Source organism: Saimiri boliviensis, chromosome 18 (genome assembly GCF_048565385.1).
Source record: "Saimiri boliviensis isolate mSaiBol1 chromosome 18, mSaiBol1.pri, whole genome shotgun sequence".
Taxonomy (NCBI): Eukaryota; Metazoa; Chordata; class Mammalia; order Primates; family Cebidae; genus Saimiri; species Saimiri boliviensis.
In genome coordinates, this window is record NC_133466.1 from 34,166,432 (window position 1) to 34,238,520 (window position 72,089).

The window sequence follows — 72,089 nt, forward strand, 5'->3', positions numbered from 1 at the left end:
AGGCAATATTCATGATATATACATAAAAGTTTAAGTAATCATGTAAAAACAATATTATTTATATCTCATTTGGTCAATAATGGTACAAATATTGTTTCCAGCCAGCTTACTGCATGATATTGATTCATTAACTGTTTCATAAGCTTATGAGGAGAACTAACTTATAAAAGTCTTAAAAAAGAATTCCAAAATCTGTTGTGAGATTATTTCCAACACAAACAACTCTCAGCACACAGTACACCTCATCAGAAAAGAAACCCTCTTTCATAACCTATATTGAAAAGCTCTGACTCACTTTCTTGGCTATATAATCCTCTTCCTCTTGAATATAAAGGATATACTCTTCACAGAAGTATGAGGATTAGTAGCAAAAAGACATTAATGGTGTGTTCTGTATGCTTCCTTGTTCCAAAAGAGTTCAATACGATATATATATATATATATTTTTATTACTTAGAACCTTTCGAAGAGGCATAAGGTAACAGCAATCTTAGAGATAAGAAAACTAATTTAAAGGGATTAAAACTTTACCAATATGAGGTCAAATATTTGCTTGAAAAGTGAAAAAACAAAATGTTCAATTGGATGTTTTGCTGGGTCATCAGCAACATGTAGTGGACAAGCAAATCCTCAATAATGTTACTGAGAAAAAAGATTTTCTTGATGAATGATTTTAAATAGTTCATAAATAGTATATGATGAACTATTTTAAATCATATACTCTAGATCAACAACAGATCACATAAAACATTGAAAATGTCAGGACTCTAAGAGATCATCAGCTTCTTAGAATGAAAAAATAAAAATAAAAACAAACAAAAAAACACCACCAAGGAAATTCAGTGTCTTCTCTGTATCTAATGGGTTGTGATTTTAATAACCCCATACTTTCTGAGTTATTAATATTCATATGGTTTAGTGAAAGTTTTATTCCTCATAGATTCTTTCAAACTTGATAAACGTTTTGAGTATGACAATTTTTTCAGAAATTTTATTAATTCAGTTTTTATATTCTCACAAACAGAAAGAGATTATTGCTTTTAGTGAGGTCATTTTATGTAATATTTTCCCCAAATTTAGCTGTTTCATTAAGATTCTGAAACAAATTTCTCAAGAAACTCTGGACTACTTTATCAGGTGAGCACAGAATCACAGAATTTTAGGACTAGAAGAGAAAATAATGATTATCTGATTCTACAACCATTCTGTTATCTGTATTTAACTGCAGATTGGTTTTCCAAACTACACTGGAGTATATCTCTGAGTAATCAAATTCCTTATTTATACAGTTGTGTTAGATATCGACTTTTGATGTGGAGTTGGAATTTGTTTCCGTATCTTGCGTTTACTGTTTCTATTTCTTACTCTTGTTGATAAAGAAAACCAGTGTAATCATTTTGTTTGCCATCTTTCAACATTTGAATATTGCTTTATTGTTTTTTATTCCTCAAATCTTATTTTTGGTATGTATGTATTAACACCGCAAACATTTAAGTTGCATAACCAGCTTTGTTTTTGGCCAAATGTACCTGATTTTCTTATATTCTATTCAAAGATGAATTGCCAAAACTTAATTCTTAAGTAAGTTTTTTAGCATTTTAAGAAGGTAGAATTCTCCCACTCTGTATATAACTGCTAATTTAGATAAAAGTAGCTGATTTAGTGGTTATATTTCACATATAGTAAAAAACTTATGATTAATTAAAGTTTGATGCATTCTTTCTAAATACCTGATGTAATTATACAACTGGCTTTTCTCCCCCTCCAAGTAGTGAAAATTTGATTCTCTTTGTGAAGTATAATTTGCTATATTTTTGAACCTTGTTTCTGATTAATAATGATTCGTACTGATAGCAGTGTGTTTTCTTCCCTTATTAAATAACGAAATTAAAAATGTATAAGTGTGCTGTATGCTTTTAATGGTAAAATGTTGAATATTGCAGGGTCGAGGATAAGTTTATTAAAAATTATCCTCTGAACGGGAAGGATTAAAACTATATACCACTATATTTGTCTCATCTGGAAGGGTAGTGTTTTCTCTTTTTTTTTTTTCTTTCTAAAGTGAATGCCTTAAGTTTTTAATACACCAGAACTTGGATCTACCTTATGCTTCATTGTTTCATCCCAAGAATAGCCTAATCATTTGTTATAGTCATTGCTCCTTTCTTTCTCACACACCACACTTTTCAGTATGTGGTTTTGATTCTCCTTGGTTATATTACCACCGCTTTAAAGGGCTTAAAAACTGAAATACTGCAGCACATTTATAACAATTATATTTCACTTTTTTCTCTCTTATCTGTCATTCCACATTTACAATTGTAAATATTATTAATATAATATTCTTTATAGTTATATTTCCTTTTTTTATTCTATTTTTTCAGCACCTTATACTTTCTGGTAAAAGACAGTTCAGATGAATGTGACTCATGCCTCCTCATATTCTTTTGAGTAAAGGGAACACATTAATTAGGTTAACCCATAACTTCTTATTTTTGTTTTAATGTTGGGAATGGCAAACTGCTTTAGTCCCAAACTGACCCTCATATCTTTTGGGTAGAGTAGGAAAATGAAATAACTAGGTAACTTTTTGTAATTCCCTTGATAACTTTCTGATTTTAATAAATGCCTCAGAAACCAACCTAGGTTTAAGTGGTCTTGCTTCTGAAAAGATACCATTCATATAGAGTAATTTACAGTATATGTTTGTTGGCCATATGAATGTCTTCCTGTAGGAAGTGTTTGTTCATATCCTTTGCCCACTTTTTAATGGAGTTAATTGTTTTTTCTTATAAATTTGTTTAAGTTCCTTATAGATTCTGGATATTGGACCTTTTTCAGATGAGTAGACTATGAAAATTTTCCATCACTCTGATGATAGTTTCTTTTGCTATGCAGAAGCTCTTAGACTCTATTTCTCATTTTTTGCCATTATTATCATTGCTTTTGGTGATTTTATCATGAAATCTTTGCCCTTGCCTATGTCCTGAGTGGTATTGTCTAGATTTTCTTCTAGGGTTTTTACAGCTTTGTGATTTACAATAAGTCTGTAATTTATCTTGAGTTAATTTTTGTTTAAGATGTAAGGAAGGGGTCCAGTTTTGTTTTTCTGCATACAGCTAGCCAGTTCTCCTAACACCATTTATTAAACAGGAAATCTTTTCCCACTTCTTGGTTTTGTCAGGTTTGTCAATAATCAGATGTTTGTAGATGTGCAGTCTTATTTCTGAGTTATCTACTCTGTTCTGTTCTATGGATCTCTATTTTATTCTATGAATTTATTCTGTTTCAGTACTAGTACCATGCTGTTTTGTTTACTGTAGCCTTATAGTGTAGTTTGAAGTCTGGTAGCATGATGCCTCCAGATTTGTTCTTAGAATACCATTCAGGACATAGGAATGGGCAACAAACATATGAAAAAAAAAAAAAAGCTGAATATCACTGATAATTAGACAAATGTAAAACAAAACCACAAAGGAATCAGCTCATGCTAGTCAGAATAGCCATTATTAAAAAGTCAAGAAAAACCAAATGCTGGCGAGGTAGTGGATAAATAGGAACACTTTTCCACTGTTAGTGGGAGTGGGAGTGTAAATTGGTTGAACCATGTGGAAAACAATGTATTGATTCCTCAAAAGTCTAGAACCAGAAATATGGTTTGAACCAACAATCTCATTACTGGGTATATACACAAGTGAATACACGTCATTCTATCACAAAGACACATGCATGAATATGTAAATTTCAGCACTATTTCCAAGACCAAATATATGGAATCAACCCAAGGGTCCATCAATAATAGACTCAACAAAGAAAATGTGATATATAACCACCATGAAATAATATGCAACCATAAAAAGAACAATATTATTTCCTTTGCAGGGATATGCATGGAGCTGGAAGTCATTATCCTCAGCAAACTAAGGTGGGAAAAGACAATGAAACATTGCATGTTCTCCCCTGCATGAGAGAGCTATGCAATGAAAACACATGCACACTGGGTGGGGAACAACACACACTAGGGCCTGTGTGGAGGTGGGGTGGAGAGAGAAAGAGCATTAGGGAAAATAGCTAATGAATACTGGGCTTAAAACCTAGGTAATGGGTTGATAGGTGCAGCAAACCATCATTGCACACATTTACCTATGTAACAAACCTGTACCCAAGAATTTAAAGTAAAAAAAAAAAAAAAAAAAATAGGCAGAATAACTGAGAGCACCTGTAATAAGCAAAAGGGTTATTCGACATAAGTAGAGACAAAAAATTTAAAGGGAAGGTCACATACAACAAATGTACACAAATATCCCCTTTCTCTTAATTTTGTCAGCAGTTATTCTGGTTTGTCAAGTAAAATTGATATAGTACTCACTTTTACTAGTGAGTGAAAACTGTTATTTAAGAGAGTGTTGTTAAAAATAATAGCAAAGTCTCCCTTCATATAAAATAATCTTTACTCTCAAATTTCGCAATATGTCCGGACAAAAGCAAACCTGTTTTTTAAATCTTAAATTTTATAATAGTTAACATTCTGTTTTTATATACTTCTTCCTTATTGAATGCCTATGAATCATCTAACTGAACATCATATTATAGCCTAACTATAATGCTTCTTATTCATATAAACTTTTGTAGGAAAACATTTGCTAGAATTCTCTGTCTGAAAAATCATGAATGTCTAATAAGATAACTTGTTTTTTTAACAATGCTTTTGTTAAACCAAAGAAATGCCAATTTTGTCTGTTAAAATGCAAATAACCAATCAAAATTAAAATGAAAACATATATAGTGACCTAAATATATGTAGTTGTCTCACCAGCAGAACTGAAAAGGAAAAAAAAATAAAATGAAAAAAAAAAAACTAAAATTTTCTTCTACCTACAAAGGTCTGTGGACTGTGCACAATTAAATATGAAGACAAAATATTGAGGAATGGTAAAAAGAAAATGCATATCTATACGTTTTGTTTTTTTTGTTTTGTTTTGTTTTGTTTTTTTCTGCTCACCCTGATCCAGACTGAGCCTGCATGCAAGAAAGAAACAGAAATTCCATTCTAAATTGCCAAAGTCACTGTTTGGCAAACAATTTCGATTAAGGTAAAATGATCCAATTAATGCACCCTGCAAAGGACTAAGAACAAATACCAATATCAAACAAGGCTGCAGAAAGAAGTCTTTGAAGTGGCTGTTTTGAACATACTATTAGCAACGTGAAATTCAGCTGAAATGTAACCAACCAGATGCTAGTGCTTGAATACAGCAAATAAAATAGATTGCTTTGCTATTAGAAAGGTCACACAAATTTCCTCTCCCTGTCATTTAGAGCTACCAAGAGACTCACGGAACACGATTCTTTTTTTTTATATATCCTTTCTAATTATTCTTATTTTCTGTCTTTCATTTAATGTTATTTGGTGATGTTCAGAGTGAATTATGAGAAGTGAAAAATTTCTGATCTGTGCTCCATGTAACTTACACCCTTGACTTAACTGAAAAAAAGGGAAATAAAGCAATAATTAATGTTCAATGACAAGTAGATGACAGGGGGATGGGTGCAGCAAACCGCCATAGCTCCTATATACCTGTGTAACAAACCTGCACGTTCTGCACATGTACCGCAGAACTTAAAGTATAACTTAAAAACAAAACAAAACAAAACAAAACAAAAACAAAAACAAAAACAAAAACTGCTTCAGTTGGAATAAGAATTAAGACTGGTTTTTCTTTTATTGATCAAATAACTTCTATTAGATATCTGGAGTCTCTCCAATGGACACATCTGTTTTGGAAGTGAATCTATCTCTGAGCACAGAGGATTTTAGGGCAGTGAAGTTATTCTGTATGATACAATAATGGTAGATACATGTTGCTATACATTTGTCAAAACCCACAGAAAATGCAATGCAATGCAGAGTGAACCCTAATTTATGTAAACTATGGATTGTAGGTAATAATCATTTATCAATATTGACTCACCAGTTGTAGCAAATGTAACTCACTAAGAAAATATGTTAATAATAAGGAAAACTGAGGGAAGCGGTAAGAATGTATATGGAAATTCTGTACTTTCTGCTAATGTAAAACTGTTCCCAAAACTATATTAATAAAAAAAATGAACACTTGCTAATTGCCATACACCTTGATCTTCACAATATAATCAGACTCAGTATATACTCTGGATTAAGTGGCTTCAGTGAATTTTGTACAGCTTAGAACTTTTAGTACTAAAAGTTCTAAGCTGTGCAAAATTCTAAATGTATGTAATTCAAGCAGAAAATACTCCAGATTTTTTTCTGAGAAATATTGTGTCTTAGTAGTTATTTTAGAGTTTCTTTTCTTTGCATAATTTTTTCATCATATCATTTCAAAGTATTGTTGCATTTTTTTATTTATAAGATATAAGCATAACCCCTGCTATAGACTGAATTGTGTCCCCTCACAATTCATATATTAAACTGCTAACCCCTAATATAATAGTACCTGGAGACGTGCCTTTGGGAATTACTAGGTTTAGATGAGGTCTTGAAGGTTGAACTCCTATGATGGGATTACTATCTTTATAAGATCCCCCAGATGGCTGGCTCGATATCTTCACAATATGATAATATACCAAGAAGACAACGATCTGCAAGTCAGTTAGAGAACTCTCACCCAAAACTGACCGTGCTGGCAATATGTTCTTGAATTTCAGCCTCTAGAACTGTAAGAAAATGAATTTTCATTGTTTAAACTACCCAGTTTATAGTACTTTGTTATAGTAACCCAAGATGACCAATGCAACCCTTTGCTGAGTTGAGAATACATTGGAAAGTAGAGGAAAGACTACTGAACTAGGATTTAGTATTTTGGGGCACATAGAGTAATTCTTGCAATAAACCAAATATAAAACATGACCAGTTATTGTGTCTTTTTAAATCTGAGTATTACTTGGTTTAAAATGAAAAGGTTAAATTGACTAAACCATCTCTAGTTTTTCTTATTTAAGTTAAGGTTATCAGATAAAACATAAGACACTAGTTAAATTTGAATTTCAGATAGAAAACTAAGGAGTTTTACTATAAGTATGTCCCATGCTTTATGTAGGACTTTATCTGTTAGTGTCTTGTAATTCAAGCTTGAATGATGTCTTATGTTTTTATTGGTTTTGTTTTGTTTTCCAGCAACTCAAGTCAAGTATAATAGCAGTAGATTAGTGGTTCCCAAAACTTAGCATATAAAAATATTACCCAGAGGACTTGATACAATGCTAATTTCTGGGTACCACTCTAAGAGTTTCTGATTCACTGAGTCAGGGAAAGGCCAAACAAATCTGCATGCTTTTCCATTTCCCATGTAGTGCTGCTGATGAGAACCTGGATGAGGTTGGACCCATCAGCATTAATAACCCTTTAAATTTTTTAAATTCTGTGACTCCATTATTCTTGTATTTTGCTACCTGTGGATAATATTTTGTTTAATATAATTATTAAATCACCATTTTAAAATTATAACTTTTTATATATAAATATTCTCAAAATATTTCACAATGGAACAAAATATTTTCAAATATATTTAAATTAATTACATGACTGTTGCTTTAAAAGAGTATAATTAATATTCTACCCATGCTCTAGCTAATAGTTTATCCAAGTTAGGATACATATAATATTAAATATGCTTTCTAAATAAAGTCTGTGTTATCTGTAACCTTGACACAATCTTATTTTTTCTCCTTTCCTTTGAGTCCAAACTCTCTAACGAACTTTGGAGTTATATATCTTCTGCAGTTCAAATAAATCCTGATGAAACAAATAGCGTTTGGTGATAAAATAGCCTTAAGCTATTTTACCTTTTCAGTAGATATGTACGTGGGAAATACTATGTCTCTATTGAAAAGTTTCTGCATTCTTTCCTATTTCTCATCAAGTGTATAAGTCACTTATCCTAACCCTTTACTTCATAGCTTTATCTAGGATCTCCTTCTTGCCATGGACATGCCTGTGAGAAAATTACCTTACATGCTGTGGCTCCCTGTCAATTTCTAGCCTATGATCTTTTGTCCCTGTTGAAACATGTGAGGGGCATAAATCAGTTCCAACGTTCTTTATCCAAAGGATTATTATGTTTATTCTTTATCCAAAACACTAATATGTTTAGGCTTCTTTTCAACCTCATTTAATATATTTATATTCAGAATTTCCCACTTCCAGCAGAGATCATAGCTGTAGGACATAAGTAAATATTTAATTATTAGAACTTACAGTCTCAAATTTAATTGCAATAACTGTGTTTATGGACTTATAATTCCCCCAACATTATTAAAGAGGAAAATAGGTAAACATAATGATAAAACACAAAAATGCCAGAAATTATGAATTACTTTAATATTTCATTAAAAATTTTTAGGGTAGTGAAGTTTGTATTAAACTAATGTATAAAAACATTTCCCTAGATAATATATAATAATTGTTCAAATATATTGATTTCTGAGCATGTACCAAAATCATTTGTTTACAATGTCATATAATTCTCAACAAAACCCTACAAGTAAGTACTAAGTTTGGCCTCATTTTTTAGAATATTGAAGGACAACTTAGAAAAATGAATTAAAATTTCTAGGCCATATGTTTGGAAAGAGCCACATATAATCTCAGAATTTACATCCTGTTTCCTTAACTTCGAAGCTATACAGCTAGTATTGGAATTCTGCAGAGAAATAGAATAGTATAAATAGATAGATGGAGACAGAGAAATAGAGATGCACATATAATATATAGTCTATTATGTATGCAGAGAGATTTATTTATATATAAAGATATTTATGAGTAATGCTGGCAAGATTCCAGGTTAAGAATTCCTAGGCTTTACTTCCATCCATAGAAAGTTCAACTATTAGTAACTATCTACAGTCAAGAACTTCTTTGTGAAAACTCCACAACTTGAGAATAGGACTGAGATGAGATGGCTGCATGAACCACAGAACTGAACAAAATGCCACAAGAGAGGTAAGAAAAATGATCTCACTGATCTCACTGACTACATTTTCCTTTTCCCTCCTGCAATTTGGCATGGCACCAAACAGAGAGAAATCTCTAGGGCTCATGGTTTCTGGATTGGGAAAAGATAATTAGCAGCAGACATCAAACTTCCTCAGCATTCTGAGATATTTCTGTATATGCTCACTTTAGTTTTAACTCATGGGGATCACAGAGGGTAATGGCATAACTAAAGTACTGGGATCAGGTAGAAGCAAAGCAAGAAGGCAGAGCTCACAGTGACTGGTGAACAGATCTTGGTGGTAACTCTGTATACCTTCTAGTGGTGGTACCCGATCAGATGTACTATACAATATCATAGTCCACCCACAAAGACAAGCTGGTTACTGGACAGCCAGCATTCAGGTGCAGCCTCAGACCCTACCTGAAAGCCAGAACAGCACTGGGTCTTACCTAAGGCCTGCTGTAACTATGAGCTTGATACGGTCTACATTCTCTCAAGGTCTTACAGGTTGTGAAGCTAGCCGGGTTTGTGTCCTTCCCTCAGGGTCACAAGTTCCCCTAGACCTCAGGTGTGTCCAGAGTCAGGTAATAAAAAACCTTAGAAGTCTACCTCATGTTCTATTCTACTGTGGCTGAGCTGGCCCTCAAACCTCAAACACAATTCTTCCCACTCTTCTTTCCCCTTGCGCCAAGCAGAAGAATCTCACCCCATGGGCACCACCAGCACAGGCCCACAGGGAGTACTGCCAAGCTACTTCCAGTGTTCACTTAAGTTCCCAGGGCTCTTCAGTCAACTTGTGATGAATACTGCAAGGCCCTGGACTTACTCTTCACATCACTGGCTCCCTCTGGTCCAGAGTGTGTCCAAAAATGCTGTCCAAAGGTCAAGGCCTAAAATTGATGCTCTACCCCACAGTGGACAAACTGGTACCTAAAGTACAAGACAAAGCCTCCTTTACTTTTTAGGTTGCCTGTTCACTCTGATGACAGTTTATTTTGCTGTGTAGAAGCTCTTTAGTTTAATTAGATCCCATTTGTCAATTTTGGCTTTTGATACCATTGCTTTTGATGTTTTAGTCATGAAGTCTTTACCCATGCCTATGTCCTGAATGGTATTACCTAGGTTTTCTTCTAGGTTTTTTTATGGTTTCAGGTCTTACATTTAAGTCTTTAATCCATCTTGATTTAATTTTTGTATAAGGTGTAAGGAAGGGATCCAGCTTCAGTTTTCTGCACATGAGTAGCCAGTTTTCCAAGCACCATTTATTAAATAGAGAATCTTTTCTTCATTGCTGGTTTTTGTCAGGTTTCTCAAAGATCAGATGGTTGTAATTGTGTGGTATTATTTCTGTGGCCTCTGTTTTGCACCACTGGTCTATGTATCTGTTTTGGTACCAGTGCCATGCTGTTTTTATTACTATAGCCTTGTAGTATAGTTTGAAGTCAGGTAGTGTGATGTCTGTAGCTTTGTTTCTTTTGCATATGATTGTCTTGGCTATGTAGGCTTTTTTTGGTTTCATATGAAATTTTAAGTAGTTTTTTCTAATTCTGTGAAGAAAGTTAATGGTACTTGATGGGGATAGCATTAAATCTATAAATTACTTTGGGCAATATGGCCATTTTCACAATATTGATTGTTTTTATCCATGAGCATGGAATAATTTTTTTAATTGTTTCCTTTCTTATTTCCTTGAGCAGTGGTTTGTAGTTCTCCTTGAAGTGTCGTTACTCATCCCTTATAAATTGTATTGCTAGGTATTTCATTATCTTTGTAGTAATTGTGAATGGGAGTTCACTCATGATTTGGCTCTCTGTCTGTTATTGGTGTATAGGAATGATTGTGAATTTTGCACATTGATTTTTGTATCCTGAGACTTTGCTGAATGTGCTTATCAGATTATGCAGATTTTGGGTTGACACAATGGGGTTTTCTAAATATGCAATTATGTCTTCTGCAAACAGAGACAATTTGGCTTTCTCTCTTACTGTTTGAGTATTTTGAGTATTTTGAGCATCTATTGAGATAAAAAATAAAAGAGAAGAATCTAATAGACACAATAAAAAAATGATAGAGTTGATCCCACAGAAATGCAAACTAACATCAGAGAATACTATAAACCTCTCTATGTATATAAACTAGAAAATCTAGAAGAAATGGATAAATTCCTGGACACATATACCCTCCCAAGACTAAATCAGAAAGAAGTTGAATCCCTCAATAGATCAATAACAACTTCTGAAATTGAGGCAGTAAGTAATAGCCTACCAATCAAAAAATAACCCCAGGACCAGACAGATTCACAGTCAAATTCTACCAGAGGTTCAAAGAGGAGCTGGCACCATTCCTTCTGAAACTATTCCAAACAATAGAAAAAGGGAAACTCCTCCTTAACTCATTTTATGAGGCCAGGATCATCTTGATACCAAAACCTGGCAGAGACACAACAAGAAAAGAAAATTTTAGGCCAATACTCCTGATGAACATTGATGTGAAAATCCTCAATAAAATACTGGCACACTGAATCCAGCAGCACATAGAAAAGCTTATCCACCACGATCATGTCAGCTGCAGCCCTCAGATGCAAGGCTGATTCAACATACGCAAAACAATAAATGTAAACAGAACCAATGAAACAAATGGACAGAACCAATGACAAATACTACTTAGTTTTAAAGGTCATTTGTGTTCTCACCAAATGTAAGTTTAAAAGGTTTGATTCCATGAAGCTTTAAGCAGAAAATCAAAGCTTTGTTTGTATTAGCTTTATTCAATGTTGCTTCCATTCTTCCATCTTAGTAGAAAACACTTTGAAATTTATTCTTAGTTTTCTTTCAAAAAAGCAAAAGCAAAAATGCCCAAGGCAAAGTACCAGAGAAATGGTTAGAAATTATTTATAGTGAAAAGAAAAATGTTTATCTATGTGTAACTTTAATCCATTAAAGAAAGTTTATTGTGATCAATATTCCTTTAAAACTTGTAGCCTAAAATAAATATTTAAGAGATACTAACTTCAGGTTATTGTTCTTAGTCTAAAATGCTATGATATTGAGGATTTTTTCATTTAAAAATATTTTCAAATTAATAGTACTCATTTTTATTTTTTCTTATATGATTTGTTGCACCTACCAATGCACAAGCCTATTGACTTCAAAGTGTTTTTCCTTTTGCTTTGAATTTAAAATTGTCCTGTAATTAAGGCAGTCTTAATTTCTGTGATATATTTGTGTGGTTTCAGAAGGCCAAAAGTAGGTTAGTTGTGATGATGATAAAACTAATCTCATCTTATGTGTCAAAAATAACATCTATGTTCATTGCTTTATTCCAATTAAGAATGGGGTGAGATTCCCTAAAGTAAGGAACTTGAAATACTGTTGGGAGCTCAAATGATTCAGAGTAAGAGCCACGTAGGAGACTAGCAACAACCATTTGTAATAATTGCATAGGATACCTCTTTTTTCGCTTTGCCTGTTTGCAAAAAAATGTGATGAAAAATGGTCTCAAAGGACAAAGTATTATTTTAAGTCTCCAGCGAAGCAGAAACAGCAGAAAATAATAATATGTTATGCACCCAAATGAATTTAAGAAGATCGAAGAGAATGGTTAGTTGTCTTGTCCTTTGCTGCACACAGCAAAAAATAAAAAAATGCAACTTTAGATAAAGCACTGTCTGGACAACTCTGCAAAGATGTAAGACGTCTCAGGACTAGAAAATAGCAATCTTAGACATTATCTTCAGCAAGTCTACTTGAGACTAAATGCCATTCACTTTTTTAGATGTGAGACAGATGATCATTTTAGTGTCTTTGTACCTTAAGGTATTACAGCCATTAAGAAAGATAAGCCTATAAATATACTGTCCTAAAATGTGGTACTAATATTAACTAGTAATCAGTATTGTGTAAAGTCAGATAATGGGGTAAATAAATTTAGTTCAACAGCTATTCTCTTTCTCTTTAAACACAATGTACAACAAGGTGACTTACACATAAGGAGTAAAATTTGACTTTTTCAAATTCATAATCCTGGGAGATGGTGGCTAGGTTAGAAGTATAAGCTTCTACTGTTGTTCTTTATTATTTGCACTGCTTTCTTTGCTAAAGATTACTTAAAAAGCAAACTGAAGGATAATATCAGAGGGCACAGTTCAACCAAATTGTATTTTATTCAATGATCTGTTCATAAAATATGCCTAATTTTTATGACTATATGATAAAATGGTCGACAAAAACAAATGGAATATGAAATGAATTTACCCACATTTCTGTAGATTTTTACACAGAGCTTCAGAGAAATGTGAGGTATTAAATAGGATTCTGGCAACATAAGGCTGTTTCACTTACAGATATTCTCTTTCAAAATTTTAACAGTGACCTCTCTATTTTCCTAAATTCTAAGTTTATCCTATCCTTTTGGTCCTGAGGAAAACGTCTATAGTTTTCTCAACCTGTCTGGTTTACCTTAATCCTGAGATAGGCTTACATCTGTTAGTTATGTGACTTGCTATATTTTTTGCTTTTTAACAGTGAAAAATAGCTTGAATTTTCAAAGCAACCATGCAAACTAATTTGAAATGTGATCATTTTTATTTAAGGTGTATAACATCCAGGCACTTGTCACTCTTACAGCCATACATAGAAAAGTAGGCGTGGCTGCTGCCAAAGTCAAAATTAAAGCAAAACTGAAGTAAAATTTTTATTGTATTTTTTTATTTTTTAAAACCTACACATTATGTTTCTTCTTCTTTTACATGTCATTCACCTATTCTTTAAATGTCGAAGGAAATAAACATCTCTGAAATTATCAATGTCATTATTGTTTTATGCCTTTACAAGATCAGTAAAAGAGGAATCTTGTAAACATTCTGGTTTAGAAGACAATTTAAATTTGTAATATAACAAATATGTTAAAGGTAGTAAAAAAAAAAAACTTTGAAACATCTCAAAATATGTAAAGTTGCAAATATATAGACAATATGAAACAAATAACAAACTAGTGACAAAATTGGGTCAGAATTCAAAGTGCCTTAAAATAAAAACCATCAAAGTCCATCAATGTTTTAAATAACACCAGATATTCAAAATTAAAATAGATTTGCTTTCTTCGTGACTTCTTTGCTTACAGAATAAAATAGATACCTGAACTATACAATTAAATGCAATCTGATTCACTGCAGGTCAGAAAACATTCAAAAAACGGTACAAAACAAATGCATACGGTAGATTTCATACACCCCTCCCACTATGTACATATAAACCAAATATTAACCCTTCCTTCTGAGTGTTGTTTTTGTAGTATAAAAGGGCTCTACTCTTTCTGATCTCTGGTTATTTCTCCCCTAATCAAGTGTAAAGGATGATATCCTTTTTTTCTTTTTTTTTTTTTTTTTTTTTTTTTTTTTGTATCACCAAGATTTGGTCTTTAGTTTTCACATTTCTCCATATGGATTTTCTGGATGGTGGTAATATTCAATAAGTTTCCAGGATGGGAGGAGGAACCTGGAAATTTGAAGAAGTAACAGTAGAACCATGTATGATTTCAGGTAGAGGGACTGCCTTAGTAGCAACAAAACTTAGAAAAGGCAGCAAGCAATTGTCAGTCTAAATACTAAAGGCATCCCACTTTGGGGGTGATGGCCTGGAGTTGAAAAAGTATATTCATCTGCTAAGGCTGCAATAACAAATCACCACAGGCCAGGTGAAATGGCTCATGCTTACAGTCCCAGCACTTGGGGAGGCTGTGGTTTGTTGGTAGCTTGAGCTCTGGAGTTCAAGACAAGCCTGGCCAACATGGCGAAAATCTGAGTATACAGAAAAAAAAAAAAAAAAAAAACAAAAAACCAGGTGTGTTGGAGCATGCCTGTGGTCTCAGCTCCTCAGGAGACTGAGGAGGGAAAATCACTTGAATCCTGGAGTTTGAGGCTGTCTTAGACAACAGAGGGAGAACCTGTCTAAACAAACAAATGGAAAACCAACCACAGACTGCCTGGCTTAAGCAACAGAAATTTATTTTCTCATAGTTCTAGATGCTATGTTTGAAGTATGTACAAACCCTTAACTAGGATGCCCTGTGTGAACGCTAGTTGTTTCTTTTTTTAAATTTTTTTGAGACGGAGTTTCGCTCTTGTTACCCAGGCTGGAGTGCAATGGCACAATCTCCGCTCACCGCAACCTCCGCCTCCTGGGTTCAGGCAATACTCCTGCCTCAGCCTCCCGAGTAGCTGGGACTACAGGCACGCGCCACCATGTCCAGCTAATTTTTTGTATTTTTAGTAGAGAGGGGTTTTCACCATGTTGACCAGGATGGTCTCGATCTCTTGACCCGCCGTGGCCTCCCAAAGTGTTGGGATTACAGGCGTGAGCCACTGCGCCCGGCCCTGTTTCTTTAAAAAAAAAAAAAAAAAAAAAAAAAAAAAAAAAATGAAGAAATGTGCGGGTTTCTTACATAGATACCCATGCCCACGGTGGCCGCTGCACCTATCGACCTGTCCTCTAGCTTCCTTCCTTTCACCCCATGTCTGGCATGAGATCGTATATTATACTCCAACTGTAAATAGCAGTCAGTTACATAATAGGCATTTGATACACATTTGTTGATTAAATAGATGTGTTAATTTACCTTAACATATATGAAATACTTTAGAAATTCCTTTTGAAGTTTAAGTGTTTGGAAATATATGGAAGGAAGAAATTAAACTCTATTTCCTTGCAAATTGTAACTGAAATTATCTATTTCATATCACAGTAAGCAAATAGCTTAGCTTTTGTGTCTCAGTTTCTTTTGTAAAAATGAGTTATTGCACTAGGTGATTTTTATGATCATTTGTATCTGTAACGTTTAAATGACAAATATAAAACACCCTTTTCTCAACATTTTATACCTTCACAATTTATAGGAGTTTATTTTACTTTTAGTTTTGGTTTCCTCTCTAGAACTCCTGAAGACATGGAATCCTCTGTGTTATACTAGATTCTCTTAGTCCTGCTATAGAATGAACAATTCAGTAAGAACCTTCTTAAAAACTAAAAAGAAAAAAAAAAATGTATGTGCAATGTAGAATCTCAATATCCTAGAAAGAAAAGAGGAGTTCTTAGCAGGAGACTCAATAGGGAACAGAAAAGTATTTTTAAAAATGCGAATACAGTCCCAGGGTGATGAATCAAAGTGATTCACACAAAGACATAGCACTGATCACATTAATCAACTAGAAAATGTTCAGAGAAAAGACTTGAATTTTCATAATAAAGGTAGAAGTTCAGAAAAGGCTTTAAGAAAATACATGGATATTGGTTGAGTTCCCAGAGGGCACAAGACAGCCAAATATGGAAGTATTTATGAAACAAAGAGTTAAAAGTCAACACTATCTGAAAGATTTCACTGCATACTGACCCAAACTTCCCACCTTGAAAGTTTTATTAGAACACCTATAGCTAAGTAGTGGGAAAGGGCCAATGTATTAAGCTAAATCCCTTAGGAAAAAGAAGACTACTGGGGCTGATAAAAGTTCTTACAAATATACTGTATGTAGTTTCTAATTATAGCTATGTAGAACTATTCTATAGGATTTTGCAATATATGCCATGTTCTTGAAAGTTGAAGAGTAAAAATAATTTTCTAAATTAATAAATATCTTGCTCTATTCTCAGGCCCAACAATGCCTTAAAATCCATGGAATTTAAAAACGGAGGAAAAAAAACTCTGATTTTGCAACATTAAAAAAAAAAAGGTAAAGCATGATTGAAGTATTTAAATTATATATTCAGTTTATTTTAAAAATCCAGACTGGAAACCACTAGGGAATGTATAAAAACAGACCCATTTTAATATAGATGGATGAAGACAGGCATTCAGAGATAAGAAAAGATTTAGTAAAACTCAAGGGAATATCATGTCTGTCTGTACTTTAAAATGTGTGCAATAGGTCCCTATTCTAAATTTATACAGTTTCTATTGTTTAAAAGTTGAAAAAGAATTTTATGTAGCATCAAAATTGAATGAACTATAATTTCATAAGAAAGGAAGGATAAAAAAGAAAGAGAGAGGGAGGTTTTATCAAAGATTCACATAGGTCTCCAGTGAGGAGCAGCGAACATGCTGCAGATCCCCTGTAAAAGAAGATCTGAAAAAAATAAAATAAAATAAAATAAAAAGAAGATCTGTACTTCAGAAGGAATGCCCACAGTGTAAAATTAAAAAGATCTTCTTGTATTTTCCCATACTGGTCCTACAGGCATATTTTAATCTTTTAGGATATGCAGATTTAACTCTTCAGTTTACTCAGTCCATAAATAATGTTTTGTCACAAATATTAAATAAAATTTCAGGTATAGCAGCATGTTTTTGAATAAGAGTTACAATTTATTTTGCATTGGAACCTTGAGCTTAAAGTGTTAACTTCTGTAAACATTAAAAATTGCAACTCTTTACAATATAATAGATAATATAAAGATAAATGCAAAATTTTATAGATTGTTCATTTCATACTGGGAATAGTATACAAAGTAAAATCAAATGAATCTCAGCACATGACCCTAATTATAAACAGTTTGAACACCCTTTACATGTGAAAAAGGAAAGAATTATAGGCATCTATGTACATTGCATAATGGATGATGAATAGTAGAATTAACTCATAGAGCTATAATTAAGTTGTCTTCAGATAATACGGTAATACAAATTATAAGAGGAATAATAAATCAGCCTATGGCTTTCACTCCGTATGAATAGTTAGCTGTGAAATGTCATGAAAATGCCAAAAATTTCTCAAAACACAATTCACTTTAATTTATGAATTAATACATTATTATGCACTTTTTAGAAGGCATGAGATATTCAGTACATCTAAACAAAGAAAGAATATGACACCGCCTAGTTTTTTTAAAAAATTATCAAACAATGCTTTAATTAAATTTGTACTAAATTTTTAAATTTATGCAATAGGATCATATGAGTTTATAGTTATGTACTTTGTAAAGACAATTTTTTAAAGTTGAAACACATTCTGAATAGCAAAAGAACAAAAATAAGAAAAATAGAGAGTTTAAAATCTTTTTTTTTTTTTTTTTTTTGAGAAGGGGTTTCGCTCTTGTTACCCAGGTTGGAGTGCAATGGCACGATCTCGGCTCACCACAACCTCCGCCCCCTGGGTTCAAGCAATTCTTCTGCCTCAGCCTCCCTAGTAGCTGGGACTACAGGCGTGCACCACCATGCCCAGCTAATTTTTGTATTTTTAGTAGAGACGGGGTTTCACCATTTTGACCAGGATGGTCTCGATCTCTTGACCTCGTGATCCACCCGCCTTGGCCTCCCAAAGTGCTGGGATTACAGGCTTGAGCCACCGCACCCGGCTTAAAATCTTGTACTTTTAAAACTGTACCATAATTCCTTAAAAAGTGATTTAGTATGTAATACTAAGGTAATACATACTCCTTTTTTGTTACTGTTCATTAAATAATTTTCAGGTTTTCATCGTTAAGCATCACTAAGATTTGCATAATTTTGCAAATAATTATATGATAACCAAGGCAGAATTTTCTACTGTACAACATTTAGTTTTACAACGTGATCAAACATCTTATAACTTGCCTAACTCATTTTGCTTAAGAAATTCTTAGGTCAACTGTGGTGTTCCAAGGTAAAAATGTTATAAACCAAAGATAAAAATAAATAATGTTAGTCCTATATCTTTTTGTATCTTAGATTTATAATCGTCCCTCTCCCAATTTTGATTATTTTACAAGTTTGTTGAAGAAAGCAAGCTATTCATTCTGCTGAGTTGTAATTTTACTAAGTATTCCTTCACACTATTATTCAACACATTGCTCTGTCACCTGTAATTTCATTAAATATTGAGGGAGGTTAACTCTAACGTGTTGATCTCATTCTGTCCCCTCACGCTCAAGATTACTTCATAGATGGTGTAGGTTTCCATCAGGAAGCACATAAATTGTCATTATATTTTATATTCTGTAATAAAATAAAGAACTTAACTACCCAGATTTATTATTTTATTATGGGATGCAAAACACTGAATTTCTTATTCTGGCATTACTTTTTTTAAAAAAAATACTGGAACACTGTTGAGAGCAGTGTCCCCTTAAGAATTATTTGGCTATTCTGAGACGGAGTTTCTACATGGAAAGCAAAGTAAAAAGTCGACTATTTCTCTTCACTTGCCGGTATAAACATGTGTTGCTTAATTATGAGTCTATGTTCTGAGAAGTGCAACATTAGGCAATTTTGTCGTGTGAACATCCTAGACTGTACTTAACAAACCTAGCTGCTATAGCACACTACACACCTGGTCTATATGGAATACCTATTGCTTCTAGGCTATAAATCTGTGCAGCATGTTACGGTGCTGAATATTGTTGGTAGCTGTAACTCAGTGGCAAGTATTTTTGAACCAAAACATACCTAAACATAAAAAATTACAGTAAAAATACAGTATAAAAGATTTAAAATGGTATACCTGTATGAGGCATCTATCATAATTGAAACTTACAGGACTAGAAGTTGCCCTGTGTGAGTCTGAGTCAATTTAAAGGTCTAGAACATTACTGTGTACTACTGTAGACTTCATAAACATTGTACATTTGGGCTACACTAAATTTATTTTAAAATTTTATATTCTCAATAACAATTTAACTGTAGCTGACTGTCACATTTCACTTTACAAACATTTTGGTTTTTAAACTTTTTGACTCATAATAATACTTAGCTTAAAACGCAAATACATCACACATCTCTACAAAAATATTTCTTTAATATTCCTATTCTCTAAGCTTTATGTAATGTTTATTTTTTTCAACTTTATAAACATTTAGTTAAAAACTAAGACATAAACACACATAGCAAGCTAGGCCTGCACAGGGTCCGTCTCCACGACTTGTCCCACTGGAAGGTCTTCAGGGGCAGTTAACATGCACGGAGCTCTCATTTTGTATAACAATGCCTTCTTCTAAAACACCTCTTGAAGAACTTGCCTGAGGCTATTTTAAAGTTAACTTTTAAAAAAATATGCAGAATTACTATGCCAAAATAACAATAAGAAGCATAGTTTAATAAATACATAAACCAGTAGCTTGTTTATTATTATCGTTTTATGTATCATGCATAACTGTATGTGCCATACGGTAATACAAGTGGTAGTGCGGTAAGTTTTTACGTGAGTATCACCGCAAACACGTGAGTAAGGCATTGCACTACCACTTTACAAAGGCCACGACATCGTTGGGCGATAGAAGTTTTTTAGCTCCCTTATAATTTTATGGGACCACTGTGGTTTATACGGTTTGTCTTTGGCCAAAATGTTGTTATGCGGCACATGATTGTATTCAGAATATAGAGTCACTCTCCTTACACACACTTTTGACTGGCATGATCTCCTGGATTCAAATATATTTAATGTTTAAATACTTAACAATGATTATGCTTATGGTTGCTCCTATGTTGTCCTATGTTTGGGCAATAGGAGCAAATACAAGATAGCTTTTAAGTGTTTTTTACATGGCCTCTAATCTTTGACAATTTTTTTTATTTTTTATTTCTGGCATGATAAAATATTTGTATTATTTCTTTTCATAGAACTGCAGTCAGCTATTTCTCCAAGAAATCACCATCCCTTCTAGTGGGAAAATCAGGACACATTAATCTCACTGCTATTAAATTCATCATAATTTCTATTCTCTGTCAGGACATAAACCTAAAAAATATACATACACATATATTTTAGTGACAAAATAGATATATTCATTCTGCTATTTGTGGAGCATATTTAAGCTTCTAGATTTTTACTTATTTAATTTTATATTTACGTTCCATTGATACTTAAAACCCTAATCCATAACCACATTGTCTTAATTAATGGTTTGTTTTAACCTACATGCCAGTTTCAGGAAATATACCGGTATGACTAACAACACAATGATTAGAAAAAAGAGATTTTTTTTTAAGTTCTTCCTCCTTTTAAGACATATTCCATCAATCAGATTAGTATTTCAAGATCACTGAGACAATGGCTCTGTCTGACACTATACAAACAACTTGCTACAGTTAAACTTGTATTTTACTTGTTTTTTAAAGATTTGCTCTTTTAATATATTTTGTTTTATAATTATGGAAAGCATGTTCATGTGTCTAAAGTTAATTCCATAAAAGTTCACCTTTTTTTTTTTTTTTTTTTTTTTTTGAGGAGACAGAGTCTTGCCCTGTTGCCCAGGCTGGAGTGCAGTGGTGCAAGCCGGACTGAAATATTAATAACACTAATGACAAATGCACAGATATCATATACAGTTTCATATTCCATATTAATGAAATATGTCACCATTTTAATGTGACAAAATTAAATCCCTTTCAAATTATTGTTATATGACTTCAAAATGACCTGCACTATTTGCTGTGCCTAAATAGTGAGAAATATCTCCAGAAAGAAAAATACACACCTTAAGTGATTATTACAATTTCTTTCCCTCTCACTTTGTTCCCAAAAGACTTGTAAGAATGATATTACTTAAAAATACAATAACAAGTAAGTATGCTGCAATTTCATGTCTTGGGAATCTACTATTTTCCTTGATTGTGAATACAATTCTTATTAATAACATATTTGGAAAAGTTGAAAAGAACATATCCAAATCCTTACTTTGTAGTCACTATAAAGTAAAAGAATGACAAAGTAAGGAAAGCGTAGCGCAGAGTAGCAAAGCTATGTTGGCCCAACTGGCAATATCTCATAGAATTATTTTTTTCCTGAATGTACAAGTGAAAATTGAAACATGAGTGTACCTTTCAACAACCTTAGTATGCCAGGCTAAACATTGCAAACTCTGTGTATTGGTGAAGGAGTATACCTATTTGTATTAGTATGTGAATATGCTTAAGTAAAATATTGTTCTTGTTTTAGATGCTATGCGATAATGTGAAATTTCCTTTCAAAACTGGTAGTATAACTATTAGGAAATAGTAGTTGGTAGCATTCTGACTTCTAGCCTTAATAACTTCTTTCATTAAAAATAAAACACATCATTTTGGGCATTCATTTTCAATTTCATCTGCCAAATGGAATGTTATCATGTACAAGATTGATAAAGTGATCTCACCAAAAACAAATTCAATTATCCTTTCTCTCTCTTCCACTCTAAAATTTTAAACCTATAATAGAACATAGTAAATATTTCAAAAGTATTCAATTTTTACAGCATTTCTACAGTGCACAAGATAATTTCATTTGTAAGCCACTAAAATCCAACTACTGGATATTTTATTTAATACTACACTCATTAAGGTTATATTTATCATGTTATTGATTAACGTTCTTATTTTGTGTTAACAAATTCACAATAAAGAACTCTTACTTCATTGATATTACCTATTTTGTTCACTGAATCTATATTAAAAATATATTTGTTTTTCAGATACGTCATGTATAGATAATCTCAGAGGACCAAGTATTACCAAGAGGTTTTTGTCTACTCATGTCTAATCTTTGGATGCCTTAGCATCCAAAGACGAATATTAGAATAAAATTAAGGTATATATCTTCAATTTTTAAATTTTGATAAACCTAATATTATATCATTATACTGTTACATTGCATTATATATTATTTTTTCTGTATTCTTATATTTAAAAGTGTATGTATTCTCCAGTTGCAATTTATGTTTGGTGTGTGTGGGTTTTTTTGTCTATTTTAATATTAGAATAGTAAAACCTTTTATCATTATAGCAGAATTGTTTTTAATTTTTTTACTGTGTTAAAATACATATAACATAAATTTGCCATTTTAAATATTTTAAGCATACAGTTCAGTGGCGTTAATCACATTCACAATGTCGTATATCCATTGCTTGTATTTCCAAAATTATACCTCATCCCAAACAGAGACTCTGTAAACAATCTCTCCTCAAGTCTTTGTATGATTAGGTTTTTCTAAGGATTTGTTTATAATTCAATTTTGTTTAATGGTTATTACTGTATGCATAAATAAGAAACTCTTGGCTAAACTATGAGCCTACAATTTCTGGTTACTAAACTATAAAAATATATTTTAGAAACTGTTGAAAATGTATCTTAAATACACTGTGGTATTGTGGGCAGAGGAAGGGAAGAATAGCTTCAGCTTCTGGTCAAAATTGGTCACATAAATGGTGTTTGAAGGAATATACTTTGAATTAAATTCATTTGGATATATGCTATAGGACTGCAATAAGCAGATATCCAAGAACTTTCTCAAGCTTCTAAAAAGTGTTAAATATGCCTTGTGATAACTATTTCAATAAGCATCCAGCAATAGAATCAAAGACTTTGTCACCACCTATTAGTTTCCCTTCCTTTTAACAACACTCATTCTATTCACACTTACCAAGGGGCAACTATCAGATGTGAATATCTGTCAACGCCTTCTTAAGCTCTCTACTGTTAACTTAGTGAATCCAAAACACAGGGCAAAGTGAAATATGAACCACACATTGATGCTGCTAATTGTATCTTGCCACAAATATCAAAAATGTACTTAATCCTAAACCATGCGAGAAAATTAATTTAATCAGAGGCAGCATGTTTATTCTCTCAGAGATTTTTATTTTTATTTTTGGATGAAGAAGAAACAAATGTATTTGTTTATAACAAACTCAATACAGGCAAAATTAGGTCAACTTCAGTATCACGGAATATCCTTGTTAGGAACAAATAATCATTGAGTAACACAGCAGGAGAAAATGCATTATTTTCTAATTTCTAAGACTAATTTCTATTCATTTTAAAACATATTAATTTATTTGAATTATTATTTTCTACAAATATGGCTACTCAATACAGTTAAACAGAAGGAAATATTTTTGTTTCTTACAGAAGACCAATAGCATTCTAATTCATTCTGTTTAAAGTGTTTTAATGCCACATTCTATACATTTATCTTTTAAAAGTAAAAAAGATTTATTTTTGAAGTATGCAACTAATAATCCTTCATTTTGTTTCATAAATTATAAGAACGTGAATAAAATTACCTGTATCTGATATACTTTGATTTGAATTTTTAAAATTGTAATTCAATTTAAAATCAAATCATAGTCTAGTACTCAGTGGAATCCTCCTACCTGTCTCTGTGCTTTGACGTATAGAAAAATCCTCCATATTAAAACTCACATCAATGTGCCTGTATCTGAACTCATTTATCCTCCAATCCAGATTTGCTAGTACTTGTGTTTCTTCCCTCAGATTGTTAAATGAGTGATTATCAGCAGCAACTAACCCATCACCTAGCATGGAAGCCTATGTTTCGTGATTCACTGGTCCATTTCCTTTCCTCACTGCCAAACCTAACAAACCACATGTGGATTCTCTCTTCTAAAACTCCCTAATATTTCTCCTAGAACTTGCCACCAATTTGGCCACGCTGTCATTAATTTCTCTTTGAACTGCAGCAAGTTATAACTGTTTTCTTCATTTCCTGAACTTTAGATATATCATGTCATTTTTCCTCCTTAATAAATATTTAAATTAATATTTAGCCATGTCATTGTTACCAAAGTACCTTGTGCCTCTTACCTGGTCCATGGACATACTATGTAATCATATAATTTATTACAAAGCATTGAAATTACATATTCAATTTTTTTTTCTTTGTTGAGGTGTTTAAGGACATTATCCTTTAAAATAGACTACCTTTTAAGATAGGTGGCTTCAAAAGTATCCTGGATATTTTTCTGTGGTAGGAAATGAAAAAAAAATATCTTCGTTAGGTTGAGTACAGTGGCTCATACATTTAATCCCAGCACTTTGGGAGGTCAAGGTAGTCAGATCACCAGATGTCAGGAGTTTGAGACCAGCCCGGTCTCAAACATAGAAAAACCCAGTCTCTACTAAAAATACAGAACTTAGCTGGGCATGGTGGTGCAAACCTGAAGTTCCACCTACTCAGGAGGCTGGAGGTGCAGATTGCAGTGAGCCAAGATCCTGCCATTGCACTCCAGCCTGTGGGACAGACAGAGACTCCGTTTCAAAACTATAGATATATTTGGTAAAGAAAATTTGTACTTCTATGTTTACCACTTACAAGAGCGGTAATATTGGGCAAGTAACTAGACTACTAGTTATATTGGGCAAGTAACTAGACTACTCTAGTACTTCAATTTTGTAATCTGTAAAATTGATATAATAATAAAATACATGCAGGGTTGCTGTGAAGATGACATAGGCTAACATGCTAAAGCCCACAGAATGGTGCAGGAAGCTCATTAAGCACTATGTAAATTTGAGCTATTGTTTCATAAGTAGTATGTGAATGCAAGGAATATTTCTTATTTATTATTTTTCTTTCTTACTGAAACAGTAATTCTTGTGGGACTTATGAAACATTAATATATGTTCATAGATACATTCTCAATGAAGTTAATTAATACTTTAATAAATTCAAGGAAAATTACTATTAAATAAAACAATAGATGTTACTCTCCTGCCCAAAAAATGGGAGAATATGATATAATTCTATAATGCAGATTTTTATCCAAAAATTATACAGTTTTCATGTAATGACTACATGCTGTAAATATATTAAATAAAATGTTTTTATCTTCTATTAATTCCATAATCTTGTTTAGAAACTATACAGAAGCAATTTTATTTCTATTATTTTTATAATTGGTTGCATTTTTCTCAAGATAACCAAGCTACCATGCTATTTTGTAGCCTCAGGCATTATGTTTCAAGACATACAGATTTCTATCAATTAACATTAAAATAATAATTAGTATGGAATTCTTTCTCATTCTTTATTTTAGAAGGCCTACTCTTATATTACTGTGAGATCAGAATGGGCCTTGCACATAATTAAGCTACATATATTCATGGTACAATTTCAGTGCTGCTCACAAAGTCCTTCTACAAGTAAGAACTCCACTATGAAATTATAAAGCAAATATGGCCTAATGTGTGAGATGTGCAATATTATACTCAGCTTTGTAAACTTACTTTATCAGACTCTTCTCAAAACACTATCTTGAAGCATTTTCTCTGAATGGCAGTTTTTAAAATTATACAATGATAAGAAGAACATATTTATTTACCTTTTCATGAGAGTAATTGATAAATAATCTCTAACAAGTAACCTTGTGCAAGCATTCTCTCTGCCATCCCGATACTGTGCTGGCCAATCTCTGTTCACCTATAAGCTATCACCCTGGAGAAAGCTGTCATCCTGGATATCCTGTCCTACTCTGTAGTACACTGCTTAATTTGGGTAAAACAATCTTACATTCTCTAATAAAATTCTAAATATACTTCCCATAGAGACCAGGCCAAGAGCTATAATTAACAATAATGAATAGAATTAACAATAATCAATAGTATTGATTGCAACCTTGCAATCAATACTATTCTTCTAACACATCAGTGTAAATAGTGCTTTTCAGCTAGCCTTGACAACTAATCCTCATTAATAATATCCTTTCTAGTAATAAAATTTTGCATTCCAAAGTGCTAAATTTCTTAGCCTGAAAGTTTTAGAACATATTAGAAATGTCCATTGGGAATATTCCCAAAATGATATCCAACAATTAGAAGTTTACACCGTGATTTTAGCCATGATGCAATGAACTATTTATTAGCTCCTCCTGCACTGAATTCAGTGGCAGAGAAAATTACTGAGCCTGAGTGTTTACAGCTACTTTTAATTTCTGATTAGCTCTTATCCTTTTAGAAGTACAAAGACCAGACCCAGTGTCTCACACCTGTAATTCCAGCACTTTGGGAAGCTAAGACAGGAGAATCCCGTTAGTCCAGGAGTTTGAGATCAGACAGGGAAACATATTATGGCCTCATCTTTACAAACACTAAAAAATTAGCTAGGCATGGTGGTGCATGTTTGTATTCTCAGCTGTTAAAGAGACTGAGGCTGGAGGATCATTTTAGTTCCGGAGGTGGAAGAGGCAATGAGCCATGACCATGCCACTGTATTCCAGCCTGGGCAACAAAATGAGATTCTAAGAAAGAAAGAAAAAGAGAGAGAGAAAGAGAGAGAGAGAGAGAGAGAGAGAGAGAGAGAGAGAGAGAAAGAGGAAAGAAGAAAGGAAGGAAAGAAGGAAGGAAGGGAGGAAGGAAGGAAAGAAGGAAGAGAAAGAAGGGAGGGAGGAAGGATGGAAGGAAGAAAGGAAAGGAAGGAAGGAAAGAAAGAAGGAAAGAAGGGAGGGAGAAAGGGAGGGAGGAAATGGAGAGGGGGGAGGGTTAGAGGGAAGGAGGCTGGGAGGAAGAAATTTAAAATACAGAGAAAGTGAAATGTATAAAATGTACTTGTATGAGTGTTGACTAAATTCCTGAAAAGGCGGGATTTAAAGTACTAAAACACATTAACTAGATATTTTAAAATTATGACTAGATCTGATTTACCAAGAATATCATTACCAACAAATGATATACATTATTAAAGTCTAAATATTGGGTGGTGGAGAAGGGAATGAATCAATAAATAAATCAGTAATGAATGAAGAAAATAGTATCTTAGTGTTCAGAAAATATACACAACTAACAAGCACTGTTATAACAATTTGGCAAGAAAATTAACTTATTAAAAGATATTCACTAAAGTTCTTCCCTTCATCAAAGAATCATGCAGCAATTACTTTACTATGGCTCTTCCGGTTTTGAACTTGCATTAACTGTGAAAAAAAGCATAATGGGATTATTGGTCAGAGTTTTTCACAGTTATTTCCACATCACCAATTCCTCATCAATCTATAAATTCCCAGTTTCTTCATAGAGTATATTGAAGTTCATATTGCCTAAATGTCAGTGAGAAAAAGACTTAATTCTCCTTGGAATGATGATCACGTACTTTCCCTCCTGCTCCATAATTTTCAGCCATTATGGCACTTTAATTCTGAACATGTGTGCACATGTGAAGCAGCAGTAGAGGACTGAGATGCTAGAGGCTCTGTTATAATCCAGAGATATGAAAATTCCCAATGTGGTGTGAGCAGTACCTGAAATGAAACAAACTCCAGCAATTAATTAATGGAAATTATTGGAATTATTTTAAAAGTTTTCTTGGATTGTCTTGATCATTTCCATGTAAATAATTCAACTTTACAAGTTAAGAACATTTCTAAGTGTCTCTGTAGTCAAAATATGACTTTGTATTATGTGCAGTGTATTTCTTACTTCATGAGTTTTTACAAATAATAAACCTGAGTATCTTTGTGATTTAACCAATATGTTATAACCCTGACACTTTTATAGTAATTCTGAAATAATGAAAACAATGTTTGTATTTTGTCATTGGGTTTCCTTGGGCTCTCTATTTTTTTTAAGCAAAATTAAAGGATTTGTATGGATTTTGTATCATGCATCTACTCTTTATAAGTTGAAGTATTCATTTACATGTCTTTTTTACAATACCTCACAGGAAACTTTATGTCATCCAATAATTTTGAGAAATATTTATTTGGCTAATTACTTAATTACTATATACCCTACCTTAAAAATTTCACAGGCCTGTGCAAATCCATACTGATCACTTTATTAAAAATATAAGCCTGTACATGAATGTATGTATGTATACATAAATCTACTTGCACATACTTAAAATGTAGAACTTAGTCTATTTTAAGATTTAATCCATAATTTAATACATTTGTATGCATATGGAAAGTAGGAGAAGGTGTCTCTTCAAGATACTTAGTGCAAGAGCACAATGTGTTGTGTTTGTTTAGCACCTGCTGCGCTGCCACATGCCAATCCACACTCTCTTCATCACTCTCACTTGTAGAAACAGCAAAAAGAAGGGACACTGAGTAGGATGATTTTATTTGGAATGAATATATCTCCTCATGTTAAAGTACCTAAACAGCACTTTAGGTCACTTACAAGCTCTGTCCATTTTCAAGGTCTAGTACATCTCTCGCTTTTTATGGAGAATTCTCAAATACTGATAATCTCCACTGAAGATTCCTTTCAGAGAATTGTAATGCTTTTAAGAATTAATTTAGTTTCCCATACGTGTCGTTCCTTAATTGATCTTCAGCATCTTTTAAAATTTTTTAGTTCTGAAATCTTGACTGTTTTGTGTGGTTCCATATCCCCATATCTGTTCTTTTTACATGATATTTTAGAAACGTTATTAAAGGATTTTTGAGCACTTTATATTTATTTGGAAAGGGTCAATGACTGAGTGTAATATTTCCAGATAAGGTGATCCTGGCTGTAGAAAAAACATGAAGATTTGAGGAACTTATCATATTTAATTTAAAAAGATTTAGAGGGTAATTTGATCATTGCATTGATATTATTCAAAATGTTTTATATTGTTAAGAGGGTAGATATATTCTGTGTTGTTTCAAAGAGTCATATATGAATAATTGAAATCAATATACAATTACATCTTTGAGGAGGGAGAGTGTAGCCTATTATCTAAGTACCAATTAGATCAGTGGACAAGCTTAGAAACTGAACAGAGAACCAACTAAGAAAACATACCAGGAAGGCACATGGACTAGAGGCATGAGAAAAGATATCCAATAGTCAATTAAGGAGTCAATTTAATAATATTCCAGAAATCAAGGGCCAATAACACAATGATATATTACTTTTCTCCTTCTCCTTCCAATTACCACTGCTGTTGCTCTCAGCCAAGCTGAATATCTTCCCTGCAGGTCTCCTGAGTGAATGAGACTTAGTAGCCCAGGGTAGAACAATGGGAAATCTACTGATTTCTGCCATCAACAAGGCAAACGGTCCTTCGGTTTCTTCTCTTGTCCACTGTGGCTCAAAAACAAAGTTTACATGTTAAGTCATATTTTCTGGATTTTTACCACTTATTTCTTAACTCCACAAGGAATGTGATAGTCAGTGGTCCTGAAAACATCTGTTTTAAGGTAAAACTCTAAATGGCTAATTTAGAAGAAATAATGAGATATGCTAAATATAAAAACAAAATGATAGGAAGGAAGAATCAAGATTATTTGAGAGATAATCAGGAACATTTGAATTACTGCTGAATATAGGAGAAAGTAAAAGGAAGTTGTAGTTTTTTTCTTTTTCATTTGCTCTTCGGTACAGGCTATATCACAGAAGAAGATTTGGTGAGATGATGAACTGAGTATGGAATATATTCAGTTTTACAAGTCTGTGGGAAATTTGGTTAAGGGATACAACAAGTGGCTGTTACACAGATCACAGTAGGAATAGAAAGTTCTGGATTTTTAATCAACAATAAATGGATGATGAGTATAGAGAAGATTGTACACATAAGTAACTGGCATGAATGAGAGAACTCAGAGTAAGTATACTGAAGGAGAAGAGAAATTGCTGAGAATGTTTGCCTTTAACATCAGACATGTTTAACTTTAGGAGAGAAAGAGAATCAGTCATACAAAAATAGAAATAATGAGTAAACAAAGTAATAAAAAAGTCAATTTTCTAATTATATTTTAGAGAAATTTCAAGAAGGAGAAAATGAAGAAAATTATTTGACAATTTTGAGATAGTAATTAAGATGAGATATGAAAAATGACTCCCAGGATTTAGCAATAACAATATTATTGATGCTTTTGTGGAACTATAATCCTGTACAAATCACAATTTATTAATGGATATGGCTTTTAACATTGTTCTATGCACATGTTTATTTTCATTTATAGATTTAAAAAAATTTATTTTAGGTTTTGGGGGTACATGTGAAGATTTGTTACATAGATAAACATGTGTCATGGGAGTTTGTTGTACATTTTATTACATTAAACAGGTATTAAGCTCAGTACTCCATAATTATCTTTTACATTCCTCTCCCTCCCCCCAAGATCTCCCCTCAAATACACCCCAGTGTCTGTTATTTCTTTCTTTGTGTGCATATGTTCTTGTCATTTAGCTTCCACTTATAAGTAAGAACATTTGGTGTTTGGTTTTCTGTTCCTGTGTTAATTTGTGATATGGTTTGGCTGTGTCCCCACCCAAATCTCATATTGAATTTTAGCTCTCATAATCCCCACGTGTCATGGGAGGAACCTGGTAGGAGGAAATTGAATTATGGGAGCAGCTTTTCCCCATCCTCTTCTCATGATAGAGTATTAGTCTCACAAGTTCACATAGTTTTGTAAAAAGAAATTCTCCTGCACACGCTTTCTTGCCTGCTGTTCATGTAAGATGTGCTGTTGCTCCTTCTTCACTTTTGTAATGTGACCATGAGGCCTCCCCAGTCATGTGGAACTGTGATTTCATCAAATCTATTTTTCTTTATAAATTACCCAGTCTCATGTATTTCTTCATAGCAGTATGAAAATGGACTAATACAGTTTGTTATGGATGAGAGACTTTAGCGCCATCCAGGTTCCTGCAAAAGACATTTCTTTTTTATGGCTGTGTAATTTTTGAAAATATTTTTGTGTTATAAGTATTTTGCCTAACTTTTATTTACAAAGTATAGTTATTTTGTATAAAGTATAATTATTTGTAAGTAATGTTTTTAAAGACAGAATATTAATAAGAATGAAGAATAACTCTGCTTTTTTTTAGCTCAATATTCTAGAGCTTTAAATTTTCCACTATAAGAAATAATAGTACAATATACATGTCTACATATCAATTCTTCTGTATTTCCTGTATCTTAACAGTTGTGTTCCAGAATAGGATTAGGAGTATAACCAACGTTTTAAATTAGAAGTACAAACTAAATGACACAATAAGGGCCGCAATGCATTTTGCTAAAATAATTTTCTAATATCCAATACTGATTTATAGTTCTGTCAACAAATTAATTGCATTCTTATTAGCACTGAGAATTTTTTAAACATTACATTTTAATAGTTCCTAGAACATCAAAATATATGTAATAAAGACAAAATAGAATACTTAAAGACAAAATTTAATCACAATAATATGTTAATTAATAAAGGTCAAAAAACAGATTTGGGAGAGGGATGGGAAATTAGCAACTGCTAGTTACATAACAATAATAAAATTGTGACACAGTCGGCATCCCAATTTCCAAATATATTACAGTGGATTAAATTAATTTTTCCTTAATTCATAAAATACAAGATTGAAAACTATATTTTCTTTAAATTCATGATAGCTGAGAAGGAGGAAGTACTTCAAACTTGGATTGTGGAATGTTTTATCAAAAAGATAAATCTTGAGAAGTCTTTCAAAGTTTTATATAACTTCTAAATTTAAAATCATTAAAGATTGAGAATCCATAATTTTTTAAAAAACCGTAAATTTTAGTATACCAATAGAAGAGAGCAAATGTTTACTTTAGAGGGGCATATGAATATGAATGTTAGTAGTACAGATTCTGAAGTGACACTCCCTCTTTTTATATCAAACTCAGCTAACCTCTAGCTCTGTGACCTTAGACAAGTTATTGAAGTCATTCTTTATTTTGTTTTCTCTTACATGAACTGGATAGTATAATTGTATCTGCCTGTTTAAATTTGTATAAGGATTAAAACTTTAACTTGTATGTATGATTCACAGTAATGTCTGACAAACGTCATCTGTTCTATATAGCCTGGCATCATCATTATTATTATTAGTGTCATAATTATTATTACCACAAATAAATCTTAGTGAAAATAAAATTTAAAAATATGTAATAATGTAATGGAAGACCAAGTATAATAAATTGATGAATATCAATTCCTTTCCAAAGGTAAAGGGGAGACATTTAAATATTTTCAATGGAGATGTGACAATAAAAATGTTTAATTTTTACCAATGGGAATTTAACAATTGTAAACAAAATAGCAATAAATCAGTTAGGAGTTAATGAAGCAATAGATATGGATAGCAAATATGGAAAAAAAAAAAAAAAAAACAAGGCGAAGACTACAATGTCATTCTCACTCATTTTTCCAAGCATATGCATTGAGAAAAAACTATATAGCAGATATTATACTTGCAAAGGAGATACCATATCAGACTCTGTTCTTTTAGAAAAAATAAGAATCTAAATGTCCATTGAGACTTCAGATCATAGGCTATAAAACAGATGAAACCAACACACCTGCTGTTTAAAATGTCAAAGCTCATACGCTTTAAAATTTTATGAACTCTGTTGTTTCCAAGACATAATACATGAAACATCATTCAGCAATTCTATGCTTATCTACATAGCAGCACTTAACAATCACTTTGATGCCCTTGGGATAGTCTCCCTTCTTTTCTCTTAAAATCGATTCTCTCTTCATGAGATTTGTACCTTTTTTTGTTATAAAATATGGCTTTTAGAGGAGTCTTCAGCTTTCCTGAAATTTGATGCCCAGGGGATCTATTTTAATTGAGTTCCAATAAAATTTTGCTTTTAGCACTTCAGATTTTATGAAAAAGTTGAGCACAGTAAGACCATAATGAAATACAAATTTATTTAATGTTAGCTCCTGGGTTTGAAAGAAATGTTTACATTGTAACCTTCATAATGCTATTAATATCCATATAGAAGCTAAATAGTCTTTGGTCTGCTATTGTAGTTCTTGTCTTTATTGTTTCACAGTAAATATGCATCATATAAAAGCTGCTTTGTAAGAGAGAAAAACTCAAATGTATATATCTTCTCTTTTCTGGTAGACTGCACATTGTTAAAAACCAAAATTACCTGCTAAGTAAGTCTAATATACGATTGCTGTGAAGGTATTTTTAGATGAGATTTAATCATTAAGCCTTGAGTACAAAAGATGATCTTTCATAATATAGATGGACCTCATTCAATCATCTGAAATTCTTAAGAACAACAACAAAAAAAGACCAAAACTTTCCTGGAGGTAAAGCTACAACTCCCCAGGACTCTAGCCTACTGGACATTCTACTGGTTCTGTTTTTCTGGAGAACTTTAACACATTACCTAGGTAAAGTTATATAAAATTTATGATATCTTGAAAGTTTATGTGCTTTGTCACATTGGTTAGAATATCTTTCACATTTTAATGTTCAATCTTGTATTCCATCATTTGTTGTCTTAGTTCATTTTATGTTACAATAACAGAATACCATAGACTGGATTACTCATGAAGAAAATAAATTTGTTTCTAGAGGCTGGGAAGTCCGATATCAAAGTGCCAGCTTCTGGTGAGGGCCACCATGGCAGAAGATTGAAGGGCAAGAGAATACAAAAAGGTAAGCAGGAAAGTGGCCACATTTATTTTTTATAAGGCTGTCATTCCCATGATAACTTAACTTACTCCTGAAATAACATCATTACTTCATTCAAGTGCAGAGCCCTCATGACCTAATTACTTTCAAATTTTCCACCCTTCAATGCTGTTTCTTTGGCTCATGAGTTGATAACAAGTAAACTTTAGGCAGCACGTTCAAAAAAGAGCATATGTAAATAACACATGGTTTTTATTCATTCATCATTCACTTTGTTGCTTGCACCTTTTGGCTATTGTGAATAATGCTGCTATAAATAACAGCATACAGATACTTATTATTTGTGCCTGATTTCCATCCCCTTAAATATCTACCTAAATGTAGAATTTCTGGAGCAAAGAGTAATTTTAATTTTACCTTTTCAGGAATTGTCTTACTGTTTTCCATAGCAGTTATAACATTTTACTTTCCTATCAGCAGTATATAAGAGTTTAAATTTCTCCACATCCTTCTAAAAACTTGTGATTATTTAATATTTTAAAAATAGTGACCATTGTAATGGTATAAATATCTTTGTGGCTCTTTTTGTATTTCCTTAATGATCAGTAATATCAGTCATTTTTTTGGGTGCTTATTGGCCATTTATATGTCTTCTTTGGGGAAAACATCGATGCATGGCCTTTGTCAAGTTAATGTGATTTGCATATAGTTGTAGGAACTCTTTTCATTTTCTAGATATCGATTAATCATCAGCTGTATAATTTATAAATATTTTCATTACATGGTTTACTTTCTCACTCTGTTTACAGTGTATTCTAAGGCACAATTTTTTTTTTGTTTTTCCTGTTCTTATGATTTTGTATACCAGAAATCATTGCTAGGTCCAATGTCATGAGGTTTCTCCAGTTTTCTGTTTAGAATTTTATATAATATTAGTGTATAAATTTAGATTTGTAATCAATTTTGAGTTAATTTCTGTGTATATGTCATAAGGTAATATCCCAACTTTATTTTTTTAATTATGGATATACAGTTTCCCCTCAATCATTTGGTTAAAAGACTGTGATTTTTTTTTCATTAAATAATACTGGCATGTGGAACACATATGTGAAGCATTATTTCTGAATCTGTATTTTATTTTATTAGTATATGTACATGTCTTTATGTCAGTACTACACTTGATTATAATTATTGCTGAAGCCATGTAGTAAGTTTTAAAATTACATGTGAAACTTCCAACTTTTTCTATTTCGATGTAGTTTTGGTTATTTGAGGTTATTTGGGATTCTATATAAACTTTGTAATACATTTTTTCATGTCTTCAACAAAACATCATTGGAATTTTGACAGTGATTGCATTCAATCTGTAAATTGCTTTGAGTAGTACTGATACCTCAAAAATAAAGAAGACATCCAATTTATGAACATGGGATGTCTTTACATTTATTATTATTTTTATTTTTTCTTAAAAGTGTTTTATCTTTTACCTCTGATATGGTTTGGCTCTGTGTCCCCACCTAAATCTCATCTTGAATTTTACTTTTATAATTCCCACCTGTTGTGGGAGGAACCTGTTGGGAGATAATAAATCCTAGGTGCAGTTTACCCCGTACTGTTCTCATGGTAGTGAAAAAGTCTCATGAGATCAGATAGTTTTATCAGGGGTTCCTGCTTTTGCATCCTTCTAATTTTCTCTTGCCACTGCCATGTAAGAAGTGCTTTTGCCTCCTGCCATGATTCTGAAGTCTCCCCAGCCATGTGGAACTGTAAGTCCATTAAACCTCTTTTCCTTCCCAGTCTCTAGTATGTCTTTAACAGCAGCATGAAAACAGACTAAATACAGTAAATTGGTATCAGTAGAGTGAGACGTTGCTGCACATATACCCAAAAATATGGAAGCAACTTTGGAATGAGCAACAGGCAGACTTTGGAACAATTCAAAGGGCTCAGATGAAGACAGAAACAAGTGGGAACGTTTTGAGCTTCCAAGAGACTTGCTGAATGGTTTTGACCAAAACCCTGATAGCTATATGGGCCATAAGGTCCAGGCTAAGGTGGTCTCGGATGGAGATGAAGAGCTTTTTGGGAACTGGAGCAAAGGTGACTCTTGTTATGTTTTAACAAAGAGGCTGGAGACATTTTGCCCTTCCCCTAGAGATTTGTGGAACTTTGCATTTGAGAGAGTTGATTTAAGGTATCTGTCAGTGACTTGGGTGCTTTTAATGGCATTCAGTTTTCAAAGGGAAGCAGGGCATAAAGTTCAGGAAATTTGCAGCTTGACAATGTGATAGAAAATTTTCTAAGGAGAAATTCAAACCAGCTGTATACATTTGCATAAGTAACAAGGAGCCAAATGTTAATCCCAATAAAATGGAAAAATATCTCCAGGGCATATCACAGGTCTTCACAGCAGCCCCTCCCATCACAGGCTTCTATGCTTGAGAGAAAATTGTTTCTTGGGCCAGGTCCAGGGACCCTATGCTGTGTGTAGCCTAGGGTCTTAGTGCCCTGCATCCCAGCCCCTCCAGGTGTGGCTGAAAAGAGTCAGTGTAGAGCTTGGGCTGTGGCTTCAGAGGGTGCAAGCCCCAAGACTTTGAAGCTTTCAGCTTCAAAGTTGAGCCGGCGAGTACACAGAAGTCAAGATTTTGGGTTTGGAAATCTCTGCCTATATCTCAGAAAATGTATAGAAACACCTGAATGCCCAGGCAGAAGTTTGCTACAGGGCCAAGGTGCTCATGGAGAACCTTTACTAGGGCAGTGTAGAAGGAAAAAGTGGGGTCAGTGCTCTGACACAGAGTCCCTACTTAGCAACCACCTAGTGGATCTGTGAGAAGAGGGCCACCAACCTTGAGTTCCCAGAATGAGAGACACAATTACAGCTTGCACCATTCACTTGGAAAAGCTGCATACACTTAATTCCTGCTTGTGAAAGTAGCTTGAAGGGAGGCTGTACCCTCCAAAGCCACAGAGGAAGAGCTGCAAAAGACCATAGGAACCCACCTCTTACATTAGCATGACTTGGATGTGAGACCTGGAATCAAAGGATAGCATTTTAGAGCTTTAAAATTTGACTCCCCTGCTAATTTTGGACTTGGGTGGAGCTTGTAACCCATTGTTTTGGACAATTTATTCCACTTGAAATGGCTGTATTTACCCAAAACCTTTACCCCCATTGTATCTGTAAATAACTAGCTTGGTTTTGATTTTGCACTTTGGGTTAATGCTGAAATGAGTTAAGATTTTGGGGGACTGTTGGGAAGGCATGATTGGTCTTGAAATGTGAGGATACGAGATTTGGAGGGACCAGGGGCAAAATGATAAGGCTTGGCTCTGTGCCCCCTCCACAAATCTCATCTGGAATCATATTCCCATAATTCCCATGTGTTGTGGGAGGGTTGGGTGGGAGGTAAATTGAATAACAGGAGCAGGATTCTCCATAGTATTCTCCTGGTAGTGACTAACTCTCAGGACATCTGATGATTTTATCAGGAGTTTCTGCTTTTGCATCTTCCTCATTTTCTCTTGCCACCACTATGTATGACGTGCCTTTCACCTCCTGCCAGGATTCTGAAGCCTTCCCAGCCATGTGGAACTGTAAGGCCAATTAAAACTCTTTTCTTTCCCAGTTGCAAGTTTGTCTTTATTAGCAGTGTTAAAATGGACTAATGCAACCTCCCTGATTAAATGGATTATTCTTTTTATTCTATTGTATGTGAAATTGTTATTCTAATTTGTTTTGAATTATTCATTTTTAGTGTATAAAAGCACAGTTGATTTTTTAAATCTTATATCTTGCAACTTTGCTCAATGTTCATATCCATCGTAGTAGTCTTTTCTTCATAGAAACAAAAATATTCTCCACATATAAAGTTGTGCCATCTAAATTCAGAGATAATGATAATATTTTCTTTCCAATTTTGATCTTTTTTTATATTTTTTCTAGCTTAATTGCTCTGTACAGAAAGTTACAGAACAATGATGAAGACAAGTAGCAAAAGTAGCCGTTTTTATTTTGTTGTAATATTTTAGAAAAATATTTCCATCTTTTGCCACTGCATACAATATTAGCTGAGGGAGTTTCATATATAACCTTTATAATATTAATGTAGGTTTTCTATGCCTAGTTTATTTTCTGCATCTATTATAAAAGTGTTGAATTTTGTCAAATGCTTTTTTTCTGCATTAATAGAGATTGTTTTTTTCTTCATTCTGTTAACATGCTATTTATATTTATTTTACTATGTTGAACCATCTTTGCATTGCGTTAATATATCCAACTTAGTTATTATTTATGAGACAATTAATCTGATTAACTTATGTTGAATTCTGTTTCCTAATATTTTAATAAGTGTTTTTATTAATATTCATAAGGCATATTAGTCTGTAGGGGTTTTTTGTACTATCTTTGACTGGCTTTGGTATCAAGGTAATACCGAACTCATAAAATAGTTTGAAGTTTTTTTAATTATACTTTAAGTTCTACAGTACAATGCAGGATTGTTACATAGGTAAACAGATGCCATGGTGGTTTGCTGCATCCAACACCCCATCACCTACATGAGGTATTTCTCCTAATGTTAGCCTTCCCCAAAACCCTACGCACTACTATCCCTCCCGTAGTCCCCCCACCCCTCAACAGACTCTGGTGTGTTATTTTCCCCTCCCTGTGTCCATGTGTTCTCATTGTTCAACATTGACTTGTGAGTGAGAACATGTGGTGTTTGTTTTTCTGTTCTTGTGTCAGTTTGCTGAGAATGGATGCAAGACTGGTTCAACATGCTCAAATCTATAAACGTAATCCATCACATAAACAAAACCAAAGACAAAACACACATGGTTATCTCAACAGATGCAGAGAAGGCATTCAACATGATTCAACAGCCCTTTGTGCTAAAACCTGTCAATAAAGTAGGTATCAAGGGAACATAATTCAAAATAATAAAAGCAATTTATGGCAAACCCACAGCCAATATCATACTGATAGGGCAAAAATTGGAAGCATTCCCTTTGCTAACTGGCACTAGTCAAGGGTGCCCTCTCTCACCACTCCTATTCAACATAGTATTGGAAGTTTTGTCCAGAGCAATTAGGCAAGAAAAAGAAACAAAAGGTATTCACATAGGAAAAGAGGAAGTCAAACCACCTTTATTTGCAGGCAAAATTATGGTATATTTAGAAGATCCCATCATCTCAGCCCAAAATCTCCTTAAGATGATAAGAAACTTCAGCAAAGTCTCAGGATATAAAATCAATGTTCAAAATTCACAAGCATTCCTGTATATCAATAACAGATAAACACAAACCAAATAATGAGCAAACTCCCATTCACAATTACTACAAAGAGAATAAAATACCTAGGAATACAACTAACAAGGGACGTGAAAGACATTTTCAAGGAGAACTGCAAACCACTGCTCAGGGATATAAAAGAGGAAACACACAGATGGGAAAACAGTCCATGCTCATGGTTAGGAAGAATCAATATCATGAAAATGACCATACTGCTCAAAGTAATCTATAGATTCAGTGCTATCCCCATCAAGCCATTGATCTTCACAGAACTGGAAGAAACCACCTTAAATTTCATATGGAACCAAAAAAAGAGCCGGCATAGCCAAGACAATCCTAGGGAAAAACAAAACAAAAAAAAAGCTGGAGACATCATGGTACCTGAGTTCAAACTATACTACAAGACTACAGTAATCAAACAGAATGATACTGGTACCAAAACAGAGAGACAGAGAGATAGAGTAATGGAACAGAACAGAGGCCTCAGAAGTAATGCCACACATCTGCAACCATCTGATCTTTGACAAACCTGACAAAAACAGCAATGGGGAAAGGATTCCCTGTATGATAAATGGTGTTGGGAAAACTGGCTAGCCATGTGCAGAAAGCTGAAACTGGACCCCTTCCTTACACCTTATACAAAAATTAACTCCAGATGAATTAAAGATTTAAACATAAACTAACACCATAAAAACCTAGGCAATACCATTCAGGACATAAGCATAGGCCAGGACTTCCTGACTAAATCACCAAATGCAATGGCAATAAAAGCCAACATAGACAAATGGGATCTAATTAAATGTCAGAGCTTCTGTACAGCAAAGGAAAAAATCATTAGAATGAATCAGCAACCGACAGAATGGGAAAAAGTTTTTGCAATCTACCCATCTGACAAAGGGCTAATATCCAGAATCTACAAAGAACTTAAGGTTACAAGGAAAAAACAAAGAACTTCATCAAAAAGTGGGCGAAGGATATGAACAGATACTTCTCAAAAGAAGACATTTTGCAGCCAACAAACATATGAAAAAATGCTCATCATCACTGGTCGTTAGAGAAATGCAAATCAAAACCACATTGAGATACCATCTCCCGCGAGTTAGAATGGTGATCATTAAAAAATTTGAAGACAACAGATGCTGAAGAAGACACGGAGAAATAGGAATGCTTTTATACTATTGATTGGAGTGTAAATTAGTTCAACCATTGTGTAATACAGTGTGGTGATTTCTCAAGGCTCTAGAAATAGAAATATCATTTGACCCAGCAATTCCATTACTGAGTATATACCCAAAGGTTTATAAAATGTTCTATTATAAATACATATGCACAAGTATGTTCATTGCTACATTGTGTACAATAATCAACCCAAATGCCCATCAATGATAGACTGAATAAAGAAAACGTAGCACATATACATCATGGAATACAATGCAGCCATAAAAAAGGTGAGTTCACATCCTTTGCAGGGACATGGATTAAGCTGAAGGAATTTCAAATTAATTACAAATGATATTTCTTCATTTGATAATTACAATATGAATGACTACATGTTGTTAGATATTTCAAAAATCTTGAAATAAGAAATTGTGAAAACTGAAATAAAAACAAATTGAATAAATTTAAAGTCTATGTTTTATTCAAAATTATAACAGTAATTATGTCACATATGATTTTCTGTTCAGACCATTAAAAAAGCTGGAATTTTTAAAATTTAAAGTATATCATTATCTCTGTAAATCAATAACATCATAAGCTTGAAACTATAGCTTTAAAATATGTGGATATTCCACAAAGAGATGCAAGATAACATATAAGAAAGAGAGTATTTGTGTTCAAGTAATAGAACTTCAGATTAAGTCTTTCTAATGCTTTACTTTGTAAATTTTCTTCAGCACAATCCTGTTATAATATAAATAAATTCAGGCATCTTACCAGAGAAAGTTAAATCCTACTTAAAGCAGAGAGAGAAGCAGAAGGTAAAAATGAGGATCTTACTTTGCAGTCAGCCTCAATGTGTCGGGGTCACTTGAAAATATTGCCAAGGGGGAAATGTAAGGCAAATTAAAAGAAAGTGTGCAATAATACACTGTGACACAAACCTTTGAAGTCACTGACAACACATGTCTTTGAATTATCCTACAGATATTTCAGCTCATAGTATGGAAAAAGTAATGTGCTAAGTTGGCCTGGTCCAGAAATGGTGTCTGGCAAGGATAAAGACTGGACGTACTGAATGATCCAATAAATTGACCTTCGATTAATTCAGTCTTTCAATAATTGCTCAGAATTGACTGGGTCTGTAATTTGTTGTTTGCACTTGGAAATAGACAAACATGTTGTTAGTTTCCAAAACAGTGAAGAGAGGCAGAGGACTGTACAAATATCCCTCAGAGAAGAATGAAGACTTCTTAATGGGCACAACAAACATCTTATTAGACATAAGGAGATCCTCTTTCTGCTCTGAGATTATCATAAGTACTGGCCAAATTTGTGAAGACTTGAAAGTCAGGGAAAACAGCTCTTCTGACTGGTGCCTCTTGATTTATATAACAACTTCACTCAATAAAGCTTGTATTTTTTCCCAGACTATGTTGATTGTTTTCATAGTTCTGTAGACATCTTTCCAATAAATAAATTAAATCTTTGGGAAAACTGTGCAAATGGAAATCAAAATATGTGAATTATTCATCTCCCTCAACTGGGCTTGTAGTCTATACGGTGACTCAGAAATAGTAGAATTATTATACTTTCAAATAGATATGAAAAATTAAAAGTGCCAAGTGAGTTCTGACTTCAGAATGCTCAATTCTAGCTGTCAAAGATATTCTAAAGGAAAAGATATGAGTTCATCTTCTCCCAAATGTTTTAAGAGGAATTGTATAGACAGGAGAGATAGAAATTTGCATGAAGAAATTCATAAGTTTGAAAAATATAAGATATGTCAGCAAGAAGTAGATCAGTGTCAATGGAATGAAAGGCTTATGCTTTTTCTATTACATCATTGATATCAGGTCCTTTAGTTGACTAACAATTGATGGCTTCTATATGTGTCACTTAAGTGTAAATGAAAATAAAGTGTCTGCATATGATTACATAGAAATGTATTTTATTAGTATAGGATCAAAGTGCCCTCCACTGAATTTCTAAAATATCTATTTCAGTATCTACCTAAAATACCTCTTTAACATTTTGATTTTATTTTATAGGAAAAAAATGTGCTATTCTAGAACTATAAAAGTTTATATTGGCACAAATATGCCAGGATTCTTTAATTAACTTACTTTCCCAGTATACTGAATACTGAAATTAGCATTTGTTAATTAGGAAATATTGATACATATTTTCTTTGTTAATAGGAGAATATTTATATATACAATATTTAGTCCATTTATGGAAGTAAACCTTTATGTCTTAAAAATCAGTTTATCTTTAAACAACAAACATATTCATTGTAAGGATATTGTAGAATTGCAGAACTGAAGAACAAATGCTACTAGAAGGACTGGTAGCCCTCCAAGGAGAGACTGAATATAAATGGGAGTGTAGAAAAAAAAAAAATGGACAGCAAGCTGTAGCTGTTGCTGAGATGAATTTCAACTCCAATAAAACTTTGGCTCTCCCCAAGCTATCCTGCAATCTTATTGACCATAAAATATATAGTTCTCTTCTATCATTGTCATATCTGTCCATTATCTCTATGAAGTTAACAATAGATATACTCCAGCCTGATAGACATATACAGAATAAAATCTAGTTTTTAAAAATGTCTGTTTTCTTAAATTACTAAGAATACATCTCAAGAATGAAATATAAATATATTTTCTATGGAATTGTTTTCTGATAAAGATAAACTTCTTCCTACTATTCAAACTTTCATAACACTCTCCCTTTTTCATACTAAACTCTTACTTCCATTGTGCACCATTTTTTGCCCTTAAATAGGTACAGCTTGCTATTATTCTGCCTAAATGGACTTTCTTTTACCACTAATATGGCTTCCTCCTTCTCAACATTTAGATTCTCTGCTTATCCCTTCATCACATTGTTAAATGAAACTCCTTGTTTTCTGATTTGCTCTTATCACAAGTCTATGAATATATTTTGTTTGTGTGCTTACTTGCTTACTGGTTGACTTTTGATAATGTCATGGTTGTTGCAGCATCTGTAGATACTGACCCACATGGTGCCTGGCTTACAATATGTGATAGTCTTTTATAGTCAATTACATTGCAAAATTGCTTAGGAAAGAGCCAAGACTTCATGTTGCTGATAAAGCCCCTATAGTAACTAGCACAGTGTTGAATATCAAATTGGTACTTAATATTATTGACCAATTGACCAAGTTTTATCTGTTAATTGCATACATCTCATTAAATGAGTGAATGACAGTTCACTCTTTAGAAATTATGAAAGTACCCAGCACTTTGGGGGGCCAAGACAGGTGGATCACCTGAGATCAGGAGTTCGAGACCAGCCTAGCCAATATGGGGAAACTTCATCTGTACAAAAAATACAAAAATTATCTGGTCATAGTGGTGGCACCTGCAGTCCCAGCTACCAGCTACTCAAGAGGCTGAGGCAGGAGAATTGCTTGAGCTTGGGAGGTGGAGGTTGCCGTGAGTAGAGATCTTGCCATTGCACTCCAGCCTCGATGACAAGAGCAAAATTTCATCTCACAAAAAAAAAGGTAAAGAAAAAAGAAAAGAAGCTATGAGACTAGATCACTAGCCTGAAACTTAAGTATAATTTGTAAAAACTGATTTGTAGAAGGAAATAGGAAGAACAATAAACTTTCTAGGGTTTTATAGAAAGTAAGAGTGCTTCTCATTTCTCAAAGAATACACTATCTCCAGATATGCAAATGTGCAAGGTTAAAGAGTACAAAATACAGTTCATGCTAATACTGAAAATAAATTTGGACATGGCTATTTTCCTCAAATCAAGGGAGAAACATTTAAAATCCAGTTGAAGCAATTTTCTGAAATATTACAGCTATAGCAAATGTCAATACAGAGTGACAGAGGCAGCTGCTGGATGATCTCAAGGGCCGAACAGTCAATGTGTTCTGTAGTTCAAGATGTGAAAATTCTTTGGCCACAGTACATAATGACTTGAGGATTTCATTCACTGTGTGGGGAGAGTGGAGAGCGTGGATGATCTCCATATCAAATTTTAACTACTAACCCAAATGAAGGTGAAAATGTCACCAGTAATGTTCACAGCTTGGGGTTAAGAGTATAACAAAAACAGTGAGTAAAGTCGAAATGCTTGTGGACTATGTGGTTTGGAAGACGACTTTTACAACGTGAGCTATTTATAATAAAACTTTAAAGGTAATGAAGAAAGATCGGATTCTTAATTACTTATCATTGATAAAAATGATTAAGGTGCCCAACAAATTAGCTACAAAGAACTGTTAGCAGAGGGAAAGGCAATGTGATAAATATTCTATACTATACATTGGGTATTCAAAATGAGAACAGAGAAGAGTTTGGTATACAGTTTTATGACTTAATGGGTGAAATCCAAACTTTTGCATATCTTTTTACTTTATTTAGCATTGGGAAATTAGAGCTATAGCCTTAAAGATAAGTTAGAGAAAACTTCATCTATCTTTCCTCTGATGAATTAAATGGATAAAAGCAAATTGCTCACATTTGGAAATTTAATTCATATTATACGTATGTATCAATACTTCTACAAACAGACCACGTCACATCCCAGTGATTCCACACAATAATTTATTACTTTTAGGCTTCTGTGCGTTGACTGGATTCAACTGTATGGTACTCCCTTTGGTTATATCAAGTGATTTTTGTAAAATACTGTCGTCATTAGACGTTTTCTCTCCAGTGAACATTGAAGAAGGCTTATTCATAGGGTGGCAATTGATACACACTTTTGCTGGTAACTCTTGTTCCTGACTACCAGAGGATGGTAATGTGATAATTCTACAGAATTATTTAGGCTTCATTCACTATGGCAGCTGAATTCTCAAAAACAGTATCATCAAGAAAAGATTCCAAGGAATACATAGCTGTCACTGCTTTAAGAACTGTACTCAGATACATGTTTACTGTCACCGTTTAATCTTTTATTGCATAAAGCAGTAATGGAATTTCTATGATTATGAAGTGAAATGGCAGAAATCCTGTTTTCCAATTGGAGAAACGTAAAAGAATTTGTAGTCATTTAAAATTTTCCATTAGAAGTGGGATTTAATAGTAACAGTAACCATTATATTTAAATAAGGATTTCTTACAAGCTTTGAAAGTCTTAGCTCTTTGGCCACAAGAAAATTAATTATCAAAGTCAATCTATTGTATAAATACGTATTCATGTATTCATTTTCACAGCTTCATGTGTGATGGATTAGATTAATTGCATTGCTGTGCCTAGACTATTACACTACTGCTAAAATTTATGCTCGCATACGAGAAGGAAAAATCAATTTGTGTTGATTAGAGTATTGTAAACAGAAACATAGTATCAAAATTCATCCTGACTTGAAATTTTGAAATTGTATTGTCAGAGACACAGACATGTTTTTTTTTTTTTTCTGTCTGTTTATAACAAAAGACTTCAGAATGAGAAGATATTTTCTGTACACCCAGAGAAACTTTACTTCAGTAACTCCACATACCTGAAGACTAAACTTATTTTTATGACTTCATTGTCTTTAACTCAGGAAAGAGACTTGCAATATACCCAGGGAAGTGAATTCCCTATTCAATTATTTCCTCGTGCTTTGAAAAAGATCTCCATGGTGGATTTCAAATAATACACATTGATGTAGGACAAGGAAAAATCTTTTTATCCAGAAAATTTTACCAACGTTATGTCACCAGGAATTTTGAGAACCGTCTTATAGAACATAATGGAAAGTTGGATCAATGAACCAATTGCTAGATTCTATTGATCTACATGACTAGGATCAATGAATTTTGGAAACATGGGAAAAGCATGATTTGGGAACAATAACAGATGAAAATTTGGGGTTAACATGTATATATCAAGAAACATTTTTGGATTATTTGCTCATCTGTTTTATTCGGATTGTGTTTAGACGATGTGAGTTATTTTGAATTTCAAAAGAAGTCTGGTTGTTTTAAGAACTTGGAGTGTATAGAACACAATAAAGAAATAAAAGGATAAAGTCCTAAGAAAAGGTTAATTCAAAAAGTTGTACAAAATCCTATTTTTCAATTGGAGAAATGTCAAAGAATTTGTAGCATTTTAAAATTTTCCAACTGAAGTGGGATTTAATAGTAATGCTTACTAACCATTATATTTAAATAAGGATTGGAAAACAAAAATCTTACAAGCTTTGAAACACTAAGCCCTTTGGCAACAAGAAAATTAATTATCAGTGTCAATGTATTGTATAAATATGTATTTATTTATATGTGCTCATGTATTTCCTGTGGAAACATGGGAGTCTGTTGAAATGAAATCAGATTCTCAATTACTCAAAGTTAACAAAAATAATCAAATTATGGAGATGAACATGTCTTATCATGTCAAGGTGAATAAATTAAATAAATTAGACATAAGACAAAATACTTTATTATATTTAATACTAAGATGTTACCGAAAATGGTACACATTTGTGAAGTTCATCTCATGTACTCCTGTACACATGACATGCAGGTGCCACGAATTTGTCTGCGTAAGTTCTAGCATGCAGTAAATTTATGAATATTATAATATTTCTTATTTATAGAGTTCAAAAATTATAAAAACTATATGTGAAAAAGTAAATGGAATTTTGTGTTGAAGATAAATAATTTTTCATCATATGTTAATTTTTCCTGAAACGATACTAAATTTTTTAAATTTCATAGTGAAACTTCAGTTTATGTACAAACACTTAATGAAGAGAGTGGTTGAACATGCTTGATAATTGAGGCAAAGCATGTGAGATGGAAGCAACCTGATAACAAGGGCTATTTCTGGTCCTATTTGAGTGTCAGGCACTGTACCTTCAAATCTTTAAAGATGGTTTTCTCTACAGTCATGCATACTGGCTTAAAAACTTGTCAAGCTAGTAAACCAGGGTAAATTTATGGTTTAATAATTTTAAACGATTAATTATTAAACAAACTCATTAGTCACTTTAATCATTTTGTTTCTTATCCCTTAGGTTTCTCTCTCCTTCACTGACCCAGTGTCATATATAGAATTGTTTCATATATATTACCTCCTTTCTATTTATGTTTTTTTATTGTCTTTTGTATTTATTTTGCTTTGTTTTGTTTTGGACAAGATAGGAACTCTGGTCCCTGTTACTCTATGTTATAGCTGAACGTCGAATTTTCTTTTATCTTATAACTGTGTACCTCATGATAAAAATAATGCTACTTTTAATCTCTAAATGCTCCAATTGCTGAACTCTTAAATTATATGATTTATAATTTATTATTTATTATTAAATTAACTGATAAAAATTACATAATTAAAATAAACGAATTTAATTTTACCTAACATAAACTAAGTACTCAAACATTTTATGTTATATTAAGCATTCTAGGACTTACACTCAACTCTCCCTACCCATTGACAAAAACTTGCTCTTGAACTAAGTCTCAGTTTGGTTCCCCTGACCCTTCTAGAATATGCCTCAAACTTGGGCTTCCATGTGCATCCTTACTGAGTCTAGTTTTAGTAGAAAATCTGCCAAGTCAGTTTAGCAAGAGTTCTCCTACGTCTGATGTTTCCTTTAAGCAATTTTTATTCACCCATCCCCACATCTGCTCATTGGCTATAAATCTTCAGATTTCTTTGCTCTATTCAAAGTTAAGTCTACATATTTCTCCTCTATTGCAATACCAATAGTCTTGAATAAAGTTTTAATTATAATTTTAACAAGTGTTAAAATAATTTGAATTTAACAGCACCTTTTTCTCTCCTCAATTCAATAGTCCAATTCTCACTTCATTTATGGTCCAGGCAATTTACTTTCCATTTGGTTCCTATTGCACGTTTCTATTGAAAATGTTTTCACCTAATCCCTGACTAGACCTAGGAGTCTTAATTTATGTTTGAGATAAAAAAATATAACCTGTATATGATAGTCATGTATGTTTTGTATCATGTTGGACTCTCCCTTCTCATGCATTAATCCTCAACATTAATGGACATTTGAATTCACTACCTCCTCAGTGCACATATACAACCAAAATCAAATATTCTGTCACCAAATTATGAGTCTTCTTTACATTTTGCCATGTTGGCTATGCAGCTGTCACTTCTCATCAATACATCTCAAGACTTAAATATTGATTTTTTAATCCTTAGAATATTTAAGGTAGTGAATAAAAATCACTAATATTAAGCTTGTCAAATATTTATTTTCCAATTTTACCATTCCACGAAGCACATATTATTAACTCACTATTTTTTTTAAAAAAAATCAAATACATAAACATAATTAAATACAGACAGCTTAGGATATATTACTATAAGTAGAGTTGAATTACAGGAGTAGTCAAATTATAAAATTTAATATGGCAATGACAGTGTTGCTTTGTTCTTTGGTGAACATTAACATCTTTTTATTAGATCTTTTTATTTATTACACTTTAAATAATACTTCAAAGTATTTTCAGATAATACTGATGGCAGTGGCGGGCCGTCTGCTGCCAAGGCTACCATTGCGCTGCCTGCAGCAGGGAGGCGGTGGCTGGGAGGGCGCACTCCTTGGAGCAGGTGGGAACCCCACCCCTTCTGAGTTAAAGCAGGAGCTCCCAGGTGCTGCTGTGTCCGCCCAAACCCAGCTGCAGAACCAGGCCTCCGCATGCAGGGAGCAGGCAGAAGTGCCGCCCAGGAGGGTGGGGCTGCAGCCACCCAAACTGCAGCTGTGGATCCCAGCTTCCCAGTGCTATTGCGGGGCCGTGGGCGGGCAGTATCTCTGCCCTCCCGGGTGTAGCTGCAGCTACAGGTCAGCTGCAGATCTAGGCCTCCTACTCCAGGGAGCAGGCAGGAGCCAGGAATCAGTGGGAGCCATGCCCTTTTTGAATTAGCGGGACAGGAGCTTTCCAGTGCAGCCAAGGAGGCCCCCCCTGGTTCAACCCGCATCCTTGGGGCCTGGGAAGACCCCCCCCCCCACTTCCCTGCAGGCTCAGGGGTATCTGCTAACGCTGCCTGGCCCCTCTCTGCTCCTAGCACCTGCTCAGATCCTGGAGAAGGGTTGGGACCAAATTTCCAGACCATGAATTGGGAGTGGGAGGCAGACAGATTTCTGGGCAGGAGAGGGTGTGTCTCCAGTAAGTCTTCACCTTATAGGTCAGAGAGGGCCTGAAGGCCGCGGGCCAGCCTGCCAGTCCCGAGGACCACAGTGGGTACTAGTAGTGCCTCTTGTGGGCCGGCTCATGGCCACCCATGGGCCAATCAGCATCCTCTTCTTCCCCTCTGAGATCCATGAAAATGCGAAGGCTCAGCCGAAGTAGAGGAGGAAGGCCGCAGCAGGACAGAGAGGATGGAGGGGGGAAAGGATGACTAGCTGTGAAGAGCTACCCACTCTGCTGGTAGCTGGAGATGTGGGAAGATCAGCGGCATGGAGGACCTACCCTCTCTCCTGAGAGCTGAACACTGAGTAAGATGACCCATCTGCAGAGGGAAGCAACCCACTGTGAGTCTCCTCTGAGCTGTTGTAACACTCAGCAAAGCTCCTGTTAGTCTTGTTCACCTTCCACTTGTCTGTATACCTCATTCTTTCTGGAAACAGAACAAGAACTCAAACAAAGATGCAACCTGCCAGAGAGGTTTCCGGCCAGAAAATTGACACCCCAAACGTCCTGTGACAATATTTTCAGCTTAAAAAATTACTTTGTATTTAATAAAAATATATATACCTATTATTTGTTGTTATTATTTGTTGGTAAATTCTGATACTAAATATATTGCCTACATATAAATGAAAGTGCTACAAGTCAGTTGGAGAATACTTTGCTCCATTCCATGAAATGTTTTCCTTTTGTCCCTTAAGAACTGTAGGTTATACAGAAATCACTTAGATCTTGCTGTATAATCAGTGTATATACAATAACCTTTTGCTTTTTGGTATGTCAGGGTGACTTTTCCTGGGCTCTAGAGAAAAAAAATAAAATTACCACAGTTTTCAGCGCAGGCAACTACATTGCAATTGAATGTTCTCACATTCATAGGCTGGATTCCTACCTTATAATTAACAAAGAATAGATTTGTGTGTTTGATACTCTTTTATTTTGTAGGTAGCATTATTGTATAAACCAAGAAAATAGCCTTCCATTGACTTTGTATTGAGTTATAATTTACTTGCTCTTGTTGTTGAATTGAGACTGCCTAATTAACATGTTTGTTTATGTTGAGCAATTCCAAGATCCACAGGCAGCTACTTTGTGCAGCATTTAGTGGCACAGAAACCTATAAGATATGTTCCAAGGGCACATATGAGACAAAGGGTAGCAATTCTACTTTGTAATAATCTCTTATTCATCACAGTCCAGTAATAGATTTGTTTCCACAACAAAGTTTATCAGTTATATAAGATATAAAATCAAATCATAATTCATCTCTTAGAAGAGCAGTGCTGTTTGGAAAACCTGACCACAATTTGTAAGACTTTCTGATAAATCATCATTCTATATTAAATACATTAAAATATTAATAGTCTGATTTAAGATTTGGTATTTGTAAGTTGTCACAATTATCTTTTCTATTCACCCTTTTAAATGCCTAAAGAAAAGGATTACAACATCTACTAACAGCAAATTTTTTTTTCAGGTAGAGAACCAGTACTTCTATTTTTCCATCTCTCATACAACAGCAATTTGGAGGTTGTAATTCTTTATATTACAATATTTTCAAGGCAGAAAACAATGGATGTAAATACAGCTGTCATTCTGTGAAAATGATGACATCCATAGGTGATGCTTTCATTTCCTGGTTCTATTGTAACAAAATCCATGACTTAGAAGAACAAAAAATATATTCTTTTACAGTTCTGGAGGTGAGAAGTCTGAAATCAAGGTTTTGGTAGGGTGGGTTTCTTCTGAGAGCTGTGAGGGCATATCTATTTAATGCCTCTTTCTTCACTTCTCATAGCCTCGGTTGTCTTCTTGGCTTGTAGATGATCAACTGTCTTTTTGTGTTTTCCTTCTATGTCTTTCTCTGTGTCTGAATTTCCTCTTTTTATAAAAGCCTGATCCTACTGGATTAGGTAAATATCTTAATTATCTCTGTAAGCACCACCTTTCTAAACAAGGTAACCTTCACAGATACTGAGAATTAGGACTTCAACATCTTTTTAGGTGAAACAATTCAACCTCAAACAGGTACTGACAGAAAACAGAAAAGCCTTCTTAGCTCATTCTGAGGTTGTAGTTTTCAAAATATTTTTTAAAAGATCTGACTTCTGAAAATAAAGACAATGTTAAATGGATTTAAAGTTATTTCATTCATAAATTGTGAGAAATTTTGCTAGACAACTGCGTAAATTAATTTGCAGCCAAGTACTGTAACATAACTTAACCTTTACAGTTCTCTCTCGATCTCCCCTGTCCTTCTGTCTCTTCTGTTCTAGTTATTTTATTTTGGGTTCCGGTTTTTCATAAAAGCATAGTAATTATGCTTTTACTAATATATGACAAAATAACAAGGAATCTTTGACCATGTCATTATCACTTTTGGGTATACAGTAGGAATTTAATTTTTTCCAGGTGACTGAGGAGAGATAACTCTTTATGTTAATGTCTTTTAATTTTTTGCTGGAATATTTATTAACTCAAAGACATTTAAGATGTATTTCATGACCACTAGAAAGTAAAACATATCTTTAGGTTCTGGGCAAGCTTTTTGTTTTGTTTAGAGTTTCTGGGTTTATTTTGACCTTTGGCTGAGATTGGAAATCTAAAGCTATAATTTTCTATACATTCGAGTGTCTATAATTGAGAAAATATTGTACTTTTTCTGTTATATTTTAGAATCCTTTGTTATTTTGTGCAAGCTAATAAGTTAGATTATGAAGTGTCTTAAGTTCAAGAACTATTTTTAATTGTATTGTAAAAATGTATAAGTACTATGTGGATCAATAGATCCCCACTTTTACAAAAAGTAAGGAAATTGAAGTTCAAATGTGCCAGCCTTTTGAAAAAAGAAAAACCAAACAGAAAATACTAGCTCAGAAACATTGATATATAACAATTGAAGTATAAGTTATTATGGTAAAATTATAACTAATCCAATTAGTTTGATAATTTTAAAAAATCAACTATATATTTTTGTTTTACTTTTATCAAGTATAAATATAATAGAAATGAACATGTTGGTCTTTATTTGCATAAGATATGAATTTGCTTTCTATTGAAGATCACTATTCTAAACTTAAACTTCCTATCATAGTTCACAGCTCAGTTAAGCTAAGATTACTCCTATAAAATGCTGGGATTATGAAATATATGAGGGTATATATTAAATTACCTCAAATAATTCTGGCAAACATTTTTACAAGAATCATAATTAAATTTTGAAACATGTCATTTGAACATATTTGCTAAGATCTAGCAAAGGATATGAACAGACACTTCTCAAAAGAAGACATTTATGCAGCCAACAAACATATGGAAAAAAAAGCTAATCATCATTGGTCATTAGAGGAATTCAAATCAAAACCACAGTGAGATACTATCTCTTACCAGTTAGAACGGTGATTAAAAAGTTAGGAAACAACAGATGCCGATACAGCTGTGAAGAAATAGAAACACTTTTACACTGTTGGTGGGAGTGTAAATTAGTTCAATGATTGTGAAAGACACTGTGGTGATTCCTTAAAGATATAGAACCAGAAATACCATTTGACCCAGCAATCCCATTACTGGGTATATACCCAAAGGATTATAAATCATTCTACTATACAGACATGCACACATATGCCTATTGCAGCAATATTTACAATAGCAAAGACTTAGAACCAACCCAAATGGCCATCAGTGATAGATTGGATAAAGAAAATGTGGCACATACACACCATGGAATATTATATAGACATAAAAAATGAGTTCATGTCTTTTGCAAGGACACGGATAAAGCTGGAAGCCATCATTCTCAGAAAACTAAAACAGGAACAGAAAACCAAATACTGCATGTTCTCATTCATAAATGAGAGTTGAACAATGAGAACACATGGACACAGGGAGGGCAGCACTACACACTGGAGTCTGTTGAGGGGAAATGGAGGGATGGACGGTGGGGAGGTGGGGAGAGATAGCATGGGGAGAAATGTCAGATATAGGTGAAGGGGAGGAAGGCAGCAAATCACACTGCCATGTGTATACCTTTGCAACAATCTTGCATGTTCTTCACATGTACCCCAAAACATAAAATGCAATTTAAAAAAAAGAAAAGGGAACAAAATAATTTATTGTTTATCCTATGACAACATCCTTTTTTATGTGACTAAAATAAGTTATTCCATAACTTTAGTAAAAGTCAAAATTATTCATATATTTTTATTCCATACTACGGTAAATCTTTAGCAAATAGAAGAGACAAAATATATGATAAGTAAGGTAAAACTTGTATACAATGAGAATTTGTTGTTCTAGTCTCAAACATACTACTGACATATTTAGGCAAACATCAGGTAATTTAACTCGCAGCTAGATGGCATATTTCAAATTATATTTAGCATAAGAATCAATTTACACACTTTATATACTTGTAAAAACCAGTAATTCCAGGGATCCGTAATAGAACAATTAAATCAGTACACAGAAGAGTTGGAAAATAGATTCTATTCATTAAATAATCTGGCACAGTAGTTTGAGAATCACAGAGCTAGAAGAATGACTGAAATATCCCTTACAAAAATATTTTAAATGACAATCTACTGACCATAACTTAAATCCTTTCTCAAAATTAATTCTAGGAACTTGATAGAAAAATAGCTGCTTAGGTCGTTTGCTCAGAGGTTCCTATACCATAGCTGGAGTTTAACCAGCAGTCAGCATTTCTTTAATGTCTTGTAGTGATTTCTCTGTAATAGCAGAAATAATAATCATTTATTATTTTTTAATAAATATGTTGGGGACTCAAGAAATTGATGGTTTATTTTAACTCACAAAATTAAAAATAAAAGTAATTTATCAATTTTGCTCATTAGAATTATATTTTATGCATTTCAGATTTAGAAATAATTACATGTATTCTTTAAATTAGTTTAATGTTTGCTCACTTTAAAATAATACATGGAAGAGAATAGTAAATGGAGTAATGTGAAAAGTTTAACTCCTTCAAATCTTGACTTAGCAATCTTACATCTCAAATGTGAGCTGATTTTTGAAGCATTTGTTTTCAGCGTTACATACTTAGATACAAATATGGTAAAATAAACAGAAAACAACAAAAATATATACATTAAAATCAAGATTTTTTTTCTATGTCAGAAACCTCTACTCATCATTGACACTTTTTTCCTTACAAAACTGATTAGATTATGTCTGTATTTCCATATTTTGATGAACTTTCCATATACTTTAGCAATCTTCCAATACTAGAAATACAAATCTAATTGTTTTAAAGATCAAATATTAATATACCTTGTAATTTTGTAATGTATTGAATGACCTCATTTGGAATACGTATATTTTTCCACTTTTGATAGTAGCATTTTGGATTGTGTAAAAGTAAACATTTTTACTAGTATACCTTTGGTTGTATATCTGAAAAATAAGTTTCTGCTATTGCTAGGATTTTGTATTTTAACAGTTGCCAGCTACGGACAAATTACCCTTAAAATATGTGATTAGATTTTAATTTGTTCCCCATAAAGCATGAAAGTTCACTTTTCCATACACTCCCAACAATAAGAATGATTATAGAAATGATTTAACTTTTGGCAATCTATGTACGATGTGTCTTACAGTTTCAATTTTTATTGCTATAAGGACAGTTGGGTTCCTTCATATGTTCACTAATAGTATTTTTGTGTGTGAACTGCTAGTTTTTGTGATTTTGTAAGATGTAAGTGTTCCTATTACACATGCACACACATATATGCACACACAATATTTTTTTAAAAGCAAAAACAACCCCCAAAACACAATAAAATTAGTCAGTATTCTATTACTAATAACCAAGAACTTATAAAATTACATGCTTCATATATTAAAAAAAAATAAGTATTGTATAATTTTAATTTGGTGGGATCAAAATTTGCTCTCCTTCATATATGTCTACATAACATTTCCACCAATGGGAGCATGCCCTATTTCTAATAAAATCTAGACATAGAGATGTTTGATTTAGCTCTGGTAACTATTTGTGCTGATTTAGTGAAGAATACTGAATATGCTTAGACAAAATGTTTTCTGACAGAAAAAATAATATCATTCCCATCTAAAATGCTTTGTCTCAAGGTAAAAAAAAAATAGCCAATTTCCATCTCCTTTAGAAAAAAATCATAGCATTTATATAATAACAATGTGAGAAGTCAAAGGGGTAGCTTACCAGGTTATATTTCTGGTAGATTTCCTAAAGCCAGGGTTTCCAATCACATCTACCAATCATTTCTAGGTAGATAAATTGAGTGTCATGCACTTTACTGTGCAGAGAACTTTTGAATGAAACATTTAAATAAAAAGTTCTGTGCTAAAAATTAAAATAGAGTTTCACAATGGACATTAATAAAATAGCTTACACGGTAGCTGGGCCTTTCATAAAAATGGCTTAATATTATCAAGTTCTTAAATAATATTTTGATTTAATAAATATTTTCAAAGCATCCTCTATTATTTGTTCTTTAGATAGAATTGTATTTTTATATGTATTTTATTCAAAATCACTTTTACTTATATGAAAAATAAAAATAAAAATGCTTTCAGGGTTAATTGTTATAGCATGTTGATAAATAGTGAATAAAATGCTTTATATAGTGGTATTCACAAAAGTAAAGTTACTTTTAGAAACACTAACAGTGGTTAAGACAATAAAGGAAAGGTAAGGTGAAAATAAAGAAGAAATTTAAAATTTATAAATATACATACATGTGATGCTTTGGGGAAATAACATGTTTACATGACAAATACAATTCAAATATCTTATTTTATTGTAATTTCATTTTAGGAAAAAAGGCACTGCTATGGTTTTCAAATTTTCTCCATAAAAAAATCAAGATTATGTGATAGTCAAGCATTCCACTCTGGAATCTCTAGCATTGAACTCTTTCTGGTTTGATTATTACACAAATTATTTAACTTGACTAAAGTTCAATCTCACAAGGTGGTTATGAGATTAAAATTAGATTTGTACACATAGAAGCAGTTAGCATAATGCTTAGCACATAATAAGAGCTTGAAAATGTTTGCTATTATTATCAATGTTGTAAATGGCTGCCTTTCACTATATGAGAAGTACAAATTTTCTGTGACAGAAAGCGAAGAGTGTTGGCATATTTATTGGGTGTGTGAATGTTGGTATGTTTATTATTTGTGTATAGGTGTGAATGTGTTTGTTCAAGTCGTCTTTTTCCTTCAAAAAATGTGGGAGGATTCTAGAAGTTATGTTCCAGTTTAAAATAAAAGAGATTATAAAGCATTAAAAATAAAAGATACACAAATAATTCAAAAGTAAGAATGTGAATTAAGGTAATGAGAAGAAAAATGTAAAGTAGAGAAAATATCAAGAGAAAAATGAAGGTAGATTTAATTTTGAAATATCATCCTCTAAATATTGCATTATGAGAAAAGGCAAACGATATATCACTTTTAAAATCGTGTAACATTTTATTATTTCTAGATTATTTTAACCATCCTTTTCTTGAGTTTTCTTGCAATAACTATTTGAGTTTGTATGACCGTCATACTTTCTATTTAACACATGAGGAATAGTGGCTAGAATTTTAAGTGACATGACCAAGGTTACACCACAAATAAGCAGTAGGGCCTGAAATTAAATACATTACTTTCTTGGTGCATTTTTCTGATATCAGGTTGTCTCTTTCTTAATATATCTAATCCAAGTGGATCATTTCAAATGTTTGCTTAACACCTACTACATACTGAAAAATCAGTCAAATACTTTTCACACCTTTCATCATTTAAGGCTTTTAATGATCCTGTGAATATGTGAGAACATATTTGAGAACACAGTAATTTACCTTTAGCTTTAAATACCAGCTTGTGGAGCTGAGGCTTGAACATCAATTTGTCTGGCTGCAGACAACACTCCACCTTTCACACAAGGTTTCACAAATGAATGGTTTCCTGTTGACCAGCTCTCGTTGGCACCTGTTTGTCACTCCATAAATTCTTGTTAAAAGAATTAATAAGCTAATGTAGTTATCACTAATCAGTGAATGAATGTACTCCAGTGTAAAATCTCTGCTCCTGTACCACAGAGGTCTGGGAACCAAAAATTAGAGAATTACATAGATGACATAAGGAAAAGACGTAACATTCTTATACATTCACATATCCCAAGTTGCTGCAGTCAGGAAATGTGTTTCATATTGTTATACATAAATATATTTCTTATTCATTTGATCCAAGAGGAATTTATTCCAAATGTTGGCCTCAATGAGAAGTAACCCTTTCTGTCAAATTGAGTGGAACAACAGCTTTCCTATTTGCTGTGGCAAGATAAAAAGCTGTGTAGTTAAATAACTCTGTCAAGAATGTGAGCTTATTCAAAATAAGAACATCTGTTTTGTTCACCTACATTCCCAACACCTAGAATATTTACTTCAACATATACAGCATCTAGATATAAATATATATTTGTTTTGATAAATTATACATTAATTCTGCCAATCTCAACATTATATAGAAATTTCCCTGATGTTTTGTTTTTCTATGCTTTGTTCACCTATAAAATAAAAGAAAAAATTGTCTAGTTGCTTTGCCTAGGACTGGGCTGAAATATCTTAAAATGTACCAATAAATTTTACATTTACCTGCTTTTTCCCATTAACTGAGGATGGCCACAGCTCATTACTTATTGAAATCTAACTTTTTCTATGAACTCAAATTAAGTTTTTAAGTAATTAATTCTCTTTTCTTATTCAGAATTAAAATTGTAAAAATTGTGTCAGAAAAAAAGAGGCACCGTTTGTTTTATTTTATAACTATGATTATGAAGTTTCTCAAGGGTGGGGTCACCTTGATGGGCTACTTTACACTTAACAACAGGAAAAATCAGTTTATGATGTGTTAAAGCATTTGAACATTGTGTGTCTTGGAACTGACATTGTATGTGTGCACTCAGCTAAAGATTATTTAAGTTTAGATGTCTGAAATGTATTTTCTTCCAATGATCATCAGTCTTTTCAGTACAAACAATGTCTGCCAAATTGATTTAGTAAGTTCACCTTATAAAAGAAAAAATACTTATTCTTTCTATTATTAAAATAATTCATGTCATTTATATTGTGTGGTAGAAAGTATCCAAATTTTGATACATAACCAAAAACTATTATTGATTTTTATCTCTGCTATCTGAGATCTGAGAAAAATCTCTCTACTGATTTTTTAGAATGTTAAGTACTAATTTGGCATGCCTTCCTGATGTCTGAAGATGACAGGTTGGAAATCAACACCTGACTCATGAAGAAAGTAAAGTTGTTTTTGTAATTATACCCTAACTTCTATAAAATAACAATGGAACCAGTCTGGCCTGTGGGTTTGTCATTTGAAACAATTAAAAAATCTCTCATAAAACTATTACTAGAGAAAACTACGCATAATAGTAAAGGCCAAGTACCATCATATGTAATAAAATCCTGAAATGTAATCTTAAGAAATTTTTAAAATCATATACTTATTTTTCTTTGCAACTTCCACCACATTTATCAGATACTAATTTAATTGAGAATACTATTAATTATTTCATAATTCTTTCCATGCCTTCTGTACCTATCCATCAGAGTATACTTCATTTATTCATGTGTTCAACCACATTATTGTATGTTCTTATTTTAATCTTCAGTATTTCATGTGACCTAGAAAGTGTTGCTTTTTTCCTAGATAGATTTGCTAGGTAACCAAACTCCTAAATTTATCAATATCTCATTTAAGCAGCCATCTACAACTCTACAAATAAGAGAGTTTAAATCACTTAGCTCTATAAATTATTGTGATGTGCATACTCCTCAACTTTTCCAAATTGAAACTTTTTGCAAGGGCGATGTGTAACTGATGGCACAAGACCATTTGTAAAATCACAGAATATCCTTCTTCAGTCCCCAAAAATCTCCACACATATTCCCTGACCTTTACAGCTAGGTCCAACCATATTGATAAATATTTATCACTATAAACTTAAAATTTCATAGCGTTTATTAGCTATGTTATATGCTTTTATTTCTCCATCATGCTAACTTTAATAAATGCATCATTTTATCTATATAGAAGTTAGCTTTGAAGTCAATTGTTTTTCAAAGAAACTGGCATCCATTGCACAGTTCCACACAAAGTATTTGATTTTTTTTAAATCTTGAATAAGAATGCGGAAGTAGTTTTATATCAATCAATTCAAAATTTCTGGGCCAAGTAAATAATCTATATGAATACCATCCATTTATCTCAAATGGGACAAGCTTAAGATCATTTGGCACAGTTTGATTACACTTAAGATCATTTGGTTGCTACACTTAGAAACTTGTAAAAGCAAGGCTCCTAAGTGGTCACTTTTTTTTCTTTTAAGGACAAACTTCAGAAATATCCAAACTTCCAAAATTTAACTGAAACCCACAAGGCATGTTCAAAGGTTCGACTCTTCTTTTTTCTCTGCTCCTAATACAAATAATTACAACCTCACTTCTGGGATCCCTAGCCTCTCTTTCAGCCTTTTGACACTGTTTTGCCATTAAACTGTCAATGTATATCTAATGGAGAGGGGGAGTGCCAAAAAAATTTTTTGCTATATGATAAAATGACCAGGAACGGATATTTTTTTTTTTTCTTTTCCTCTTCTGTTAGCCTCAGTGCTGGATAGGAATATTAGAACTGACACAATTGTCTTTCAGTCACAAAAGCACTTTGAGGACACATATACCCTCAGTATAGCAAAACGAAAAAAATAAGATATATATTATCAACTACTAATTCAGTGCCTTCAGTTGTCTAACTCTGAGCTACTTGGTTAAACTGTTCTTTGTAGAAATTTTTGTCACTCACATTGACAAGTAATTCTGCTTGATACATTAACATTGCAATTTTAATATGTGATCACTCTGACACTTCTTTACAATCGTCAGCTAAGTTACCACATTTTCTCATTTTTTATTTTATATCCTGCTCTCACTCTCTCTGAAATATTCAATAGAAATTTTGAAAACAAAATTATTTATTCTAGGAAAACGGTAGTTTAGGCTATGGGAAAGGTATGTACAATTTCAAAACCTTTGACACAATTTCCCACAATACAGAATAAATCATATGTATCTCCTTTAAAAAATGAACAAGGTAATACTGATACTGACCTGTTCTTGGACCTCATTTTCCACAAGTACAGTCATATTAGATTGAGATGAAAGTTTTCACTTCCTTGCTTTCCAACTTTATGTTTGAAGAAACAGTTTTCCTTGTTGCTGCAAAAGGCTACCAAGTTAAATACTCATCTCCTTGTGTGCGATTCAGTGACGACAAGCCTCAGAGAGCTAAATAGTGGAAATAATTACAGACAATCCACTCTCAGGACTTAAGTGTGAACTCTGACATCATTGGGCTTTTAACTCTCATGCAATATTTGAAAAAAGCCTACTGTGTTATTATTTTTCCTTTACAAAATTTAATAACAAAAAAGCAAAATGTGCTGTTGTTTAGAATTTGGTCATTTTCATTCATAAAACAAGTTTGCATAATTTTTCCTAGGCCAAAATTAAACTTTTACTGAATAATTTCATGCTATCTTTTTTGTAACTCTACCCTGAAAAACACATGTTAAATAATCTTCTTATTTAACAGTTGCTTTTTTACCCTGAATTTAAAAAGAAACAACAGGTATTTAGGAAGAGCATTTTGACTTTATAAAACCTTTGCAAGAATTCAAGGCAACGTGTCATTTCAGTGTACTGTTAAAAACTCATATTGATTACAGTAACATTTTGTTGCTCAGAGGAAGGTAGCATTTAATTTATTTTCTTATGTTATAGTCCTACTGGGTGGAAAAGAGAGCATTTCTAATTTTGTTTTGTATGAAGCCATTGCTTTTTGCACCTATCTTGTGCTGATACAGTGATTATTTTAAGTAATAATGGTAAACTAATATTTTCTGAAAGAAACTGGTATGGTCTGAATGAATTCTTTTTCTTGGCTAGAGAGCCAATTTTATTTTTCAGAGTAGGAAAATGAGAATAAAAGTATATTCTAGGGAGTTTTGTTTGGGACATAATCTTTTTGGCATAGTTTCTTTGGGTAATTATTATCTTTTTATCTGATTTTAAATGTATAGTCATTTAAAATAAAAGCAGAGTTGGCCGGGCGCGGTGGCTCAAGCCTGTAATCCCAGCACTTTGGAAGGCCGAGGCGGGTGGATCACAAGGTCAACAGATCGAGACCATCCTGGTCAACATGGTGAAACCCCGTCTCTACTAAAAATACAAAAAATTAGCTGGGCATGGTGGCACATGCCTGTAATCCCAGCTACTCAGGAGGCTGAGGCAGGAGAATTGCTTGAACCCAGGAGGCGGAGGTTGCGGTGAGCCGAGATCGTGCCATTGCACTCCAGCCTGGGTAACAAGGGTGAAACTCCGTCTCAAAAAAAAAAAAAAAAAAAAAAAAAAAAAAAGTAAAAGCAGAGTTTTATAGGATAGGAATAGAGGTATTATTTTTTCATCTACTTGGGTAATTTGTAAAATAGGATAAATTAACCAAGATGGAAATGTTTCTCCTATTTACAAGAAACTAAATATTCATATTGTATATTAATGAAGGTTTATGTTCCAAGTTAATTATGAATGCTTCAAAATAGACAAAGAAAACTAAAGCAACTTTATCAGAAACTACATACTAACATCATTACTTTATCCTATAATCTGTTGTGATTGAGATTGCCAATCTTTAGAGTTAGTTTACTTTGTCAAACCCAGTTGATTTACAACAAAAAATCCTATTTGAATCAAATTGGCTTTTTATTTATCTTTAAAAATATACCAAATAAATCAGAACATGTAGTAATCTACCAAATATATAAATTACTTTTTTCTGTTTTAATAAAATTTTTACACTATGGAATATACTTTTTATCTTATTTATTAATTCTAACACTTTACCAAGTGGTGAACTTATCTGTGTATTTATGTATATTCAATACAAAGAGACTGTTACAGTGTTAATGTTCAGAGCTTACTAAAGTGGCAGAACTTTTGACGGAAAGTAATTGCATTTGAAGTACAATATCTAAGATGTTGGTATGTTTATTTTTTTCTCCCACATGTTCATGATAGTCCCACTACATGGGACAGTATTCCAGTATAGGAATCATGAGTGTACCTGACAATCTACTTAAGTTTTTCTGTTTATCAATAAACAGAAACATCAAGAATGGTAAAATACACATAGAATAAGTGTCGTCTGTATGCACCAAGCTGAGAGATCCAAATATATGTTCTTCACCTGTGGTAGAAAATTACCCCAATACTTCACAATGAACCCTTCAAGATAATAAAGATTTATTCATTGAAATGCTGCTGAACCCTAACCTACCAACATTGCACCCAATGTAGAAGTAGTAAATGTGCAAAGGCCAAAAAGTATAAGGTCAAATTTTATTGCTCCCATAATTATTTAGTGATTATGCCAATACCATTTATGATAAAAATATCTGGAATTTTCAAATATTTGCAATACCATATTCCCATTAGAAAATGTGGATATATGAGGAAATATGCAGTCATTTCTTGTTACTTGCAATAATTATGTTCTAAAAGAATGTATTGGATTAGTAAATACTAAAGAACTATTCCTAAGAGAAGCACATGGTTAGGTTTCTGCAAACTTCTGTTCACATTTCACCAGTTCATCAATAGGCAACTTACTTTATTTATATATATATATATATATACACATACATGTATCATATATATATAATGATACATGTATATGTATATATATGATACATGTATATGTATATATATGATACATGTATATGTATATATATATACACACATGTATCTTTAAAAGAGTGTCATATATATGTATATATATATGTATATATATATGACACTCTTTTAAAGATATGTCATACATATATATGACACTCTTTTAAAGATATGTCATACATATATATATGACACTCTTTTAAAGATATGTTGTTGATTTATTAACATTAAACTCAAGTTCAACATCACTATTACTCATGCCTAAACACAACTTATCTAATACAAGCAATATCTGTGGAAGGCACATCAGAACCTTCTTGCATTCCGGAAGACATGCAGCACTTCAGCGTGATGGTTGTGGGCCATGTTAAACAGCAAGTAAACAATGAAAATTGTAAAAGAAGAAAACAGAAAATAACAGGGAATATAATAACTGAATATTAGAACTGAGACAAAAAGCCAGTTTGTAATTACTTTGTTCAATATCAACTGAGCATTTGAGCAAAGAGTGCCTCAAACTTTACTCCAAGCAAAATAACTGCAAATGAGCATGTATGTTGCATGAATATTGATTTGGGGGTTACAAATTAAATTTAGTGAGTAAATGAAGTTCCAAATATGGAATCTGCCAATAAGAAGATACTATATATAAGTAAACAGATAGTTTTTTGCACATATGGCTTTGTGTTCTATGATATAAATATTTTTAAATTTATAATTTGAAAATCTGTTTTATTATTTATTTTTACTTATAATACATAATCTAATTCATTTCATGGTAAATTTATTATTAATTTTATTGTTTATAAAAGTAAAAGGTGTTAATTATTTTAAAAATTAGAAAAACACCAAAAACATATAAAAAAAGGAAATGAATTTTACAGAATCTCAACATTTGAAGGTAAAAAAAATCACACAACATATAACCATATCTCTAGCTCTCTTACAGTAACATAATAACTGCTATGGGACATTTTTACTGTCCTCCTTTTTTTTCTTAATATAAAAATTTATGTAATACTTCTTAATCTTTTCTCTATTTTGGATTATAATTTGAATTAATCAGTTAAAGCAAATCAATATTTAACAGTTCTTAACTAAAATAAGATGGTTAAACATACGTATATCTTCAACAGCTGTGTTTAAGTATGCTTCTTTCTTATCACCACTTTTTCCTGTTATTGGATATAATTATTAACACACACGCACACAAACACAGACCTACACACCACTCTGCAAGTTAGGTAAATATTAACATTTCTTTCTTTTACAGCACTTCTACATAATTGTCTTTAGATTAAAATTTAAAATTATTCAATCTATTTTCACAATTCCATGATTTATTTATTGCTGTTATTTGCACAATTTTTTATTAACAGAGTTTTCTTTTCATTGATTTCTATGAACTCTGAATTATTCTCTTCTTTATATATTTATAGCAAATTATACTGTTATATTTTACCATACTGCGTTATATTTTATTGAGTTTATCACTACCATAGTGTAGCTAATTTCCTCACAGTATTTATTTTCTCTATCTTCCGGAAATACATAAAAATCCATTCATATTGCCCCAAACTTTCTTTGTTTGAAATCTCCTATCTCAATTAGTGAACTCTGGATTCTCACATTAAAATATTTGAGGTCCATTTTGATACTTCATTTTCTCTCATACTGCACCTGTAAATTCTGTCAAAAGATGCTATTACTGCAATCAGTTTTTACCACCGCCACTGCTAAAAATTTACTCTACGTCACCATCTTCTCTCTCCTGGATTATTGCACTGTCTTTGTGACTGTGCTTCCACCTTTGCTCCAGCCTATTTTCCACATAGTTGCCAGCATGATCCTATTAAAATGTCAAGTCAGATGACGTCAACCCTACAAAAGTTTTACCTGTAAAAAAAAACAAATATTTGAAATGGCCTACTATACACTACATAATCTGCAGCTCTTAGACCATGTTTCTGAGTATGAAACGTCACTGTCACTCTACTAAAGTATATTGGTCTCCATGGTCTTCTTCAATCAGACCAGGGATGCCTCCACCTTAGTTTTCTGCACTTGCTCTTGCCTAGGCCTGGAATTCCCTTGTGAGTGAGTCTCTTGTAATCACTTGAAAAAAAAAAAATGGCTTCTACTCTTTAATTATTATGCTTATTGTCTAAGGTGAACATAATAAGCATAGGCATATTTTCTGTTAACAATACTTTTAGCAATAATTATTTATGTTCCTTTTAGAAACTCCCTTTTTACTAAAGATTCTAAACTATCTTTTCATTAGACAACCAGGTAATAATCTTGCAATAACTAATATTCATTCCTGAATGAACAAATTTTAAAAAAGCCTATCCTATTATCAGATGAATTACAAATAAAATTGGCTTTTAAACGTTTGATAATTATTATCAAAATATATGTTCTGTGCTGTTTTAATCAATAATACTAATAATATTTGCAATGGTAACTTAATCCAGAAAACGTTTTAATATCCAGAGTCATTGCTCACACAAATATTAAAACATAAATTTGATCACACAACACTTAAAACTAAAACAATAGTTTACATATTTTGGTGGCAGACATTTATAATGAGATAATCCATAACCTTTCTTTTTTTTTTTTTTTTTTTTTTGAGATGGAGTTTCGCTCTTGTTACCCAGGCTGGAGTGCAATGGCGCGATCTCGCCTCACCGCAACCTCCGCCTCCTGGGTTCAGGCAATTCTCCTGCCTCAGCCTCCTGAGTAGCTGGGATTACAGGCACGCGCCACCATGTCCAGCTAATTTTTTTTTTTTTTGCACCTTTAATAGAGACGAGGTTTCACCATGTTGACCAGGATGGTCTTGATCTCTTGACCTCGTGATCCACCCGTCTCGGCCTCCCAAAGTGCTGGGATTACAGGCTTGAGCCACCGCGCCCGGCCATCCATAACCTTTCAATGATATATAAATATAATTTCCAGGGAGAAAATGAAAGGCAAATTGCTTAAACATTTTTTAATTATTGTTAAAAAAGAACATGTTCAAACACATGTAAATGAATTGACAGTAGATGTGATGGGTAATTTTGTGTATCAACTTGGCTAGGCTATGGCACCCAGTTCTTTGGTCAAATAACAATGTAAATGTTTCTGTGAAGACATTTTTTTATTCAATTAACATTTAAAATCTGGTCACTTTATGTAAGGCGGATTGCCCTCTGTAATGTGCGTGGGCTTTATCCAATCAACTGAAGACCTTATAAGCAAAGATAGATTTCTCAAAAAAAAAAAAAAAAAAAAAAAGGAATCATATGTCAAGAGTGCAAGATAAAAGTCTTGGTAAATTTTGAATTTTCCATTGCGTACATCCCCTGAAGATTTCAGACTCAAGATTACAACTCTTACATGTGTGAGTGTATTTATGTGATTGTGTATTTACTATATTAAACAACTCCTTAAGATAGATGCATTTAACTTTGGTCAGGTTAACTGATGATTTGTCTATAACATAAAGGGAAACCACTGATGAGTGGTTTACAATTTTGCCTTTTTCTGGAAGGTGACCACAGAAAAGACGGAATTGCAAAGACAAATTCATAAACATAAATGATTGTTAAATTCAGTGTGTTGCAGAGAATTTACATACCCCATGTAGAAAAATGCCAGAGTATTTAGAGAAGAGACCCCTTCAGAACTGTTTTATGAAAAAGTTTGTTTATAGGTGTGAAATACGAAGTGTGCATTGGAAATAAATGGTGGAAGAATTTGGAAATTTTATATTGCAGTAATATGGAATTTCAAAATGTTCATTAATTTTTAATTTAAATTAATTACTTCTGTTAAACAAAAACTGAGTGCAGCTAATGGAACATTGACACAGACAACTAGGAAGAATTGAAGTATTTAAATTAGTTTTGAAATCAAAGCAATATTTCAAAATATGCAGTGAGTAATGGAAAGTTTTTGTTATTGGTGTCTATGGCCCAAATAAACCAATTTCATCAATTTTAGACACGATGAAAATGAATCTCTTCTTTCAATTTTTGCTTGATATTTCTTGCTGCTCTTTTTTTTTTTTTTTTTTTTTTTTTTTTTTTTTGAGACGGAGTTTCGCTCTTGTTACCCAGGCTGGAGTGCAATGGCGCGATCTCGGCTCACGGCAACCTCCGCCTCCTGGGCTCAGGCAATTCTCCTGTCTTGGCCTACTGAGTAGCTGGGATTACAGGCACGCGCCACCATGCCCAGCTAATTTTTTGTATTTTTAGTAGAGACAGGGTTTCACTATGTTGACCAAGATGGTCTCGATCTCTTGACCTCGTGATCCACCCACCTCGGCCTCCCAAAGTGCTGGGATTACAGGCTTGAGCCACCATGCCCGGCTGCTCTTTTTTATTATACTATTTTTTCTGGGATACGTGTGCAGAATGAACAGGTTTGTTACATAACTATACACGTATCATGGTTGCTTGTTACAACCATCAACCCATTTTACACATTTGGTGTTTCTCCTAATGCTATCACTTCCCTAGGCCCCCACCCACTAGCAGGCCCCAATGTGTGATGTTCCCCTCTCTGTGCCCATTCTCATTGTTCAACTATGAATGAGAACATACAGCGTTTGGTTTTCTGTTCTTGTATTAGTTTGCTGCGAATGATGTTTTCCAGCTTAATCCATGTCCATGCAAATAACAAGTATTAATCATTTATTATGTTTGCATACTATTCTAGGGTTTATGAGTGCTACATTTTCTTTATCAAGTCTATAATTGATGAGCATTTTGGTAGGTTTCAAGTCTTTGCTATTGTGAACAGTGCTGCAATAAACAGACATGTGCATGTGTCTTTATAATAGAATGATTTATAATCTTTTTGGTATATACTGAGTAATAGGATAGCTGGGTCAGATAGTATTTCTGGTTCTAGATCATTGAGGAATTGCCACACTGCCATCCACAATGGTTGAACAAACTTACACCCCCACTAACAGTGCAAAAGCATTCCTATTTCTTCACATCCCTCTGGGCTGAAGCTTCCAGAGGAAGGAACAGGCAGTGATCCTTTTTGTTATGCAGCTTCTACTCGTGATACCCAGATAAACAGGGTCTGGAGTGGTCCCCCAGCAAACTCCAGCAGACCTGCAGCAGAGAAGCCTCACTGTTAGAAGGAAAAACAACAAACAGAAAGGATAGCATCAACATCAACAAAAATATGTCCACACAGGAATCCCATCCCAAGCCCACCAACATCAAAGGCTAAAGATAGATACATCCACGAAGATGAGGAAAAACCATTGCAAAAAGGCTGAAAATTCCAAAAACCAGAATGCCTTTTCTCCTCCAAAGGATCACAACTCCTCTCCACAAGGGAACAAAACTGGACAGAAAATGAGTTTGATAAATTGACAGAAGTAGGCTTCAGAAGGTGGATAGTAACAAGCTCCTTCAGCTAAAGGAGCATGTGCTAACCCAATGCAAGGAAGCTAAAAACCTTGAAATGGTTAGAGGAATTGCTAACTAGAACAATCAGTTTAGAAAAGCACAGCATAAGAACGTCGTGAAACATACACAAGTGTTAATAGCCGAATTGATCAAGGAGAAGAAAGGATATCATAGACTGAAGATCAATTTAATAAAATGAAGCATGAAGACAAGATTAGAGAAAAAGAATGAAAATAAATGAACAAAATCTCCAAGTGATATGAGACTATGTGTAAAGACCAAACCTATGTTTGATTGGTGAAATTGAATGTGACGAGGAGAATGGAACCAAGTTGGAAAACACTCTTCAGGTTATTATCCGGGAGAATTTCTCAACCTAGCAAGGCAGGCTAACATTCAAATTCAGGAAATACAGAGAACACCACAAAGATACTCCTCGAGAAGAGCAACCCCAAGAAACAAAATAGTCAGATTCACCAAGGTTAAAATAAAGGAAAAAATGTGAAGGGCAGCCTGAGAGAAAGGTCAGGTCATCAAAAAATGGAAGCCCATCAGACTAACAGCAGATCTCTCTGCAGGAACCCTACAATCCAAAAGAAAGTGGCCAATATTCAACATTCTTGCTGCTCTTTTTGCTCTAATGTTAGTTTTTTTTTCTCTCTCTTTCTCTCTCTCTCTCTCTCTCTCTCTCTCTCTCCCCACAGAGTGTTCTTTTATAACCAGTTTGGAGACATGCTTGGTAATATTAAGTAAAGATTGAGTAGCAGAAATTTAAACTTGCATTTTATTTTAGGTAAATTATATGCAGATTACCTGCAATTTCAGTAGTAGATTCCTAAATGTACTCCTGCTATCCATTATTTGATTATTTTCTCCAGTTAATATCATGTGATTTAAATGATTCAACATATATTTATGTAATTATTCCACTAAAGAATGATAATGTATGGACAAAAATTAGGCAAATTTTATTTCACTAAAAGAATAGTTTAAGTATGCTAAGTATCACTCCAAATACATCTTATTTGATAGCTTTTTTTGCATTTTATAAAAATGTATCTATTATACTTTAGGTTCTGGGGTATTTAAAGTGCAGAAAACCAAACACCACATGTTCTCACTCCTAAGTGGGTGTTGATAGCTTTTAAAATGAAAGGAAACTTTTCCCATTACTTAAGTGCCAAATACATGCAAGTATGCAAACACGTAAGAAAAACACCACATAAATTACCCACCAATAAGTCTTGCCCAGTTTGAAAAGCTCCGATGTAACACTATCTTCACATAATAAATATGAAAAAATATACTTTTATGTCCCACTGAAATAATGCCAACTTCCCAGGAATTGCTTATTTATAATTCAAAGTGAATGATGCCACCTCCCAATTTCCTATCAAACCTCAATTTTTCTTGAAGAACGTTTATATAAAAACTGACAGATTTGATACTGCTGTTTTATGACATGACTACATCAGAACTTGTAGTGGCATGTTTGCATGCAAAATAATATTGCTATAATATTGTATGCCTTGATTTATTTTTACAATTCATTCCTCATTTTGTAATATACATGTATATATCATATACTCACACAGACACACACACAAAATGTAGGGTAAAGTTGACCTTAATGTTTTATAGTACTAGAATATACAACCAAAACCAATTTTATAATATATAATTGAATGGTACTTTAGTGTTTACAGGCATTTCTCATGTTTATTTCCTACATCATTTATTCTATGTACAGAAAAAAAATTGCTTTTTATTTAAATTGCCTCTTAAGGTAGACGATTTCCAAACAATCATCTTTTTCTCTAGTACAGAAACATTATATAAATTCTTTGTACATTGGCCATTCATAATTGTTTACCAATACTTAACCTCTCAAAGTATGTCAATTTTAAAAAGCACACATTTAGATATTAACTGAATCTAGAGTGTATATTGATTATTTGTGTAATATTTCTAATATATGGTTTTTAAGTGCCTTCTAATAAAATATGTGATGCTAGCTATAAGGGAGTCTCACCATGTAAGATATCCTGCTGCTCTCCATAAATTTACTAGTTGGTGCAGAGTTTATCAATAAATTTTCTGTGTGAATACAATTGATCTGGCCAGTGTCATTTCATGAATGATAGTGTCTAACACTAGTGTTACGATACTCAAATCCAGTGGAATTGAAGAAAAGTTCTTCGCTAGGTGTCTTTATTGGTTAAAATATAATCTTCATAGGGGTATTTTTTTAGTGTATTGTGTTGCTATAAAGGAATACACAAGGCTGCACTGCATAATTTATAAAGAAAAAATTCTTATTTGGCTCACAATTCTGTGGCTGCAAGTTTCACTACTGGGCATTTGGTGAGGGCCTGAGACTGCTTCCACTAATGTCAGAAGACAAAGGGGAGCCAGGCGTGCAGAGACCTCGAGAAAAGAGGAGAAGCAAGGTGGGAGGAGATGTCAGCTCCCCTTTAACAAGAAGCTCTCTTGAGAGGTAATAGAGTGAGAACTCAGTTACCTCCAAGGGAAGACATTAGTCTATTCATGGGGAATGTCCTCTCCCCAGTGACCCAAACACCTCCCATTAGGCCTCATCTTCAACACGGGCAATTAAATATCAACATGAGGTTTGTGAGGGAAAACATCCAAACTATAATAGATAGGTAGTGTGAAATTCATTCATCCCACCTACCTTCTGAAAATTCCTGGTCTGACTAAAGACACACAGTTCCATATCTTGTGGGGACAGCATGCATTTAAATCTACTATATAGAGAAGGAGGTGTGACATTCTAAATTATGCAGCCAAGACAAAGCAGAGAGTTTAGAGCATAAGAAGAATTATGATAGATGATTCAAAGAATAAATAAATTGTTCAAAGTGACATATTCATACCACAAAGGTAAAGAAGGTACACAGAGTGAAGATATATTAGAGTTTCTTAGTAATGGGAATCTTTATGTTGGGATGATGGGAAACAAAAAACTGTTTTTTTTCTTATGTTTGTAGTTAGTTATTAGGCAAAGTTGGGATGTTTCTCTAGAGGTGTGGGGAAAAGAGGGAGAAAAATGATAGAATGACCAACTAATAAAAGAAATTGAAGTTTTCTTTTATGTAATACTAAGATATATTGATGATAAAGCTAACAGAAAGAAAAACTACTTATGAGAGATATATAAAAGAAAAAAATAAGTTAAAAGGTTGAAATTAGGAATAAATAAATAAAAACTCAGAAGTGGTTAGAGATTGAATTCA